The sequence below is a fragment of the Cydia splendana genome, chromosome 22 (genome assembly GCF_910591565.1).
Source record: "Cydia splendana chromosome 22, ilCydSple1.2, whole genome shotgun sequence".
Lineage (NCBI taxonomy): Eukaryota > Metazoa > Arthropoda > Insecta > Lepidoptera > Tortricidae > Cydia > Cydia splendana.
In genome coordinates, this window is record NC_085981.1 from 1520875 (window position 1) to 1592963 (window position 72089).

General features: G+C 38.1%; 1 protein-coding gene across 3 annotated transcripts; it reads right to left on the reverse strand.

Annotated features, from left to right (window-relative positions):
• Positions 1 to 1142: 1142 nt before the first annotated feature.
• Positions 1143 to 43200, reverse strand: LOC134801580 (uncharacterized). Of its 3 annotated transcripts, none has more exons than XM_063774194.1 (13): positions 43100 to 43200; positions 41659 to 41783; positions 38952 to 39044; positions 37026 to 37176; positions 15557 to 15656; positions 13024 to 13399; positions 12549 to 12679; positions 11632 to 11840; positions 10903 to 11070; positions 8887 to 9069; positions 6798 to 6998; positions 3494 to 3565; positions 1143 to 1736 (listed from the first exon to the last, which is right to left on the reverse strand). In XM_063774194.1, exons 2-13 carry the CDS (start codon positions 41776 to 41778, stop codon positions 1330 to 1332), a joined length of 2211 nt encoding a protein of 736 aa, XP_063630264.1. In that variant the 5' UTR covers positions 41779 to 41783; positions 43100 to 43200; the 3' UTR covers positions 1143 to 1329. The 3 variants fall into 3 exon arrangements, with proteins under 3 accessions (XP_063630264.1, XP_063630266.1, XP_063630265.1); XM_063774196.1 differs by lacking the exon at positions 43100 to 43200 and adding an exon at positions 42832 to 42942; XM_063774195.1 differs by lacking the exon at positions 43100 to 43200 and adding an exon at positions 42698 to 42802.
• Between the last annotated feature and the right edge of the window lie 28889 nt (positions 43201 to 72089).

The window sequence follows — 72089 nt, forward strand, 5'->3', positions numbered from 1 at the left end:
TTCGCGCCAAATAGTGAAGTGCTGTGATTGGCCTATTGGTTAGGTTTGTTCGGATTCAAGGTGGCAAAAATAGGAAAATACACTTGAACATCAAAATTAAATAATTTTAAAATTGCCAAAAAAACACTATGTTGGGTTGGACGGTTTAGTTGTGCTAACATCGACGTAAATAAATATAATTTTGAATCATCTGCGATTTTAGGTTAAGTACCTACCTAATATACGACTCGACTCGTTCACCCGTAGAATGTAACTTAACACGTTTACGTAATAATGATTTATTTATTAAATTTTATTTCGGGATTAGCCATTTTATATAAAATTTTATACTTACATACACATGATATACCTATTTATACCTACATACAATGTAGAAATAAACTTAACAAAATAATTAATTATGTAAGTATAATCGAATGAAATATTTCACAAATATTTAAGAAGTCACAAAATACAGATATACATAAATATTGTTTCTATATGAGATATTAATGAATAGAACATATATTTATATATAGATAAATATGCTTAAGTATGTCGTTATAGGCAGTGATTTGAACTGAATGAGAGAAATGGGTAGGGATCTTGCGAAATGTAAGTGCGAAGTGGCTTCACGTGAAATATCCTATCACGCTTTCAATATTTTAGACAATAAATCATACTTAATTCAACGTTACTCAATATTCAACGCTACTATCACAAGCCACCACACTCCTATTAAATAGACTGTGATCCATCATAACATTAAATATTTAAATAAATATTAAAAATACATACGTATTACAGTCGTCGTTATAAAGCGAAGCATTATCTTAATCTTAACAGTTTTTAAATACTGCATTTTAATTATTTTTTCCTACATTTCTGTCCAATGTTCAATATTGCATGTCGTGGCTTTAATATTGAGCTTAGATTTTAATCTACATTACAAAACAATCCAGTAAATATTCTCGGATATTCAAGACTTTCTTTTCCAGTTAGGTCCGTTCAGACCCGATTTACTTAGACCTTGAATAAGCTGAAAATCAGACCTTACACAATTCTTAGAATCGATTGCACCAAAGGCCACCATCTGTCACCGTTAAAGCGTTCACAAAACTTCACTGTATGTGAAGTTTCATAGATCTCTGCTGCGTGACGTTGATCAGTTTGGCCCTTAGCCTTGCCGAGAATATCTTGTAATATACAAATCACAGGGAAGCATAAGGTACTGTTGCATTACTAATCAGCCCAATAAAATGACTCGACCAACCAGAACTGGTCTTCAAAGCCGTCAAAGTTAAAATACCCTTCCAAATCCAATATTGAACTCGAACAACTCATGATCATCTACACGTTGTCTTCCTCTTTCTTTCCCCAGAACTTGTCGAATCTCGTGCGGGCCCTGTCTAGCACCTCGGCGGCGGTCAGTCCATCCGTCGGCCCGTCGTTCACTACAGTGGTGTCGACCACTCCCGGAGCGACTTGAGTCGCTTCAGTCGACTTCTTGACGACTTCTTTAAAGTCCTGAACGGGAGTTTCGGGTGTCAGTTGATTGCTATTAACCCCGTTGACTCCGTTGACCCCGTTGACTCCATTCAGTTTGTTCATATCGAGGGCTTTAGTTTCGTCGATGGGGGTGAGGCTGACGGGGGTGGTGGGGGTTTTGTCGGTGCGCTTGCTGAGGCTATTCGGTGAGTCGCTCTTCTTCAGCGAGCGAATGGGCGACATCTGCTGGTGGTGGATTGGAGCGATTTCTGAAAATATTTGATGCGATATTTAGTTAAGTGTAGAGGAAGCTAGAAGAGGAAGTTTCAAATGAGAATATTTTATTTAAGTTATAAAACAAGCTGCCTTTACTAATTTTGAATCTATATATTTGGAACTTTAGATTAGATCGTTGATAGTTTACGTACTTATATAAAATATAGAGGTAGAGGTACATCAATGTCATCAATATCTGATTTGAAACTTCCCATATAAAGCACATACACAAATATATCGAACAACATCTATTTTTATTATATAACAACTTAGCAATTCTTTGAGTCAACATTGATGTTCTACCTATATTTGGTGTTTCTACTTAAATACTTACTTCTCCACATCATAAGTACATTATGTAGCACAGTACTTATGTGCCTACTGATATAGATAATATATTAAATTATTATAATATTAAATATACCTATGTTAATTTTATAAATACTCAGAATAATCTAAGAAGATAATTCGTTGTAAGTCAAGAAAGAACTCTATACAACATGCGTCTCTCAAAGGGAGAACCAGAATCAGAAACTATATCAAGAATAGTAATTTTTAGTAATTTCGTAGTAACAGACATGCAAGCTAATTTCTATAATGGTACTATTAGGCTTATGAGATGAAATTAGCTTCAAAAAATGTACAATAACATATTTCTACCGTTTTACTTGGAAAGAGACGGACCCAGTCTTATGGAAGCCCTTATTAGCCTTTCATGTAATTTTTAAAGTCAATGGTTATGACTAATTCATTTCTGAATGTAGGTAAAGATGTAATCAAAAAGACGCCAATTTAATTAATAGCAGAATCTGAACATATTTTATCACAAATGTTCAACAAAGTGTAGATATTATAACAATATTTTTGGAATAAATATGAGCCAAGTCATTAGCATCTAGAAAATTAAATAATCAGTAGTATATCTTATTATTGTTTATCCTTTCAAACTAGCATCTTTCCGATACCTATGACTACCAAATAACTATTAAATCAAGTCAGTAGCCTAACGACTTAACTTATACTAAGTATGTTGACTAAAAACAAATTATTGATATGACTCAGTTGACTGAAAAAGTATTTAATGAATATTGTTGAACACGAATGATGCTGAATTGACTCAATTCAATAGCCAGGGCAGGCGGCATGCAAAGTGAACTGACGTCAGATGTTCAATTTGATTGTCAAGGCGTATATCTGTGATCAAATAAATGACAAGCACTCTATTTTTTACCGTCCTAGATAACTTGAGAATAGAACGTTTGCCAGATCCTGCAATTCTATTGGATGACTGTAAAAAAAACAAATGTTTTCTTCTAAATAAAAAAATATGAGCACGACATTCATTTGGAACAAACATACTCAACCAGAATGTCAGTTTTTTTTAAGGATCACAGGTATACGATTGCTAATTGAGCATCTGAGAGCCAACGATGAATCGTTAAAGTGCCAAACAAGTGAAGTGCACGCAAACATCGAAACAGACACACACACGGACAAGTGGATACATACGTGTTCGACGCCTCAGCAGAGCACGGATAAATGAATAAAAGCATTTCAATTATTGGATTAACACAATTTAATCATGAACTATCGAATAAATATAATTATATAAAACAGATTATAGTTTTCTGGTGTCGATCGTGTGTGGTGCTTATGTGGCAGTGATCTCGTGACTTTGTCTGAGAGTTCACTGTCGCATGGTCTGTCACACTGTGTGGCGATGACTAGGCGATGGCGGTGGTCGGCGTACCTTGGGGCTTGGGTCCGTCTTCTGCCACCGACGCGCCCTTAAACTCTGAGCTAGGGCGCTTTACGGTCTCATCTGAAATGTGGTGAGCGAGTTGTATGGCCGGTGACGTGAAACGTGAGTAAAGTTACGTTCTATGTCCGCAAAACAAAATGGCGTTTGATTTTTTTAATTTGCGCAATGTGTCTATGGTCGAATTTTCGCGCTATGCTCTGTGACAAATGCCAAAATGGTTGCGTTTAGTTTTTGCATATTATTTTTGACCTGTAGCGGCCCACAATGCAATATTTTTGAATGTATCAAACTCGTATCAAAGGTATTACAAATGAAAACTGTTCCATTTCATAATGATTTAATATTTGTACAAAATGGGTAGCAGGGTAGCCTTTGAAAAATTGCCCCCAGCGTTTTTGGGTCGAAACTATAATCAAACGATGCCCTTTGAAGAGGTAATACCCTGCACAAAGTTTCATCCCTCTGTTACCCCCTGGGAGTGAAAAAAAAACCCGATTAACCCCAAAACTGTTTTATTTATTTTTTCCTAAACTATGAAAGTGACGAATTTAAAATTTTGTACAAATATTGATGAGACTAAAAGCCATATATTAAAAAAATATGACCCTCATAACCATTTAAATTTTGTAAAAAAAAAAAAAATTAATCCCTCTGTATAACAAGTTCGACTCTTGGTACACACACCATTTTTTTTTCAAATATGAACCAATTTATATTGTACATCATACAAAATTTTCATCGACGTAGCCCAGAAGGAATATTGCGAAATTAAAATGAATGTACTATTTAGTAGGCACTACTCATTATAGAAAACGTTAGTATAGAAAAAAACCAAACTCTAGCTAGAAGAAGCAGCACCCCCTCATTTTGTTACACTTATTATGTTGACAAAATATGCCAAGTTTTGTAATCTTATCTCAACTACAAGGGGGTGTTCAAACACTTTGTATTTTACAAAGTTGTATGAAATCCAAAATATAATTTATTATTATTTGATTTTTATGTTACTAGTAGTTTTCACATTATTTGAAAGTGTTATTTAAAAGTTATTAAGTAAAGAAACATTTTTATTTCTATTTTTTACGATTTTTTTAGGCGAAATTCAATAAATCTTACTTTTGACAAATTCACAAAAAATAGAAATAACACTGTTTTTCTTCTTCAAAACTTATAAATCACATGTGCAAATAGTGTGAAAACAGATACTTAAATAAAATTCTGAATAAAAATACTTTTTTTTCGGGTTTCATACTAACATGCAAAATTTCAATTTTTTTGTAGTTGAGATAAAGTTACGAAAATTGGTGTATTTTATCAGCATTAGGTATAAGTGTAATAAAAATAAGGGGGTGCCCCGTCGGAAAAAAACAATGTTTTTTGAACTGAACCACCCTATATTAGGCTCTTAGTAGGAGTTAAATGAATAGTAGGGACCAAAGAGCCAATTCATATTGATTTCGCAATGTTCCTTCTGGGCTAGGACGATGAAAATTTTGTATGATGTACAATATAAATTGGTTCATATTTGAAAAAAAATGGTGTGTGTACCAAGAGTCGAACTTGTTATACAGGATGATTATTTTTTTTTTTACAAGAATTTAAAAAGGTTAGGTGGGTCATATTTTTTTAATATATAGCATTTAGTCTCATTAATATTTGTACAAAATTTGAAATTCGTCACTTTCATAGTTTAGGAAAAAATTAATAAAACAGTTTTGGGGTTAATCGGGTTTTTTTTTACCCCCAGGGGGTAACAGAGGGATGAAACTTTGTGCAGGGTATTACCTCTTCAAAAGGCATCGTTTGATTATAGTTTCGACCCAAAAACGCTAGGGGCAATTTTTCAAAGGCTACCCTGCTATACCCTTTATGATTGGAGGTAGGTAACTATAGATGGTCAAGCAAATCTTGTCAGTAGAAAAAGGCGCGAAATTAAAATTTTCTATGGGACGATATCCTTTCGCGCCTACATTTTTCAAATTTGCCGCCTTTTTCTACTGATAAGATCTGCTTGACCCAGTATAGTAGGTACCTACTAGTTAGGACGTGGGACGAGACAGGTTAGGTATATGCTTAGATTGTTTTGTGGACATAAGATAAAATAAATCAAATGCTCAATAAGATGATCTGAAATTAAACAATGTGATGTCATTCGAAATGGATGACGCTGTTTAATGAGTTTTGTGTTCTAATCTAAATACGAATGATCGTGTGTCTTGAGTCAAACGGGTGTGTGTGGCAAGCTCTACCGTTATACTAGTGTTTCTCTATTTTACTAATCACACATCATACAATGAATGATAGTTTTACCTGGCATATTTCAATAAAAAAATCTTCTTAATAGAAAAAATGTTCTGGCTATTTTAGATTTTAGTTTTATTAGTACTAAGTTTTTCAAACGATGGACCGTCATAAAGATCCATTTATCAATATATAAAAAAAAATTGGTAAGGAAACATCTCTCTCTTTCACGAATCAAAGATTCGAGTAAGTAAATGAGACAAAACGTGGTAAAGAATTTAAAAAAATATATTTAAAAACTAATGATATGAATGTGTAATGGCATGGTTGTCTCTGGTTTATTCTTGTCTATTGAATTACTTATTTTACCTACATTATGGGCTAAAGGTTTTATTTTAAACTAATTTATTTTACCTACCTGTAAAGAGTATCTTCTTCGTAAATAAAAATAAGATTCTATTAAAAATCTAAGGTCTACTTAAGTACCTATTTACTTGTAAAAAAAAAGATTTAGATAGAAACAAAAAAATGTTACATTTATTGTATTGTAGCTAAAAGAATGGCGTTTGTATTCGTCTTATAGGTAACAATAGTAAGTTTGTATGAAATGAAAAAACTTCAGGCTTAAAAATATGTAGGTATATACAACTTATATCGTCTACTTATTAACAAATTATCATCTACATCCTGAAAAACCGTCACTAAGATTAATTCAGAAAAAGATACTCTTTTGTACAGAACTTATCGAAGTATGTGAAACTTTTTTTACGTATTCATTCTTAGTTACACAAATCGTATAACAGTCTCAAAAGACCAAGCGCAATATTCGAAATTAAGATTCTCATGTTTTACTTTAAAACAGTCAAAATGTACAATCAGCTGCAGATATAGTTGACCCCCCGCCCTGCGAACAAATGCTGCGGGGTCAGTTATCCCTGCAGACTGTACACGCTTATTCTATCTTCATAACGGTTATAATTATAACGGTCGTAAAATCAGTTCCACGTCTAACTACACTTGCCACCTAGCACCCTTAGAAGGCCTAACTCACCGCTCTTCACGTTCTGAGTGACCGTAAATGTCTTCCCGGTGTCGAGGGGTACGGTCCAGTTGACCGGATCCGGCGACCGCATGTTCATCTGCTCGGGAGACTTCACCCGGGTGGGCTCCGGCGGGGACTTGACCACGGGTGAGTCGTCGAAGAAGTGATCCTTGGCGACGGACGCGCTGCGGTGCGCGGGAATGTCGTCGTCTGGAAGAGTCGGCGGTAATGTCGGTTATACAGCGCTTATACGGCTCTTATACAACTTAGTAGGGAGCTAAAGGATTATTTGTGATGGTATTTGTTGTGTAGTTTTAAGGGATTGTGTTGACGTTAGGTGAATTTAAAGGATTTCAACAAGTAGTCATGCCTACTTGAATATGTGATATTTATATAATAAGTAATTGCAGATAAGATCAGGTAGTCTATGTGATCTAATGGCAATAATGGGTGATATTTCATATTTTATCATTGTAGGTTTTCAAATACATGAAGAATAAAACAAATAAAACAACGTTTTAAAAACATGTCCTAAAGAAACAGATTGAAAAGTGAACGGTTTAATTGCAGGTTTCTAACTCTAACACTTATGTCACTCTGTACCTATTGATAAATCAGGATGATATATATATTTACTTAAAATGGTGCAATTCTTAGTACACACTTCTGTATGTGCCCCTAAATGCATATGGATTGGTCATCCTGATTTATTTAAGTAGGTACCTACCTAATAAACAAAATACGTTGCATGCAAAAAAAAATACCATTCGTTTATTTTAAACATTTGTGAATTAAATAAATCGTTATACCAGAACCAGATGTGTCTGGTTATTATATTAGCCAGCCACAAATGTAATATTGACTGAAACTGCAAGTTGTTTTGCTGGTACCATAATCATTATTAATAAAATGACTCGGACAAAATGCCCAAAAGTTTGAAAGATTTTTAATTACATTATTTAACCTGAAATTATCTTTATATCTCTAGACATCTGCATCTATATTCTTATACCCTTTTAAATTATTTACAGTTAACGTTTCCCCCAAATATAAATCTATGGTGACGGTGCTCGGGGTGTGACACACGGACGTAGGTACAAATATTACGACTCTTATATAACGCTTGCTCAACTTTCATTCAGGGAATTTGTACCTTATGTATTAGTTTCAATTATGAAGTTTACTTGTCGCCAAACGGTAATGAAATATTAGCACTTTAGTTACAGGCAAAGTTAAACTTCGTAATACATAAGTTGTAAAAGAACTTATAAAAGCTGTATAATAGCGGTATAAGGGTCTTATAAGGCTGTAATCAGCCTAATATCACCATAACGATAATATAAACTCATATTACGCCTTAGCTTTGAATTTTTTATAAAGTTTGTATAAGTCCGTATACAACAACTGCTTTGGTAAGGTTCAATTTCCATAATCACTTAGTAGAGCTCACGTTAAATAAGAATCTGTCACACGGAGTGAAGCCATTCCCAATCGGTGCTGTGACCGACGTTGCGTTGACGCAGACTTGATATCTCGACAATTTTGAAACCAAGCAACAACAAGCAACAATCATGCTAAAGCTTCAAATCAGAGAACAAGGCATGGAATACGATTGCGTGACTTCAGAAATGGACTACTGCCTGAAAGTAGAACTTTAAAATAAATACACGCCTCCGTATTCATCAGTATACATTCCAAACTCATGGCAAAATGCTGGTGTTTCAATAGATGACATTATTTTGTCAATTTTGATGAGGAACAAACTTAAACTTAATCAAGTAAGTAGAATAATTCAGAAGCATAAAAAATATTTAAAGTAATACAGAATATTAAAAGTTCATGTCCTAGTTTGTTTCTATAATATTTTTTCCCGGCACACTCGCCGAGGATCTCGCAGCAGAATATAGAAAGCAGGTGTATGTTTTGAAAAGTGATAACAGCCATTGAAACACCAATTTCACGAACTAAGTCTGTCGCAGAAAACCGATCATTTAACGGGCCCAAGTCCTTCACGACAGACAAAACAAAAAATAAAACAGTACAAAAGCCGGATCCACACAAGAGAGCGTCGACGCAACAGTCACAGGTTGGTACGCACCCAATTTTATGCCCACTTTCGAAATGCTCCGACTGCGGCGGCCCCGGCCCGGCGTTCCTGTGGCCCCATTGACCCCATTGACCCCCACTGTGACCCCATTGACCGGCTTAGCCGGCGCCGACGGCGACCGTCCGCCCCTCGAAGACCTAACTCTACTACTAGCCCCTCTACTCAACGGCAAACCTACAGAAGAAATTTCTACTGAACATGTTTTTGCATAATGAGAATTCGCTCTAGGTTCTATTTATGAGATGTGGAAGATCATAGCTACTAGCTTAATTATAAATAATTTCATGGATTAGGGGGGTGGTTGGAAGGTACATAGGGTCTGGCAGTCGCAAAAAGTTCTACCACGACAAACTGGAAAAATTACCTATTGAAAAAATAATCGACGTATGTTATTTTTTCCTGTTCATTACTGTAAAACTTTTAGTGACCAATGAGCTCAGCGCAGGAGCGCCGCAACAGTACATCGCGAACTAAATAGACTACCCATCTTTTTAGGGTTCCGTACCCAAAGGGTAAAACGGGACCCTATTATTAAGACTTCGCTGTCAGTCCGTCCGTCCGTCTGTCCGTCCGTCCGTCTGTCACCAGGCTGTATCTCACGAACCATGATAGCTAGACAGTTGAAATTTTCACAGATGATGTATTTCTATTGCCGCTATAACAACAAATACTAAAAACAGAATAAAATAAAGATTTAAGTGGAGCTCCCATACAACAAACGTGATTTTTGACCGAAGTTAAGCAACGTCGGGCGAGGTCAGTACTTGGATGGGTGACCGTTTTTTTTTTTTGCTGTTTTTGCATTATGGTACGGAACCCTTCGTGCGCGAGTCCGACTCGCACTTGCCCGGTTTTATTTCTAACTGTATTAATTATTAGAGAGGAACGGGTAATCTCGCGGGCAAGATACTGCCGCGGCGCCCCCGTAGTGAGCCTATACAGACCCAATGGATTTTAAATGGTTAATTTAAGTAGAGCTATATTCTCATTATAAAGACCACATAGGATAGGGTACAAGCATCAGGCAGGAGCACAACATTTGTTATTTTTCTATACACTGAAGAAGTTTCAAGTCATTCTCTATGATAAATAGACAAGTAATGTTAGATAAATTGATAAACTTCTAAAAGTATGACGTATTTAAAGTTATATTTAATGGATAGAGGTAATAGTATTTAGACGTATCACAGGGATACTCCTGTTTCTGATTATCAGAGAGGCAATTGATCATCAGAGACAGATGCAGTAATCAACACAAAATAATTAGGATTTATTTCAGTTGAGAAATTATAGGTAAGTATGTAGTTAGAAGTTCAAACACGTGGCTGAGATTTTGTTAGGAGTAGGTTCAGGCCGCGACACATTATCTTTAATTTGTTTAAGACTATGCGGTTATCAACTGTCAATAAACTTGAACTTAAGTAATCGGGCGGACTTCAGGACTATCAGTCCGGCTGCATTCACCTTGCAAGCTCTTAAAAGTCGTATGCAGGGCCTCTCAAACTATGCTGGGGCCCATGAGCACGTAAGAATTTGGGGCCCTTTTGGAAAGTAAAGAAAGCTAATTAGAATTATTATGGGTAATCAAATATGCTGTTATACTGTCTGTCCTTCGGGGCCCCCTGAGGATGGGGGCCCTGGACACGGGCCCCGTGTGCCCTTATGGCAAAGACGGTACAGGCCGCGTAGCCAACATGCCAATCGCTTACGCTCCGTATCGATCGAAACGCAACTGTCACTATCGCACTAATATGGAAGAGTGATAGAGAGACAAAGCGTTTCGTTGTCGAAGCGATAGCGATTGTCACCTCGGCTAGGCCGTCGTATGTGATCGACATCCTACGGATATTGTATATGTGTGTAAGCCTGTAGGGGTCGTTATAAGTAGAGCGACGGAGAATACACAGATACCACTGTCTCTCTCAGCAGAAAGTGCAGCTGGCTACAATAGGAAGGGTCAGGATCGGGGACTTTTATACGCTTCTAAGGATGAGCAAGCATTTTTACCAGTAGGCTTGACCGGGCGCGGCGCGTCGTGTCCGTTGGTGACGGCGCCGGGGCGCGCCGGCGCGGCGTGCGCATGCGCGGGCGCGGGCGCGGGCGCCGGCGCGGGGTCGGCCGAGCGCGGGCGCCGGCGCGGCGAGCGGAACTCGCGCGGCTCGCCCGCAGCCGGCCCTGGAATGTGAGGAGTGGTGCGTTCAGATTTGACGAAGTCATTGCGAACGAAACTGTCTACTGTCCGTAGTCCGTAGGTATGCAAACTGATAAGCGAAATTAGCGAACTGTACTTGTACAATACGTAGTACGACGTTCAGTGCGCGTGCCTAAGTTTAAGTGGTTTCACTGACTGGATATAATACCTACCTTATCTTTCCCCTGGAAATTTTGTTCTCAATCAGCATGAACCCAAAGGGTTTGTAACATCAGAACCAATTTAGGACCAACCAACGTTTGGCGTAATCGCAAATACAGCAATTATTATAAAGTCATTGTATTTAATGCTGACGCGAGAAATGTGCGATGCTTGCATTGTACAGATACAATGGATGTTAAAGCTCGTGTACAGCTTTTGTGCTGATTAAATTGTAAAAAATACTCATTATCTTCATTTACGTATAAAAATTGTGAAATATTTGAAATAATGTACCTATCTATCTTACTTAAGTATAGGAAGACACAATTATCATGATTTCCTCGGCCGAATCGCTAAACCAGCAAAATGCAAGTAGTTCTTACCATCCTGGGCAGCCCCCTCATCGAAGCTGTGCCCCTGCATCTTTTTCCTCTGTTTCTGCGGCGAGGTCTTATGAGGCGAGCGCTCCTGCGCCTTCGTCTCCTGCAACTTGGCGTGGATGGACTGGTGCGGAGCTGAGCGGAACGAGCGGTACTTCTTTGGCGAGTGGTTCTTTGAGTCCTTGCCGTCTTTCTCGTCTCGTGGCAAAGCCCTGGAGAGAAAATGGGATCTAAGAGTTCGTCGCAGAGATTCGAACGCCGATTTGAGTTGCTGACTGAGATCAAAATCTGAAAATGGGTATATTTTTACATGTTTCCCATCTGATGCCTACCTGTTAGAATAACATGAGAATTTAAGTGTACACGCATTCGTTTATACTTCTACACTTTCGTCTTTTTAAATCAGTTATGTTAATTGAGTATAGTATACTCAACTGTTATACAAATTCCATGATCATAAAAAATAGGTACATAATTTAACTTCTTGATTTTTTTGCCATGCTTATGTCAACCTACTTCATTGCTCTTTCGATAATGGTCATATAAGTTGTTTATAAAGGTGCTATAAGGTTACAAGACCTAAGGCTGATGATAAACTAAGCTACATGGCATGTGAATCGGCTCATTGCAATAAGCCATCCTTATGCTTTATATCAGCCTTATTGCAAACTTAAAAATATAAGCGTATCCGGTTCGAAGGACCAGAAGCAACAATATAGCATATAATATAGTATAGACATATACTTCACTCTCAATATAGATAGAAATCCAATTGTTTACATTTGCTTAGAACTCACTACTTCAATCTTTGTATATAACCTCTTAACTCTTCACGACATTATACAATCTATTTGACCTCTATACAACTCTTATCCGACTTTTACTTATGGTCCTCCGTTTTCATTCAGTGCATCACTTACTTGTGATTGGTGGAAGCGAGTGATAGGGCCGATAGGGAGGACCGGCGGGAAACCTGGTACCAGAGCTCGATTTGCTTATTGTATAGCTGTGTGATGTGTTCTGGAGCCAGCTCGGTCCCCCATCCGCGGTACTGTCGAATAATGGCAACATTACAAGCATGAACGACTACTGCGTGATGTCTCAATGGTATGATTGTAACCGTAGTTTTATTTAAATATTTTCAATTTTGCGTTTACGTTATTTTAGATTGTTTTTAGGCTGCTATTCTATAGGTGCAGGGTGTTCATTTCATGGTTAAAAATGCCGTTGGCAGTTGGATTACGAATTAGTTCCAAACAGTTCCCTTATGATGCAATGGGAGTTGTGTTATTTATCTTTGTATTCTCTCAGAGGATTCTTCGCGTACGTGTTGAGTGCTTCGCCTCGCCTGGCATTGTGAACGATGAAGTGAACATCCCCTGGAGAGTCGCGGACCTTGTACTCGCCGGCGCGCTTGCGGAGGTCCAGCACCTCGCGGTACCAGGAGTCGCCCTGCGCCAGGCCGAGCGGCTGCAGGCCGGCGGCGCGCAGCGTGGTGGCGCTGTCCTCGGCGGCCGCGGGGGGCCCCGCACCACCCCCCGCCCCCGCCCCCTTCGCCACCTCGGGCTCCCTCAACATCCTCTCGCTGGCCTCGTCAACCTTCCCTTTCCCCCTGCATTTCGTAAACGTCCCTTTAGACGCCTCGTACACGTACTGAGAGAACGGTCTAAATTTCTTTTTGTACTCGCTTTTGTAACGTTTCCTATTATCTTTGGAACGATCCTCCCCGTTGGATATGAAGGCCGATAGCGCACTACGGAACGTCGATTTTCTGCAAAATTCCATTTCATGTCTTAGACGCCTGGATTGAATTTACGATGATGATGCGGCAAAAGAAAGAGCTCGCGCCGAGCCAGGTTAGTAAGGAGACATGCTTCAAATAATTGCTAAGCTCGCATGGTGAGGTTAGGATGCCAGTCCTAGAAGAGTCTAGAGGGAGCGCCGGCCGCCCGCCGGGCCCGTGACCGACGCTACGTACGTGTTAAGGTGTTGTTAGGTGATACATCGACATACAATAATCTAACAAAAATTTTGATGAACGTTCACATCGACAAAAGTGCAAGACACAACGATATTGATAAAAAATGTAACTATTAGCAGTCATTCCGGACTAGTGTTAGTACTAAACGGCCTAAAACCGCCACCGTGTCGAGAGTTGTAAGCAAATATCAAAAACGAAATTTAGACTTGTTCTGCGGTACCCAGTAGCATATTGAGAGAAGGAGATAGGGCAGAACAGGCGGCGCGGGGAGCCTCTTATACGATCTTTATAGCGCTTGTCACAGTAGCACTGTACACTAAGCACTAACAACGCACTATTAGCGCACTATATAGCTATTATACGACAACTATAGCACTAAATGGTAGCGATGTAATCGTATTAAAGGCTCCCCGCACGCTCGGGTTAGTAAATCAGTACACAAAGCTAGACATATAGAATTGAAAGCTACGGTAGTGATTATTCTCTTTATTTTCTTCACCTGAAAAAATTTGGGAATTTAAAATATTACTTTTATAAAAGAAAAGATTTTATGTACATGACTTGGTTAGGAAATAGATTTAACTGTTTTGAATAAATATAATACATGAATATGTCCGGATATAAACGGGTTTTTAATATAAAATAAATACATTTATAATGTTTGCGTTATAAGTGTGTTGTGGTTTAAGTGTTAATAGAATTTTGTGTTAAATTTTGATTAATTTTGATTCTGGGGTAAGTATTGACCCAGTTGTGACTTCAAATGTGTTCAATGTGGTTGCAAATAAGCTGCTTTAGCAAAGCAAAGCTTGTTTGATGGTTTGATATAAATGACATAATACTGATGAAGATACGTGGGTAAGATATAAAATAAATTGTTTCTTGTAAATTATAAATACTCAATAAAATTTTGAAGTAAATTTAGCATGCGCATCACAGAAAATGAATAAAATAGTTATTCATATTGCTATGAATAAAACTAATATCTAATAAGTCACAAGACTAACGAATGAAAATATACAAGAAACAATCTAAATGTATGACAGATGGAATATAATGAAAGCATATATTATAAAAATAGTATTAAGCTGAAGCTACAGGTCAAGAAATTTGTGACAGAACAGAAGTTTTTAGTTCCAAGGTGATTGTCTACTTCATTATGTGCAAATAAAAAATGGCACAAAGTAACACGAATAAATAAATAAAACTATATTTAATAACAAGGAAAATGTTGCGACGGTAACTTGATGCCATTTTCGTGATTTTTTAATGGAGTAGACAATTGGGCGGCGCAGGTGACGGGTTGTTAGTCATAAATACGAATTATTAAAGTAACTAAAGGGGTCATATAACAGTCATATAAAATATAACAAGTTAACAGTGCATTCTGGTTAGACTATTAATAATTAGTCATATTAATTATTTTATAGCTTTTTACTATTGAAAATCACATATGTACCTGATTACTTTTAGTTTCAAATGTAATTAGGTGTGGATATATTTAAATATTACCATAAAAATGAATAATCATAATGATTACGTAAAACAGTCCTTCAATATTAATTAAACCCAGCGCTTTGTTTATTTGATTTTCATGTTACATGATTTTCAACCACATTAAACCAGATTCTTTTATTAATAGTTACCCAGACTGTAATTATATTTTTTCTATTAGATTCAACATCAGGTAACTTGTCACAAATATCAGGGACTGATGACAATTGATTATCAACAAACCCTAATCGACAAATTAAAATGCGACGGAATATCACTTCATTATTGCCATACATTATTTAAGTTTCGTTTGGCGTTTTCTTTACACGATTGTCACTTGGCTAGGCTCCCAGCGCGCCGCCTACTCTAACGACCTATTTTCCAGATTAGCTGATGTTGAACTAATCATGGGAGTATTTTCGCCTTCGTATTTAAAACCAACTGCGGACTGACCTCTGCACACCGGGCTTCTGTCCGTTCCAGAGGTAGTCCTCGATGTAGCGGCCGTCGTGCTCGTCCGCGTGGTTCATCAGCGGCTCGGCTTCTACGTGACCTGAAAGTCGTATAGTAGTCGGGTAAATATCTTGATAGTTTAAGGATTTCTTAGTATAGTGGTCAGATAACTATCTTGTTGTTCAAAGATTTTTTAATAGACACAATCACAATCGAATAACGGTTAACGTACATATAGACAAACAAAGAAACTAGACGAGTAGGGATGATGACACATGTTGAATTTTATAACAAAATCTAGTAAAATAGATAGCAAATGAGCAATTTATCACAATAATGTGGATATTAAAATAATATATGAAAATAATACAAAAATACAGGACCAGAAAGTTTCAAAATATAAGTTTATTTTTAACTTCCAAAAAGGAAATAAGTAAGGATACCATTCGATTCCTTACATTTTATCCAAAAAAATATTGTATGGCAACTATATGGATGGATGATGGTTATAGTGTGGACGCTATTTATACTGATTTTTCCAAGGCATTCGACAAAATTTGTCACTATACGCTATTGTCTAAGCTTTGGAGGCTTGGTATACATGGCGACCTCTTTCGCTGGATCAAATCCTACGTTGAAAACAGGAGTCAGGCGGTTGTCTTGTTGGGCTATCAATCTCAATGGATGTCTGTCAGTTCTGGAGTGCCTCAGGGCTCTCACTTAGGTCCTTTGCTTTTTACTCTTTATGTGAATGACATGACTAATCACATCCAGAACTCTAAAGTATTACTTTACGCAGATGACACAAAGATTTTTAGGATAGTTAAAAATATTAGCGATTGCGAAAAATTGCAAGATGATTTAAACAACTTAGTTAGCTACTGTGAAATAAATAACCTGTTTCTTAACTTAGATAAATGCAATGTCATCACTTTCTCAAAAAAGAAAAATGTAATTAATTATTCCTACACTCTATCCGGTAAAACCTTAAACAGAGTAACCGAAATCAGAGATCTCGGTGTGATTATGGATAGCAAACTCACTTTTATCCCACACATTGACAAAATGCTAGCAAAATCATACAAACAGTTAGGATTCATTATGCGTGTTGGCAAACCATTTAAAAGCCGCCTAACATATAAAATTCTTTACAATAGTTTTGTTCGAAGTCACCTTGAATTTTGTAGCTCAGTATGGAAACCTTTTTACAAAGTACACATTGACAGAATTGAGCGACTCCAGAAAAGATTTATTAAATCACTGGCCTTCAGGACTGGACTAACCTATACCGCTGACTATACTGATACTTGTAAACGTCTAAATATACAAACTCTTAGTGACCGTCGTGATGCTAATGATTCCGTTTTGCTCTTCAAAATTTTCCGTTCACAATTAGATGCCCCTATTCTTTTACATAAAATCTGTTTTAGAGTTCCGCGAAGACGAGAGCGCCGTTGTCGTAAAAGAAACTTATTTTCTATACCATTCTGCAGGACTGGCTACGGTAGAAACGTATTCATTAAACGCGCATGTAAACTATTTAATGAAAACCTTAAACTTAATGATGTAGACTTCTTTCACTGTACACTAACACAACTTAAGAATGCATTTAAATATTGAATTTAACTAAATTTATAACTTGCTTAACGCACTTAAAATGTATTTTTGACAAAGTATCAAATCATAGATTTACAAATTTCTAGTATATAGTAATTGCAATAATACAAATTAAGTCTTTCTCTTATATAGTTAATAGCCACGGACCTATTTATATGTTTTCCTGTTATGAAACTATAGGTCTATTCTTATTGTCTTTAAAATATGTTCATAATCCATGTATGACTGTTTGTTTCTGAATAAATAATAAAAAAAAAAAAAAAAAATATACATAAACGCAATATATCACCGACAAAAAGACAAAAACGCAATTTTCTTATTTTGTCCATACTTCAAGATAGACTCTCAGTGACCTTGACGTCACGGTCACTTATCGTTTTTAACCGACTTCAATTTCATAGAAGGAGGAGGTTCTGTATTCGGTTGTGGCTATCTTTTTTTTTTTTTTTTTCTATGTACGTTCACCGATTACTCCGACATCCGTAGTCCGATTTGAGTAATTCTTTTTTTGTTTGAAAGGAGCTACCTCCGAGTTGGTCCCATTTTAATTTGGTTCTGTTCTGATGATGGGATCCATGAGGAATTGAGGGAACTCCTCAATTTTAAAAGGCACATGCATGGTGTTTTGGGCGTTTTCTTAAGCAACTCGAGCATTTTCTCCCGAAAACCACCAATTTGATGAAGTAGACCTGATGATGATGATTATTTTGATGATAATGATGATGATTTCTTTAAATGTAAGTATGTTAAGCGATTACTCCGGCACCTGCGATCCGATTTGAGTAATTCTTTTTTTGTTTGGAAGAAGTTACCTCCAAGGTGTTTCCGTATTATTTTTGGTTCTGGTCTGATGATGGAATCCATGAGGAATTGAGGGAACTCCTCAATTTTTAAAGGCACGTGTTAAGTAATTTCGGGGTTTTCTAAAGTAACTCGAGCATTTGCTTCCGAAAACCACCAATTTGATGTACTGCAACTGTAGCCTTACCACGAGTTTGACATTGACATATTCGCTAACGTCTTATGCATCTAAATGTAACTTTTTATGCATCTCGCTCACATTAAGGTTAGTACAAGCGAGATGCATAGGAAGTAAGTTACACACATGCTAGCGAATATATCAATGTCAAACTCGTGGTAAGCTGGTAAGGCTACTGATCGGGGGTTAGGAGTTAAGGGGTCAGGGATTAAGGGGTCGGGGAATGGCGGTTGAAGGGTTGCTAGTTCAGGATCGAGGGATTCCTGGATCAGGGGTTGATGTGCTGTGAGGTTGAGTGATCGGGGGGCTGAGGGATTGGGTCAGTGGCGGGGCGGGCGGATGGATTTAGTTGACAGGAATTATAATTTCCCAGACGGACTCGAGAAAATTCCTGATTTCTATTTACTAAAGTAATAGGTACTTACACGAATTTAGTGTTAAACATGATCTTGTTTTTCATTCATGCGTCGCGCTCTTAACAATGCGTTAAAACTAAAAATGGAAAAATAAAAACTTTTTACAAAAAAAAGCAAACCGACTTCAAAAAGGATGAAATAAAATATTATCCTTTTTGAAGTCTATGCGTTACCAACTGATATGTTTGAAGTCGGTGCCAAGACAAGTAGTAACAATAACTATTATAAATGTGTAAAGAAATATGTCTGCCTCTTTGTCGCCTTTTCATGGCTAAATAACTGAACCGCCTTAGGTGAAATTTGGCAAGAAGGTAAATTCCTTGAATTTTTTTATATTTTCAAATGTAGTCCTCTGGATAAGGGACGGGAAATAACTCAGTCCCAATCCCACACTTGCGTGCTATAGACTGTTCGAGCATTAGTAAGAAATGCTCTTTAAAAAATACGACGGCAAAAAAATGCATTTATATTTACACTAATGTGCCGACAAACATGGTACAGACTGCGCCAAGAAGGTTTGATCGTGTGTTCTGAGGTGTGTTCTTAGGTCCAGTCGACGTCAATGATATGTTTACACTTTTGCACCTTACTCCTTTGTAATAAGGCGAAAAGTGTAAACATATTTTTAACGTCGACTGTACCTACAGAAAGTACGTTCATTGTCGTCGTGTAAGGCAATCCAACGTAGGTAAATCCTTATCGAATTGCACCAAAGTCATGGTATGCTTAAAAATTGGCTTGGCACCGACTTCAAACATATCAGTTGGTAACGCATAGACTTCAAAAAGGATAATATTTTATTTCATCCTTTTTGAAGTCGGTTTGCTTTTTTTTGTAAAAAGTTTTTTGTTAAGAGCGTTTTGCGAGTGAAGTACGACTGTCGGAGTTTGAGTATCATTTCTGACTTTTGTATTGCTTTAATGCAATGGGTCCCATATAGACATTTGATCCTAAAAACAAACCTGATGGATTGATACCATAAATGAAAATTTGTCATCTAGCCTATTATAGTTGAATCATCGAGAGCGTGGAATTGCATATGTAGTAGTATTGTTTGTTTACAGGCATTCTATATTTGAATTTTCTAATTTCTTGTACTATCAGCATACAACCACTACAAATGCAATTCCATCTTCTCGATAATTCAACTATACAGAAGAAAGAACCATACAAGAGATTTCAAATAGTGAATAGAATCAGGCGTTACTTTGCGGAAATCCATATTAATTAAAACGAAAATATTACTTTGCTAATCCGCGAAAAGATCTTTTCGCGGATTAGCAAAGTAATATTTTCGATTTAATTTTTTTTTTAACAAAAGACTTTCAATCATAAAGAATAATGATATTGATCTGTCGTCGAAAAATGAAAGCTTGAGCGTTGCGAGGGTTTCAAAGCACGAGGGTTAAACAAAATTTGCCCCCGAGTGAAACACAAAATTTTTCACCACACAAACACCGAAGCAAATACCTATTAAATGTAAAATATCAAACAAAATCAAACCAAATCAAATTCAAATGAATGTTATTAAATATTTATCATACAAAATTATCATTTAAAAGTCAATTCTACCAGCAAACATAGGAAAACAACTCAAAATTTTAATTTGATTACATTGCCTCACATGTGAATTACTGATAGCAAAGTGCAACTTTGCTTTACTTAAGCCTTTCCGAGCTGGTGTGGTGAAAATATTATTAATCTGCTGTATCACGTCAGCATCTATGCGGCATTTTTACCTAAAATAATATAAATATTCACAATATCCCCGATAAACGCAATTTTATATTATCAATAAATTATAATTATATTTTATCATAATCATAACATTATGATAAAATAGGCACTAAATCATATCAATATAATGTGTTTTCAATGAGAATCTAAAATTCACGGAGTAATATATTACTTACATACATATGTTGTACCTTTCAGCTTCCTTCAATAAAACATTGTCATTGTCAGTACCTATTACCGTAAAATGGGGTGAGTAGGGTCAAAACTGAAATTCAAACCTCGATAACATTTTATTTTTACATATGAAAACTGAATGGTGTATATAATAAGTGTTCCGGACGTTTGTATTTTAGTTTTTATTTTATTTTGGGTAGTTCCATTTCATAACTTTGACGATAAAGAGGAAAACCCACCTCACCCCGTAGTGCCTCGTATTTGGCTCTCACCCCAAATACGAGGCACTACGGGGTGAGGTGGGTTTTCCTCTTTATCGTCAAAGTTATGAAATGGAACTACGGTAATGGTTTTCATACAAAGGTGATTTTGGAAGATTGTTGGATCAATTTTTTTTTTATTATGCGTATTACTATAGCTCCATTTTAAATTGGAATACATTATTTTTGTAGCAGTAGCCTTAAAATCCCTCCTCACCCCCCTCTCAAACCTTCTCTCCCCATTCATAACCCGCCTCTCCCCGCGAGACCTACTCACCCCGTTTTACGGTACACATTTCTAAAGCATTCAAGAGATACAATCACAATACAATAATAGGCCTGTTTGTTGTAATAAGGTTCACTTTATCTATTTTGGGTTTTTGTATTTAAATAAATGAGAAAGACGTGTGATCTTGTACGGGTTTATTAAGCGACTAAAGGACAGATATAAATAGAAAGAGAAGGCGGGAATATACTTAAACAGGCATGCATAAGGTTCAAATTTAACACAACATACCGCCCACCAAAAGGACACTTACGTCCTTTTCATAACTTCACAATAGTACAATTTAACTTCAATCAAATTGACATTACAAAGTTTCAGTATCAACGGGCAACGCACATAATTTTGATATAGATCGTTTCACTACAGCACTACCAGATTTAACACTGTACACTCTAGTAAAACCGTCTTCAGCAGGATGTTTGTCCATGATGCGGCCCAGTGACCATTTTCCTGGAGGTAAGTTATCTGTTTTGATAAGTACTATGTCCCCTATTTTAAACTCTTTTTCTTTTTTCAGCCATTTAGGTCTTTGTTGCAGTCTGGATAGGTACTCATCTTGCCATCGACGCCAAAAATCTGCCAACAGTTTCTGCGTGAGCTGCCAGCGTGACAAGGTATGTATTTTACATTCTTTATAATCTGCTGCTGGAACAACGATAGGGGCTTCACCTATTAAGAAATGTCCTGGGGTGAGTATTTCAGCGTTTTCAGGGTCTGAGTTATCGATAGGACATAGGGGCCGGGAATTCAGGCAAGCCTCGGTCTCGGAAAGTACGGTCGTCATCTCTTCGAACGTCAAATTTGTTGTCAGAACTCTCTTTAGATGGTATTTTACGGATTTGATGCCGGCTTCCCAAAGGCCACCAAAGTTAGGGCTGTAAGCTGGAATGAAGTGCCACTGTGTGCCTTCGATAGCAAGTGTCTCTACTATTGGTCCGGTAAATTTCAATTTAGCTTCATTCCAGGCTTCTACAAGTTCTTTGTTAGCGCCTACGAAGTTTCTACCCTGGTCGCTACACAGGTGAGTACATTTTCCTCTTCTAGCGACAAAGCGTTTGAATGCTGCTATGAAAGCTTCTGAGGTAAGGTCTCCAACCAGTTCAATATGAATTGCTTTGACGGCCATGCAGATGAAAATAGCTATGTACGCCTTCACAGTTTTTCCTCCTCGGCCTTTGGACGTCAATATCTGGTATGGCCCTGCAAAGTCTACTCCACTGTGTATGAATGGTCTCGAAGGAGTGACTCTCGTCTCCGGTAAATCTCCCATGAATTGCGGTTTCGACGTAGCATTTTGTTTTGCACAAGTAAGGCATTTCTGTATGTGTCTTTTGACTAAGGACTTTGCTCGTAATATCCAGTACTTAGAACGTAAGTAGCATAGCATTTCAGCCAAAGTGCCATGAAGCGTTCTTGTATGTGCATCAGCAATTATAAGTGGCACTAAAGAGTTCTTGTTTCCCAGAATGATTGGATGCTTTCTGTCTTCATCTATATTTGCATATCTGAGGCGACCGCCCACCCTGAGGAATTTGTTATCATCTACGTATGGGGCTAGGGATCTTAGGGAGCTCTTTCTTTTTACTTGTTTATTTGATGTCAAGCGTTCTATTTCTTCTTGATACTCTTCTTGCTGTACCTTTTTTATGCAAATATTCATGGCGTTTTGTAATTCCATTGTAGTTATATCCTTATCAGTATCATCTGGATATGTCTTGTACTTTATGAATCTGAGGCAATAGACAATACTTTTAAGTAGTTCAGTTAGGTTATCAAAATCTCCAAATTGTGTAGTCAATGCCTTTTCTTGTTTTTCCAGGTCTTCAATATTCAGGTAAGTTTGAATTTTCTGTACTTTTATTTCTTCATCTGTTGTGAAATCTTCTTGTGTACTAATATTTATTTCTTTTTCAGATAACCAGCTCGGGCCGTTCCACCACAGATTGCAGTTCTTAAGTGTGGTCAGCTTCATCCCTCTTGAAGCGATATCTGCAGGATTATCTTTAGATTGCACATGGTACCAGTGTTTGTTGTTCAGGTTCTCGACGATTTCTACGACGCGGTTGGCTACAAACGGTTTCCATCTATTAGGTTCTCCACAAAGCCAAGCGATTACTATCGAAGAGTCGGTCCATGCGAACATGTTTGTTGTTGGTATTCTCATCGCTTGTCCAATCTGTTTCATTAGCTTAGACAGGAGTAAAGCGCCACATAATTCTAAGCGTGGGAGGGAGATAGTTTTCAAAGGCGCTATTCTCGTTCGTGCAGCGATGATTTTGGTTGTTATTTTGTTCGTGCTTTCAACTCTTATATATACGACGGCAGCGTATGCGCGCATAGATGCGTCGCTAAATCCGTGTATCTGTATATTTTCTTCTTTTTCCCTTTCAGGTACTTCTTCTAGATGTCCTTCTTCAAGGTAATCATTAATACCTTTTATGTATTCTGTTTTCAGGTTAGGCGAACGCTTAAACCTTCTTTCTAGTTGCATGAATCTCTTTGTAGCTATTTCTTTTGTATTGCCATCAAGTACTTTAGGATTCTCAGTCTTAAATGGCAGCTTCACAATATATCTTCCTTCTTGGTTTCGAGTGACTGTTTTTTCATATATTTCTTCACATAGCTGTTCTTCCTTGGTGTATTTTCTTTTAGTGTCTGGATCTATTTCCCATAGAGACTTCAGTGTATCTTCTATATCGACTTGATGGTGCATGACGAGGTAAGAATCTTCTTGTGATGTGCTATCACTCTCTCCAAAAAGAATCCAGCCCAGGTCAGTTCTTTGTGCGCATGGTGTACCTGGTGGACCTTTGACTAGGTCTGCTTGCAGAATTCTAGCGTATACTCGGACCCCTAGCAAGAGATCTATGGGTCCCGAGTTGTTGTAATTAGGATCCGCTAGCTGTAATCCTTGTAGATGAGGCCATGGTTGTTGAACAATATGCTTTTTGGGTAACTTCTTGGTCAGCTGTTTCGACATTACATAAGCTTTAACCGGTAGGATAAATGTTTTATCCCACTGTGATTTTATTTGTAGCTCACAGACGTGGTTGATTTCTGTTTTCATGGGACCCAAGCCCGTGATGCTTCCTCTTACATGTCGTCGGTCAAGCTTTAGTAGTTGAGCTGCTTTCTCGCTTATAAATGATTCTTCGGAACCCTGGTCTATTAGCGCGCGCAGTGGAATGATGTGACCTTGATTGCTTCTTGCTTCCACCACAGCAGTCGCTAGTAGTGCTGATTTCTGTCTAGTATTGAGATGTAACGCGATCACTGTGTTTGCTTGCACTTCTTCTATGTCTTCTACAACATGTAATGATGAAGCCAGTGGTTGTGAGGGACTCGTAGGGGCCACAGGCTCAGTCTGCTTTAGTTGATGTAGAAGGGAGTGATGACGTCGGTGACATATTCTACAGGACACAGGTACTCGACATTTTGATGCTGAATGCCCTGGTACTAGACAGTTGTAACATAAGTTGTTATTCTTGACATATTCGCTTCTCTCCGTAGGTTCCATCTTGGTAAACTCCTTGCAGTGACATAATGTATGACTTTCTTTACACATTACACAATTCCTGTTCTCAAAGGTAGGTGTGGCAACATGGCATGTACTTCGCTCCTTGTTTGACTTCACTTCCTTTGTATTATTCGTCAGTAGTTCCAGCGTACGAAACTTGGCCTCTAAAAACTCCTTAAAATCGTTCCACTTCGGTAAGGGTTCAGAGTCACTCTTATACGCATGCTCTTCCCAGTCTTTATGCGTCTCTGGGTCCAATTTCTGAACAAGCAAAAATATCACAAGTGGATCCCAAGAGTCAACAGAAACATTCAGGTTTTGAATGTTATGTAGACACTCTGACGTTGTATCTAAGAGTACTTTCAGTTGAGCAGCTGATTGTGTGGTCATTTTACGCTGGTTAACCAGTTTCTTTAAATTATTGTTCAAAATTAATCGTTTGTTGCCATACCTTGTTTTCAGGATCAGCCATGCTTGTGAATAATTATCAGACGTAATTTGAATGTGCCTCAGTAACGACGACGCTTCGGCAGTAACACTTGTCTTCAAATAATGTAGCCTTTGTACGTCACTTAACATCTTGTTGTTATGCACGAGTGAAATGAATAAATCCTTGAACGCAGGCCACTCTTCATAACTTCCACTAAAAGTAGGTAACTCGATCCGCGGTAAACGTACAAAGTTGTTTTGTGTTCCTGCCATAGCATAGCTTGAGTTAGCAACAGAAGTTTCCATCAAAGTCTCTTGCACTAAACTTGAAAGTTTATCCGACAAATCTCCTCTGAGTACGTTGTACAAATCTTCGTAAATAAAAAACTCTTCGTTCAAAAAATACGGCAAAACACCCCTTTGCTCCGTAGGTGTAGCCTTGACTAATTCTTGGTGGCTGTTGTTAAACGTAGCCCAGTATTCGTCAATCATTTTAATCCGAGACTCGATGTAACCCTTGGTTAATCTCTCTTTAGGGCATTTCTTTAGGTTAACTTGTGTTTTCCGAAGCACTGTAGCACTATCTTCAAGCAGGGCGAGTAATTGTTTTTGTTTTTCAGTCATTGTTAACGATAAAACACTGCAATTTCACGTACAAGTCTATAAAACGTCGTTATAACTTTTGCAATAAAACTTGTTAATAATCAAATAAACTCATTAGGTTTGAGGTGCAATTCGTTAGCATCTGGCGGCTCCTTATCTCTGGAATGCGGCTCGCTATTGTTCTCGTTGCCGGGCGGCCGGTGTCCGATGCACTTATTGATCCGGTTCGATTGCGACCATATGTTTGTTGTAATAAGGTTCACTTTATCTATTTTGGGTTTTTGTATTTAAATAAATGAGAAAGACGTGTGATCTTGTACGGGTTTATTAAGCGACTAAAGGACAGATATAAATAGAAAGAGAAGGCGGGAATATACTTAAACAGGCATGCATAAGGTTCAAATTTAACACAACAAGGCCTATTCGGATTTCGAGATAATCACAAGATCTTGAGACGATTTAGAGATCAACTAGATCTACATTAGATATCGACTAGATGTGACTTGGATATCTAAGTCATAACTTGTCGAAATCGTTCAAGAGGACCTCCAGAATCGCGGAAACGTCAAATTTGACATATCTATCTTACAAATATCTTTAAATTATCCGTATCGTAACTTGTTGAAGTCTAGTAGAAATCTAATTCATTTTCCGAATCGAGCCGTAAGTCTGCGCCTAGTCTGAGACTATTCTGCCCTCCTAAGCTAAAAAGCCGTATTTGCAGTCAATTTGTATGAAAACTGAATGCAAATACGGTTTTTTAGCTTAAGAGGGCAGTATTACTATGTTACTCAGTACATTGTAGGTAATACATAGCTTGGCCTTCAGTTTTTTACAACTATTATATGACTAAATCGATTCCGAGAACCATTGTTACCTTTTAGAGGTTAATGCCAGTACTTTGTTAGATCAAGGCCATACTAATGCACCTTTTTCTGGATTATGCTGTAATGCTACAGGAAATACGCATTTTTTTTGTACTAACAATGAGTAAAATTTCTTGTAAAACGGTTGGACGTTTTGATATTTTTATTAGGAATTATTAAATTATGTTTTGAAAGATAAGATAAGGATGAAAACAAGTCAGTTACTAATTTCCACGTTAGTTTATAGCTTAGAGGATATAACCAACGGAGACGCCATGTCTAAAATTTTCGGTACAAAATAGTCTGCCGTTTTTTGCGGGGGAGGGGCACATCAAATGTATAGGTACGTCATGTCAGATAAACGTCAGTCCATACATATGGTTGACATGTGGTTGACCATTGGCCGCCTATTTTCGACAGAGGGGAACGCCTGTTAATGGCGGCTCCATTGTTAATTACTCCGAGGTTTATAGTGACAAACTTATTATTTAACCAAACTATATTTTTGAATTAAATTTTTTGTGTGTTGAAATTATAGAAAGGCAACGAGAAATGTAAAGTTGGATCTTTTAATACTTGTTCCTTTCTCATTTTTACAAGGTTAGCTGGAAGAGATATCTTTTAGGGATAAATTCACCTTTGAGCAAGAAAATGACATACTTACCTACATACATAAATTAAAACAAATATATACAATAAATAATTTCGTGTTTTTCACTAACAATAGCGTGTACATTGTAAAAAATATAATGCAGAATTCAAATGAAGCAGAAAATTCTCGAGCTAGTCGCAAACAATAACCGAATCTGCATAAATTTGAGATGGAGCATTGCTATAGTCTACTGTACACTGTAGCATAAATGAAGTCTGCAGACGAAACAAAAGTTGGCGGCACGCTGTTCATTTGTTTCTCTCAGTGAAACTGGGTGCAATTTAAATGAATCTGATTTAACGGCAGGGTATTTTATTTAAATCTAGATACTTAAATACGTATTAACTTATTTTACTCTTTGAATTTTAGAAATCATTAAAATAATTGAAATATAAAATATTTATTTGGCGTTAAACATTAGGTACACATAAAAAACAACAGAGTTAACCAAACGGAATGCTACACTGTTTTCAGGGAACCCAAAAATACGAAATTCTAAAACAAAAAATAGACTTCAAAACTGTGATAACGATTCAACGAATTAGTATGTTTTTATTTGATTAGCCACTAGTTCATACTCAGAGAGACCAGAAAATTCGTGGGGTACAAAAGATATAAGCCGAATGGCCGTACTTATAGTCCGAAAAGAAATTGTAGAAAATAAATGAGGGCGCCACTTCTTACGTAACTGTCACATTTTTGACGTAAAATGCTTAAACTTGGCAACAAATTTATCATGGATTTTTTTTAAGTTCCATTTTATTTAATTTCTACTATTTTATGTCACATTATAGCTTTTTGACATGAAATCATTATTTATATGAATAACAATATTGTGACATCGTTCAATTCAATTCTAGACAATTTTATTTTACTTATTATTTATTATACATATATCCATGATTCCAATTAATTTTAATTTTATTATAAATCTTGATCTCATTGTCAAAATATTGTGTTCATGATTAATTTTAATGTACTTACTAACATCTAGCTGTAATGTATTATGGTACTAACAATATTGTATGGAATTTTTATATTCTGAAATAAAGATATTTTATTTTATTTTATTTATTTATAGCTGAGTATAATATTGATGTCAGCATTTTAACGCAAGCGCTCCAAAGAAATACATAAGTAAAAGGAATATTTCATATAGAAATACTTTGCAATAAAGTACATACATAACTAGGAACGAGTAAATTGAAGACAAAGTCTACATTATGCTAATTTTATTGACAGAGAGTCCCAAACAACATTCTTGAGATGAAACTTCTAACGAGCAACGGAGTCGACAGCTAAGTACTAAATCTGACTTTTTTTTTTTACTCAAGGCTTTCTTACATAATACATAATGTTTATGTTCTTTCTTCTATTTCTTTCTTACATAATGAATCAGAACAACAGATATCGAGAGGGTTTACATTTTAAATACACTCATGAATATATATTGACTGGCTAGAATATATTACGAAAGAGATGAAGAAATTGCTTTTAGATTTTCTTATCGTAATTTATTGGCAGAATTTTGATATTACAATATCCGAAGCCCGTGTTTATACCTACCTATTTCACGGAACCTTACCCCTGTAACCACTGAATCAATACAGAAAATTTGATTAGGACTGAGCTGGTCTTTTTCACAAAAATTAATACAAAATGTTTGCTTGTTCAGTCAGTTTAAAGTAAATGTATCATGATTGCACGCTTGTACTCGTATATAAGCACTAGTTAAACTAGTAGTTCGCCCCGAACTGAGAACTCGCAGTTAACCAAAAATTATTATAGAGCGATTGACTTTATTGCACCTACTTAGGTATCGTATAGTGCGTCATAAAATAGTAGAAAATAAATGAGAGCACCACTTTCCACGTAACTGTCACATTTTTGGCATAAAATGCTTACACAGGGCAACGATTTAGTATGGACATTTTGAGGGTTCCGTACCCAAAAGGTAAAACGGGACCCTATTACTAAGACTTCGCTGTCCGTCCGTCCGTCCGTCCGTCCGTCTGTCTGTCACCAGGCTGTATCTCACGAACCGTGATAGCTAGACAGTTGAAATTTTCACAGATGATGTATTTCTGTTGCCGCTATAACAACAAATACTAAAAACAGAATAAAATAAAGATTTAAATGGGGCTCCCATACAACAAACGTGATTTTTGACCAAAGTTAAGCAACGTCGGGCGTGGTCAGTACTTGGATGGGTGACCGTTTTTTTTTTTGCATTTTTTTCCCGTTTTTTTTTTCATTATGGTACGGAACCCTTCGTGCGCGAGTCCGACTCGCACTTGCCCGGTTTTTATTGAGTTCCATTTACTCAATTTCTACTATTTCATGTCGCATTATAGGCTGCAATGGATCAAAAATCGCCTGAATTTATTGCAAGGTCTGTGGAGCCCTTGACTGATAGATTTAAGCAAAGAGTAGTATGTATAATGGGTGCATTATATTTGTTGTAATTACTTTTCATATATTATAGTTTGATATATCGTTATTTTGAATAACGGAATAAAAGGCATACTACCGTAATATCTAATTAACGGTATACATAATGTTATTATTATTGAAATATTGTTAATGTGATATTTGTAGTTGCGCCTACTTTAAGGTTCCACAGTACTGGCCATAGCTAGAACCTAGTCAAATTTTGTATTTGGATAGCAACCGTTCCATGAAATGTTTGTTTACCTTTAGATTTGTCAGTCGATCAATAACAGTACTCAAATAAAGTCTGAATAAATTTGTAATATTGGTTTAACTGCGTTGTAAATCTTTGCCAACAAGTGATAGGTCTTTCCCAACAATGGTTATGTAGCCTACGCACGATCAGTGATCGAGAATAGTGTTAACGGTATTAGAAAGAATTTTTCAGCGAAAATGAGTAGTACTACTGTTAGAATTGATCAACTCAACGATAAAAACTACGAAACATGGAAGATCCAAGTAGAAGCAGTGTTAATAAAAAACGACGGATGGGGATACGTTAATGGAAGTATCGAGAAACCAGAGAAACCAACTGAAGCAGCCGAAGCAGCTAAATGGGAAACAGCAGATTCTAAAGCTAAGTCCGACCTAATTTTATCCATAACACCAAGCGAATTGCGACACGTGAGAGGATGCACGACTTCGCGCGAGGTATGGCTAAAGTTAAAGAACATTTATGCTTCCAAGGGGCCTGCGAAAAAGGCTACGCTGTTGAAAGAGTTGTTACTGCGTAAATTGGATGAAGATGGTGACTTGAGAGAACATGTCATGAGATTTTTCGATGTAGTAAGCCAATTAGCGGACATGGATATAAAAATGAATGATGACTTGACGTCTATAATGCTCTTGTATAGTTTGCCGTCCAGTTTTGACAATTTCAGATGTGCCATAGAATCTCGAGATGAGTTGCCAAAACCAGACGCATTGAAAATTAAGATATTAGAAGAGGAACATTCCAGAAATCGAAAAGAAAGTGTAGACAAGGCACTTCTTGTGAAAGGGAAGAGGTCTTCTAAGCCAAAGAGTGGTACAGAGCAACGTCAACACGCATGTGATGAGCCGGCTAATTCGAAATTTAAGTACAAATGTTTCAAATGTCACCAGCATGGACATAAAGCTTCGGAGTGTACACAAAAGAAGAAAGAACAACGTATAGATAGTGCAAAGTATGTGTCGAACTCAAGTGACTTACAAAATGTTGATTCCAATTTTGTAACATTCAATTGTGTTTCAGATGTTAATGCTGTTTGCAACAAGAATGGAGATTGGATCGTCGACAGTGGGTGTACGTCACATTTGTGTAACGATGCGGATAAATTTGGTACTACATTACTACCGTTGTCCGGTAAGCTAAATTTAGCGACGAATTCGAGCGCAAACGTACAAGGTAAGGGGACAGTAAGATTTTCTTCATGTGATAATGATTTTAAAACTGAAGTGCAACTGCCTAATACTCTATTTGTTCCGGATTTGCGATGTAACCTAATTTCAGTAGCTAAAATTACTGATCAAGGGTATAGCGTTACGTTCAAGAAAAACATAGCTTGTGTTCAAGATAGCTATGGTAACACTAAACTTGTCGCGAATCGTAAAGGTAACCTTTATTACGTTGAGGAACATTGTGAAGGAGTGTCAGCGATTTCTGAGCGAAAGTTTGACGTATGGTCGTGGCATGAGCGTTTAGGTCACTTAAATGCGAAAGATCTTGTCCGAGTCTTAAACAAATCTGGCATGAACTTAAAGATGACAGATGTAACTGAGTTGTACGATTGTGATATTTGCGCGAAAGGAAAAATGAGTAGGTTACCCTTTTCTAGGTCGAGTGGGCCATGCGATGAAAAGTTAAGAATCATCCATTCTGACGTCGTAGGACCCATGCAGCATACGTCAATAAATGGAGCGAAATGTTTCGTAACCTTTATCGACGATCATACGAGATGGTGTGAAGTATATTTTCTTAGCAAGAAAAGTGAAGTCTTCACTACATTCAAGGTGTATAAAAATCACGTAGAGAACCTATTCGGACGTAAAATAACTTATCTCCACACAGATAACGGAGGCGAATACTGTAATCGAGATTTCGACGAGTTCCTGAAGAAAGGAGGAATAGCAAGACAATTGACAATTCCTGGAGTACCTCAGCAGAACTCGGTAGCCGAAAGGAAGAATAGGACCTTGGTAGAAATGGCGAGATGTATGCTGATTTCGTCAAGACTTTCCCCGGGTTTCTGGGCAGATGCTGTAGCCACAGCTTGCCACGTAAGAAACCGTTGTCCAACCAGAAGTCTTGAAGGTGAGATCCCTTTTGAGAAATGGTTTGAGCGACCTGTCAAGTTAGACTACTTACATAAGTTTGGATCTAAGGTACACGTCTTGGACAAGTCAACCGGGAAAGATAAGTTCGCACCAAGAAGTCTGGAAGGAATCTTTGTAGGCTATCCTAGAGATCGCAAGGGTTACAGAGTATGGATACCGAAACAACGACAAGTTATCATGTCAAGAGATGTGAAATTTCACGAAGCAAAAAGTGAAGATAAAGAAAACGTGAACCTGAAGATTGACCCCTTTGACATCGATAAGGGAGAATCAGTAAATATTCAAAATCAACCTATATCGGTAGATGTAGAATTCCATCCGACTCAAACTAGTGGAAATCCGGTCATACATATCTCCAATCACGAGGATGAGTGCATTGAGTCATCGAGTGGTCGTGATCCAGAGCCCGAGGGAGGAGATGATGTTCCCGTCGAAGCCCGCCAAATGACAGACGATCCAGACACTGTCGCCGAACCATCTCAACATGATCATCATCAAGACGACGTTCATGTTGATGGGGGGAGGATAGTAAAGAGAGGTCCAGGGCGACCGCGACTGGAACGAGGTCATGTTGGACGTCCACGGAAGATATACAACATGGTTGACGTAGAGCCACAGGTTCCATTGGAACCACAAGTTCCCTTGGAAGAAGGCGTTGAGTCGACTGATAACTCATCAGTAGACTCACTCATCAATGACGAGTATGCAGACTGTGAGGATTTCGTTGGAGTCGCCGAAATAACCCTAAAGGAGGCCTTATCCGGTCATGAGCGAAAAGGATGGAAAGATGCAATAATTTCAGAAGTTAAAAGTTTAATCAAGAACGATACTTTCGATGTTGTCAAGAAACCTATGGGTCGAAATGTTGTTGGTTGCCGTTACATATTGACAACGAAATTGAATGTCGACAAAACTGAGAAGAAGAAAGCCAGACTAGTTGCGAAAGGTTTTAGCCAACGTTACGGCGTCGATTACCAGAAAACCTTTGCGCCAGTCGCTAGGCTTGACTCGGTAAGATTATTAGTCGCACTTGCAGTGGAACTAGATCTTGAAATTCATCAGTTGGACATTAATACGGCGTATTTAAATGGATTATTAGAAGAGGAGATATATATGAAGGTGCCAGATCTCCTAGATGAGTGTTTGCAAGATCTAACACGATTGGAGCAGCCAGGTTCAGTTTTGCATGAAAGAGCTAGCAAGATGTTATGCGACCTGAGGTCTGGAGGCAGTGTGTGCAGGCTCAAAAGGTCGCTGTACGGGCTTAAACAAGCTGGTCGACAGTGGAACATCAGACTGGACGAGCAGCTGAAATGCATGGGATTGCAAGCATCTTTAAATGAGCCGTGCCTTTATTTTAAAAATATAGATTCGCAAACTAAACTCTTTGTATTAGTTTACGTGGATGACATTCTCGTCGCTTCGCAAAGAGGTGAATGCATAGAAGATTTCAAAAAGGAACTGGCCACTAAGTTTGAATTGAAAGATTATGGCATTGCGAAATATATGTTAGGCATAGAGTTTGACAGATGTGACAAAGGAATGAAATTGTCACAAGAAAAATATATTGATGATTTATTAATTAAATTTAATATGGATAAAAGTAAACCGATATCTACGCCTATGGAAGTTAAGCAAAAGATAGAAAAACCTGTGAGTAAGTGCAGTGAAAGTGAACAGTATCCTTATCGTGAAATTATAGGTTCGTTGATGTACCTCTCTACGGGAACGAGACCCGACATTACGAATACGGTTGCTGTATTGAGTCAATTCTTGGATTGCCCTAATGAGGAATGCTGGAACGCTGCAAAGCGTGTGCTGCGATACCTAAAGCACACAAAACAATATGGGCTTGTTTACAAAAAGACAGGTAAATCATTGCATGGTTACTCGGATGCTGATTGGGGAGGGTGTTTGATAGATAGGCGTTCTTATTCCGGTTATGTTTTCATGTTAGGAGATGGATGCGTGTCCTGGAAGTCACAGAAGCAGAAATGTGTCAGCACCTCGTCCTGTGAATCGGAGTACGTAAGCTTGGCCTCGTCAATGAAGGAAGCGGTTTACTTGAACAGCTTGCTTACTGAAATTGGGTTACGTAAGTTTGCACCATTATCTTTACATGTAGATAATCAGGGGGCGATTTGTCTTGCGAGCGATCCAATGTTCCATTCTCGGAGTAAACACATTGACATAAGGTACCACTTTGTACGAAGTGTATTAAAGGACAATAAGAGTATTGAGTTAAAGTACTTACCGACCGACTCAATGCTTGCCGACATATTAACGAAGGCTTTGCCTAGAGAAAAGCACTATAAGTGTATGCGTGGTTTGGGCATTACTTGTTAATTGTTTATTTTTGTAATAGTTGTTCTTTGATATCACTTTGATTTGTTTGTATGTTTTATTGTGTTACCATTTATTTAGAATATGCACATTAAAGGGGCGTATTGAAATATTGTTAATGTGATATTTGTAGTTGCGCCTACTTTAAGGTTCCACAGTACTGGCCATAGCTAGAACCTAGTCAAATTTTGTATTTGGATAGCAACCGTTCCATGAAATGTTTGTTTACCTTTAGATTTGTCAGTCGATCAATAACAGTACTCAAATAAAGTCTGAATAAATTTGTAATATTGGTTTAACTGCGTTGTAAATCTTTGCCAACAAGTGATAGGTCTTTCCCAACAATTATTGGTATAATGGTCATAAGGTATCTTTACACTTCGTCTAATATACACTGTCATAATTATTACATACTCTAAAGCATATTATTTGTTATAACAAGTGACTGCACATAATTATTTGTGTGGCATAATAGTTGCATGACATAAATGGGTTAGGTTAGGTTGGAATTGTGACTCCGCACAAACGAATAACCACCTAACAAAAGGAGGGTTAGGTTAGAACTTTGACCCTCCGTAGAATAAAATACTCTGGCAAAAAAGTGGTTTAGCTTAGGTTTGAACTGCGGCCCCCGTAGAACGAAAACCGTGATAAAATTGGTTAGGTTAGGTTAGAACTGCGACCTCCCTAGAATAAAATAGCTAGCAAAAGCAGTAGGGCTGGGTACTAGTTATAAAAAGTATGTAAAACTTTACGTTATCAGTAAATTAAATATGACAAAAAATGTTATACAATATATGTATTTATACTTGATAAAATTGTATGAAGTATTACGTTATACAAAAATATAATATAACAAATGTCATTATAAAACATGTCTATATACTATTTGTAAATTATATTACACTAGGCATTATGTCAATGACAGTTTAGATGAAATCACAATATAATAAAGGAAACGTATAATAAAAATTACATTATAACATATAATAATATATCAAATGGCGTTATAACAAATGTATGATAGTTTTTTTATAATTATATTAAACATTACACACCCATGTATAATATATAGGACAAAGAGAGCCCTCTCGTGGAACTTTGCATCCATTTTGAAGTGCCATCTGTAATTCTTAACCAGAAATATCAACGTCAATATCAGGAGGGGGGAGAGGCATAAATAGCGTCTAAGTATGTTGCGAACGTAAAAAACTTTCACTTTGAAGAAAGGCTTCAGGATATTTATTAATACACGAAAACAGATAAGATACATTTAACTTGACTGTTGATGTAAATAAATTACCTTACACGGCTGGAATAACACACAATTGACCACGAAACACAATTACACGCAGCAGGTTGTGAATCTACCCGCCATAATTTTTCTAATTTTTTTGGTAATAAAGTTCTCAGCAACTGTGATGGCGTATGAAAACTTTGTTTCTTTTAACATTGTAAAACTGAAAGTATTTTTATTTATCTGAATTATGTCGTAGTACAGACAATAAATGAGGTGTTTTAATAACAAAACTTCCGTGAGTGACCCGTATTAATATATTTAATAAACGGGTTGTAATAATATTTTGAGTTTTATTTGACAAAGTTGTTTTTTGTGACAATCGCCTCCATGGCAACGATGTCCATAAATAATCTGTTCTAAGAGATGTTTTTTTGTTTGTTCCATGCCTTAGATACAAGACTTTTAAGACGTTCTGACGAATTAAGTGAAGAGCCATATTAACAAAAAGTTTAGCGTTAAGTAATATAGATGTCGCTATTTTTTCAAATAAAGTGCTTTATGTACGACTGTCCCTCCCCTGGATTTAAGTCATCATAGAAATCATAGAGATTAAAATAAACTGTGCTAAAAAATCTGTGCTAACCTGAAATATTTATTGTCAAATGTCAAATACCTATATGTGTCGCTTAACTTCGAACTCGGGTAAAACCATTCGACCCTCTCAGCAAATATCTACCCTATTACCTTTTCTTAATACCAAAATCGCATAATCTGACAGATGGATTTACCCGAGTTTGAAGTTAAGCGACTCATATTATGTTTATATTATTTTATTTTTTCTTGCTAATTATTTCAAAAAGGTAAATTTAAAAACGATATTATAAAAGTGCAAACCGAGCACTTTCATTTCATACTAAATTCGACCATGTTTTTTGCAAATAAAATGACCAGAATAGCTAAGCCTCTGACAAACAGCTTTTTGGCTTTCTAAGCTCTTCTACCTCAATAATCCCTTAATCGAGCCTGCTCATAATTTAATCACTAAAATATAATGCCCTCAACTACACGTTTACCCAATTTCATTTAAATTAGAACAAATTTACTTAAGTTCTTGAGTATCAAACTATCTTCTGACAGTTCAGCTTAAATACATCGAAATGCCGGGACGTTTCGCTAGCCAGCCGCGTGATCCAAGTCGAATGTAAGAACTTCGCTTCGCTTCGCTCGCTCGTTCGAATATGGAATAAATTACTTCAAGTCTACCCTTCAAGGGAATCTGTACCTACTCATCGAGCTGAGGTTTCTGATAGTGGTTTTACAGCAGCCTTTCACTGGTTAGTCCGTCATCATCCCCGGTGACAATATATCCGCATTTCTCCATCGTTAAACAAAAAATGTAGGTGTAATCGTAGTGTTATCGAGGAATACTCACCTTCAGCCACAGCGGCCCTCTTGAGATGAAGATGCTCTTGCGGTATTCTGTGCTTACCAGCTTCGGAGCCATGGGCTTCCCTAGCACCGCGACCCTGAAAGATGAGACTCACCTTCAGCCACCGCAGCCTTCTTGAGTGCCCCCATGGAGATGCTCTTGCGAGGCGCATCCGTCTCCTTGGGCCACGCGAACTGGTTGCGGTACTCCGTGCTCACCAGCTCCGGCTTCGGAGCCATTGGCTCGCCTAATGCCGCGCTCGTACCCTGGAAAATGAGAGCTATAATTAAGGAAGGAATATGACAAAAAACTTGGAGGAGCCTTGACGCTGTGACTTAGATTGGTATTCCACCTGTCCATTCTTTGTCTAATGTGCATTGCGTCTCAATCTCTCATTGAGCAAAATGTGAGACGCAAATTCACATTGGACCAAGATATTGGACAGACGGAATACCATCCTTACATGCGCATCAATTATCTCACAAAAGAGGATGCCGGAGACCGTGTGAAGTGAAAGAAAAAGTTGGAAAGCAAACCCTGGGCTCCGAAGCAGTATTTGAGGATGAACTAGATAATGAAAAAAGGGGTGTTTAAGTAAATACAAAATATTCTTCAGTGAAGGAAATCATCGTAAGAAAATCTGCATATCTCAAAGGGTCGTCATTAAGTAGGCATCCATTTGCAATTGATATACTTAGGTACATATTATTTACCGTTAGGTAGTTCTAAATACAAAATATTTCGAGAATAATCTTGTGCCACGGCTAGGGCAATTGATTTAAAACTTGAGAATTAAATAATTGATTTATTTCATAAACCGTTACAAAAATAAATACTTGTGTTGCTATCTACACAAAGCAACCACGATAACCTTTCTGTAAAAGACTTTCCTAACACAAATGCTTTTAGAATGATAAAGTTTGCGATAACGTTTATTCAGGGACACTAAACCAAACGGCCAGCGGAAAGCAAACAGTGCCAAAATCAATTAGGCCACTGGCCCAAAACCGTGACTTAATTAACCAATAAATAATACGGACGGGACGGATGACCCGTTTTATTGTATTTCACGGAGTTTTGCTTCGTTATTGGGGAATTGACGCTATAATAAATTTTGCACAGCGTGTTGTAATTGAGTTGAGTGAAAATCGAATGCGGTTGCGAATTGTTAATAAGGTTGATTGTTGTGTGTGACCAGAGCTAAAATTTTTATTTGAAAAAATAAGCGAATAATTAAATATTCACCAAATTGCAAATATATCTTGATTTATTGCCCTGAATGCCTAGTCATTAAAATTAAATAAGTCAAGTAACAAAAAAAAGCCTGGTACACTTTTACTAAGCCTCAAAGTCCATTTTCTGGACAGGAATTCTTTTCATTCATGGAAAATTTAGATTTCGTTCATTATTTGACCTCCACCGATGAAAAGCTACAAGATGCCCGGATTTAGTAATTAATAAGGTTTCCTTGCTCATCAAATCGACTAGCTAGAAACTTGTTTATTTTTTACGGGGCACGGCACAAAACACGCGAAAAAACGGATTACGTATTTCTTTCGCAAAATTTTAGTTTTATAACCCCAACTTATCACATAAAATGTTCTTTGAAATGAAAAGATTTGGACTGGTGTTTACAAATCCTCAGACAAACTTTCGTGAAGGATCAGCTAAAGCCAGTTGCTATGGGAGTTTTATAGTTTAAAAGTCTTCCTGGATCCAGAACGTTGTCGCGCCTTCCGAAGTTAAAAAACTTTCTGAACGGATTTATAGCTCAGAGCAAGAATACTTGGATTTCTTGTTGTCTTGTCTGTTAAGGGCCGAAATAGTTGGAATTTCTGTCTTTTTCTGCAGTAACTGTGTGTTTGTCTGTTTTTTTTTTAGTATATTCACGTTGTAGGTCCATCGCGGCTGCCGCGGCCCCTCGTACTTGCTGCGCCGTCCGGCGCGGTCCGTCTCGTTCCTCTGAGCACTCTACGGTCTACAACTAACTGTATATCACACCAAGTGACTGTGTGTTTGTCTGTATGTTCAGTATATTTACCTTCGGTTCGACGGTGTCGGTCCATCGCGGCTGCCGCGGTCCCTCGGACTTGCTGCGCCGTCCGGCGCGGTCCGTCTCGTTCCTCTGAGCGCTCTGAAACAATCAAATTTATTAATATCCTCATCTAGTGGTCTCCTACCTTCATTAAGAAAAATATATATTTATTTAACGCCACAACATATTACATATGGAAAAGAAGACATACAGACAGACATAAAAAACACTGGACGCTAAAATAGGACCCCACTCAGCATAATGCCGCGGCAATCCGTGGCGCTGGTTTTCAGTGGGGACCTGACTTAAAACTAATAGGCCAAAGAGTCGAGTGATGGAGATATGAGAAAGTTCATAACAGTTGAAAATCTTCCAGGATGGTATTAGGTAAGCTGTAATTTGATATCCTGTCAATCGGGAAGCGGTAACAAAAAATTCTACATGTTTCGATGGTTACCGTTCCTCAACCCACCAACTGAGGGTCTATTAAGTGGGTTTCATTATAGGAATATCGCTTTTATTACTTTACGTGTTTTCACTCGTGAAACGCGACCTATTACTACTTAAAAAGTAGTAATTAATTAACCAAAACCGTATGATCAATTAATTCATCATAGAAATCTGGTGCTTAATTATGGTCTATTAGCTAGTACGAATTTGGCGAAAAAGAAGCAGATGGATTTTGCTTCCAATGCAACCTAGTCACTTATGTGTTTAGGAGTTTCGTTACGAATGGTTTTAAAATTAAAAGCTCAATTAAGCTTCAAATCAGAGATTATAATTAAAAAGTCTGATGACATAAATCCTGAAAATTGGAGTTAAAATTATATTTCAGGATGATACTAAAACATTCAGATCGCTTCGGAACTGTGATGGCTGAGCGGTTGACTGAATCTTTAATGGGCGACATTTTGATCATGCCTTGTTTTAAGCAGAGCGGTTTACTCACGCTAGACCGGGCCGGGGCCGGGTCGGAGCCTCCGGCGCTTCGTTTTCTATGGAAAGCACCACGTGATCACCGATCAGCCGTCATAGAAAATGACATGTCGGACACCTCGGCCCGGGCGCGGCCCGGTCTAGCGTGAGTCATGCTTGAAACGTGATCCTGGGGTTAAGGATTCGATTTATATCTTGAGCCTTTTAGGAAACTGAGCGCTCACCGTGCTCGTTTAATGTTTATTTCATAAGCTTACAGTAGGAAGCAATAATACCGATAAAGTGAAGAGGATTATAAAAACCGGACAAGTGCGAGTCGGACTCGTCCACCGTACTTTTTAATTTTGTTGTTATAGAGGCAACAGAAATACATCATCTGTGAAATTTTCAACTGTCTAGCTATCATGGTTCATGAGATACAGCCTGACAGAAAGACAGACGTACAGTGGAGTCTTAGTAATAGGGTCGCGTTTTTACCCTTTCTGTACGTAACCCTAAAAAGGAATGAAGGGTGTGGTTAACGGATAATTAGGTTCATTTGCACTTAACCTAGTGTCGATGTCGCGAATATATTATTGTCCGGTTTCAGTTGATTGTATTAACCCAAATTTGGTTATTAATTCGACAGCATAATTGCTTCGGCCTCTTTTGGAAGGGTTGCCGAGCCCCTGATTCACCTTTCGGTATGTGTGTCATCACACATGGTGTGATTACGGTCACTCACATGGAAGTAAAATATTTGTAGATACAGGAATGTTTTCACACGTAATTATGTAAGGATGTCAGATAATCATCTGCAGACTAATCGAGTATGCTTTGCGCAAATGGGTTCGCAGGTTGAGTATAATGCCATCGCCTACAGTCTTCACTGTTAACCTGTCCATCGATGGACCTTTAAAATAAGGTCCACCGATAGACAGTTAAGAGCGTTGCGGATTGTACGGTATATGTAGCACTTTTATTGTTACATATTATTATATTGACCAGCAATCAAAATGGAATCAAAGAATCGAAAAGGATTGCGTAGGACCGTACATCAATTTCCGACTTGTCTCAAACTCTAAGGATGTCAACTTGTCCATAAATCATATTTCTTGCCGACCTACTCTTAGGGTTTCGTTTTTATGTCATGATTCGTTAGTGAGATTTATGACCTTGTCCTATTATATTGACGTGACAAGAACTGATACAAGGTTTACTCACTGACAGCGCGTCTGCCGTGGTAAGCGGAGCATCAAAGGTCACGCCAGGATAGTAAAGGCTCATTTAGACGGTGCGAGAACTCGCATGCAAGTTTCATTACATTGCGGTATTTGATTGGTCGGCTGAATTGGATGTAACCAATACTCCTCAATGTAACTAAAATCGCATACGAGTTTGCGCGCAGCCCTAAGCTAAGTGAATCTGCTCCAAGCGAGTTTTGGCATTAGTAACAAGTATCTGATGTTAGTCTGTTTTTGTATGAAAACATCACTGACTAGACCATATGTTAACCATATATCATTATTCGTACCCGGTTTTGGCCAGATATCATCAGCGGGTGCAGAGTCGAAGAGTTGATTTGGTAGACCTATTCTAACTAGAAACAATTGAAATGGTCACAGGATCTGGGGACCTTACGTCGGCAGAGGTCTGTGGCCGGATGTCAATGACATCATGTTATCGGCAGGGTCGAAGGGCTGGTTGGTCTGGTTGATCTGAACGTCTATCCTAGGGGACCTTAGAGTCTATCGTAAGGGTCGTCAGCAGGGCATGAAGCAGGATCTGGGGACCTTACCCGCGCTCGGTCGGCGGAGGTCTGTGGCCGTATGTCATCAGCAGGGGCCGGATCGAAGAGTTGGTTGGTCTGGTAGGCCACGCCCGGGTACTTCTTGCGACGGGGCATCGCCGGCTCCATGGGACCTGAAGAAAAACAGTCATTTTATTGTATGGCTTTATTACATGAAATTGGATACAAAAGTGTAGAAAATATATAACTACTTAAAGTGTAAAATTATGCTCTACTTAGGTAAGCAGCCGTGTCTTCAGTCAGGGTGTTAAAGTCATTCACGTGGCCTATGTATTTTGTGAGGGGACATTCCAGCACTATGCGTTCGATTGTTTGGTCTGGCTGGGTCACATTCGCAGGCAGGAGAGACTCACTGGCTTGAGTGTATTGTGGTTCTAACTCAGGAATATATACGACGGGCTGGAGTTGATAACCATAATCTTCGAGCAACACGGAAGGGATTCGGCATTCGCACTATTTCCCCTCTGCCGAGGTACAAGATCAACTGTGCATGCACACAACTAGCGCGGTCAGAGAATAACTAATAGTACTACCGTACAGAAAATTCACTCCTTCACAAAAGTCAGATTTAGGTATAAAATTATACCTATAATTACTCGCCGCCTGCAACAAAATTGCAACTTATAACCGCGCACGAACCATCAATCTTCTTTGCGCGAGCGCCACATGACACAACTATCGTGCGAGCCGAGCGGCCTGCACTGCCATACGCCTGCCCTGCCCGGGAGGTGCGCCGGCCAAATGTACTTACCTAAACTGCGTAGTGACACCCCCCTGGCGCGGTGCGTAGCCGCACACAAAAAGACATCGTGATGTGCAATATTTGTCTTTGACGTGTGTCATTTACTATGTATTTGTGTCATCATTAAGATTGGATTTTGTATGTAGTGAGTAAGAAGTGCTACTGTGTGCACGTTTCCCCCCGAGAAAAAGGGCAGAACAATTTGTACGGTAAGATATAGCTTGGGCTCCTCCCTTCCGACGTGTCGGAAGCCGGTGTTGCTTGAAGACCATAATCTTAACTTACCCCGTGGGATGGGCAGCGCGGAGGGCGGGCTGGCTGCAGGCTGCTTCACCACGCCCTGCTGCTCTCGGTATTGGTGCCATCTGTATGTGCTGCGGTACTCCGAGTGTAGCTGACTAACAACCATCATAACTCACCCCGTGGGATGGGCAGCGCGGAGGGCGGGCTGGCTGCCGGCTGCTTCAGCACGCCCTGCTGCTCTCGGTACTGGTGCCATCTGTATGTGCTGCGGTACTCCGAGAGTAGCTGACTGACAATCATCATAACTCACCCCGTGGGATGGGCAGCACGGAGGGCGGGCTGGCTGCCGGCTGCTTCACCACGCCCTGCTGCTCTCGGTACTGGTACCATCTGTATGTGCTGCGGTACTCCGAGTATAGCTGACTGACAACCATCATAACTCACCCCGTGGGATGGGCAGCGCGGAGGGCGGGCTGGCTGCCGGCTGCTTCACCACGCCCTGCTGCTCTCGGTACTGGTGCCATCTGTATGTGCTGTGGTACTCCGAGTGTGACTGACAACCATCATAACTCACCCCGTGGGATGGGCAGCACGGAGGGCGGGCTGGCTGCCGGCTGCTTCACCACGCCCTGCTGCTCTCGGTACTGGTGCCATCTGTATGTGCTGTGGTACTCCGAGTGTGACTGACAACCATCATAACTCACCCCGTGGGATGGGCAGCGCGGAGGGCGGGCTGGCTGCCGGCTGCTTCACCACGCCCTGCTGCTCTCGGTATTGGTGCCATCTGTATGTGCTGTGGTACTCCGAGTGTGACTGACAACCATCATAACTCACCCCGTGGGATGGGCAGCGCGGAGGGCGGGCTGGCTGCCGGCTGCTTCACCACGCCCTGCTGCTCTCGGTACTGGTGCCATCTGTATGTGCTGTGGTACTCCGAGTGTGACTGACAACCATCATAACTCACCCCGTGGGATGGGCAGCGCGGAGGGCGGGCTGGCTGCCGGCTGCTTCACCACGCCCTGCTGCTCTCGGTACTGGTGCCATCTGTATGTGCTGCGGTACTCCGAGTGTAGCTGGAACAATGGAAAACTAATTTTACTGTGGGGTTCTTAAATAACTTATAGGAAAACGCTACAGGCTACCATACAAAAGGTTCTGAATTAGTAATGGTGCTCGTTGGAGTCTCAATAGTCACGTCCCTCAAAAAGGTAACGCCAAAGCGATCTAATAAGGGTGAACTGATATAGAAAGGTTGAGGCATGGTGATAATTGCATGTATTTATTAAGTATCATTGATCTTTCTAGCTGTATTTAAAGTTATTTATTATATACATTATTTATTGTTATACTTCTTTTACTTTTTATATAGTTACTTGAACTCTAACTTTTACTGCTATGTATTCTAGAAAATCTATCATATATTAAATTTAACCCACTTTTTATAAACAATATACTGTTTAATGGTACACAGTCTGGTCTATTAGCATAAAACAAGCGAAACCTATCTATTGTCTGAGAACTTTCTCGACTCGTTCAACCATACATCCAATTAGTTATTACAGGTTTTTTACTAACTGTATGATGTTCTAGTTTTTGCTTCTTAGCACAGGAACAGTGCAAAAAGACTTGCGATTGATTGGAATTTAATCTAATCTCAGATTTTTTCAACTTTATCGAGATCAGATATTCTGCTGTTAGTAATTATTTAATGATAATGTAAGTGTAGCCATAGAGAAAAAAATAGATAGGTGCTCACTCCATACATCAGTTTTAGTACCAAAACGACTTTTATTTCCGTAGTCGACATCTAGCATCGAGTAGTGGAATTATCAGTACCTACTGCTACTTGACAATAGATGTTCCGACGACCGAAAAGTCTAATGCTCAACAATTTTCAGCTAATATTATAACATTTATAACCGGATTAACCGGAACTCTATTTTCAACTCCTTCTGCTTTTAATATTAGTTGTAAATTGTTGTTCAATACAATTTTAGTGAGTCGCGACAGTAGAGAATTCTAGTATCAAGTAGCGGTACTGATAATTCCGCTACTCGATGCTAAATATCGACTGCAAAAATAATAGTCGTTTTGATATCAAAATTGATGTATGGAGTGAGCACTCTATTCTTACCTACTATATTTCTCTATGGTGTAGCATACGGGATGTGTTTTTCATGTGTAGCTTCCGAGGTGAATATAAGTAAGTCATATTCATTGAACTGTTATTACTAACGTATAGTACCGGCACACAGAACCAGTATTTTGCGCCACAAGTTGATGTTGTTTTGACAACAAACCATTGAAGCGGAGCGTGAGTCTCGCGACCTTAACGCGTAAGCGCCATGAATTTTACGGCGCTTACGACTTTTTGTTCGTGTGGTACAGGTTGCGATTGCGACAATTTCATTGTTTGATATGGCTTCATTATATCCAATGGTCATATTCTACAACTTTTATTAAGAGGAAATCTCAATTCTGTAGCCGACATGTTAGTCTACTTATACAACATTTCGTTGGCAAACAATCTTACGACCCTATTGGTGGTAAGCTATCACTGTAGCCTATAGACTATGGACATCTGCACCTGCAGGAGTGTTACATACGCGTTGCCAAGCCTTTAAACATTTTCCCACACCTTTTTTGAAAAACATACTATAGGCCCTCGCGAAAGCCTTAGCAGGCTCATAAAATAATTGTGAACAACTCGTAACATACGCAATATAGGACGTTTACCTCTAAAGGTAAAATGAGATGTAATGAGATAGGTTACGTTGTTCGACCATGTAGTTGTAGGGCCGCGGTCGGCAACCTTTTAGCAGCCAAGGGCCACATAGCAGTTAATGAAGTGGACGCGGGCCGCACTTTGTTAATATTTATGACTTTATCAGACATTGTCATTTGTCAATAAAATAACCAGGGAGGCTCGCGGGCCGCAAGTGAGAGGTTCGCGGGCCGCGGGTTGCCGACCGCTGATGTAGGGTAATTGCGTCAGTTTACCGTCCAGCGCCAGGGTTCGAAGTTCGCAAATTGCGGACATTTTTCTCTGTTACTCTAATTACGCCTTCATTGGAGTAAAAGAGAAAGATCCCCGCAATTTGCGAATTTCGGTTTTCGCGGTAGCCCCTCAGTTTCCGTCCCCTTGAGCAAATAATACATTTTAATTCGTTTAGATATTAAGGATTGCAATAAATGCAAATTTGTGCAGCAATGAAGGTTTATATTCAAATATCGTCAAGTGGACCCCAAGTAACAATTTGTGGTTCTATAGTAGTCGATAGAACGTTTCCCAAATACCACCTAAGGTCCTATAAAAGACCAAAGAAGATTGTATAAAGCCGAAATGGCGCATCTTATGTGCCATTCAGTGATATAGTAGACCTGTAGCAGTGTCAGTCGTGACGTTTTAGGTCTATAAAAGTGATGTGATGATCACTTTTGTGCTAATTTGTTGTCAGTAACGCCATTATAGTGTTAATTTATACTATAGTAGCATTTGAGATTTCATTATAGTGCTTGTTTTATACTATAGTAGTATTTGAAATTGTATTATAGTGCTTTTTTATACTATTGTAGAATTCATAGTTCCTTTACTACGAAATTTGCTATCAAGTTTTCCATCAACTGTTGTGAGTGGTTTTGTTGTGTGTTTACTTCACAAAAACGGTACTAAGTAAAATGGTGATAAGTAAAGACTTTATATTAATATGCGCCATTTAGATGTCGAATAATTCGGTCCTTAGTGCAAAAAGTATGTGGGACGGAAGTTTTACCGTTAGAATAGTATTAGTTTAATGAGGAATTTTAAATGCCCCCTCGATTTATTTATGTTTTTAATAAAATAATTTAATAAAATATTATGATATTCACCATAGTTACTACTATACAGCCAAGAAGTAAATTCGACGCTTTTATAGGCTAACTATAGAACTTACGACCAAATATTCACCGCCATCATGATTAAAATTAGGGTTCCAAAAGAATTTTGCTGTGTCCCAGTTACACCTACAAACTCTTTAGAAAGATATAGGTTTTTTTTTAAAACTTAGATGTAGTCATTACTGTTGTTTCCTTTTTCAGTGTGATTGGTAAAAAAAATGTGCTAATAATGGATGTCGATAAATATCTAAACGTCATGATTTTATGCTTGTATTAAATCATTGATGATAAATCTCACCTACAGTCACTAATATCACTGGGGTCTTTTTTATCAATTCATTAAAATATAAAAATATTTTGTACGGAACCACATTATGTGGCTTAGGCCTGAACTTATATAAGCAAGATATAAGTAGCCATTACAGATCAAATTTATCATTTACAAGTAGCCGTTTTCTACCTTTATGTATCTAACTCGGTTTATAAAAGACATAAAAACTCAACTATAACGCTGTTGTCTTTTAAAAGAAAAAACAAAACCACTATACAACAGTTTTGTGATATAAAAGAGTCATTGTGACGTTTACAGCGATGAGATATAATAGGGATTTAAAAACTACTAAAGCGCTTTTTAACGCTATAAATATGTCCCAAAAACGCTACTATAGAGCAAAACAGTTCTATAATAGTGTTCATATGACTACTAAAGTATTATGTACTATAGCAGTGATCTCTAAAGCCACTATATCCTGAAATCGTTGTATAGCTGGGTTTTTGTCACTGTTAGAACACAAAACTATAGCGGCTAGCAGGGAACCTTAATAGCGCAAACTACTAAAGTATTATGTACTATAGCAGTGATCTCTAAAGCCACTATATCCTAAAATCGTTGTATAGTTGGGTTTTTGTCACTGTTAAAACACAAAACTATAGCGGCTTGGCAGGGAACCTTAATAGCGCAAATTAGTTGCATGAAAGTGATTCCAAATACTATTATACAGTAATATTGCTCTATAGTGGTTATATTTGAACCTGTTATAGTACACGCCTATAACGGCTCTATAAAATGATGAAATAAACCTTTACATCAATTGCTTATAGAATATATTAGCTGTATAAGCCTATAGAGCAAAAAGGTGTTGCCAAGCGCTTTTATACGACAGGTGGTCACCTCTGAAACCTTAATACGACGTCTATACAAGCTTTTAGCAATAAAAACTAAAATTATAGGACTTAAATGTTACTTGGGACGAAAACTAGAGCCGGACGAAAACTAGCGCAATGACCCTATACGCAGCATATAAAAATCAATCCCGATTAAAGACAACGTGCTAGTGTAGTGATGTAACATAATACGTACTCGTACAAGTATCGAGCGGAATTCCATAGCTCGTCGATATGGGCGTCGGCGATAAAATATCCGAGCTAGTGATGGAAAGTGGCTCATCGATGTTTTCAATTTTGTTGGCTTGGCCGAGCGGAAAACGTGATCCCGACATGATGCAACTTTTTCTAGTTAAACTTTAATATTCACACCTTTTTAAAGTGTTCTTGATGGAATAAATTTTAGACGAATATGAATTTTTATGTTTATTGTGAAGAGGGAAAGGTTCCCATTAATGTATCTCATGTAAGATCAAGTGACCCATAACTGAGGAATAAATATGGATAAAAACATTTTACCTTTTATAATAATTGGTAGTAAATTGTAGCCAATAAGCCTGATATTGTGATAATAGATCGATCGCAACGTCGGGCCGTGCTCGTTGACATCACCATCCCCCACGATGAGAATCTCGTGAAGGCCGAGAAGGACAAGTCCAGTAAGTACCTAGACTTAGCTCACGAGATAACCGCCATGTGGGATGTTGATTCGACGATCATTGTAACGATAGTCGTTTCAGTAAACGGTCTAATAGCGAAGAGTCTCGACCAACACCTTGAGAGACTCTCGCTAGGTGGTTGGATCAAGGGTCAGATGCAGAAGGCGGTGATCTTGGACACTGCGCGGATAGTCCGCCGGTTCCTCTCTCTGCAGCCCTGACCACCAGTAGCTTGGGCCCTGCCCCGCTGCTGGCGGCACCCTAGGTTAGGTTTTTTATAATGTGTTTATATTAATTTTTATTGTTTTGTAAGTGTTTTTATATTTTACTTTTATATTCATATTATAAAATAACCTAACTTAAGATGAGAAATAAATAAAGAGAATAATTGGTAGTAATAATAATAACGTGTGCAATAATACTAATGAAATACTAAATTATTAAAAGCAATTCGTATTTACGTGAAGGGATAACATAAACCTTATAAAAAAACTAAACAACACCTTATAAAAAAACTAACCTAAAAAAAAACCGAGTTAATTGTTGTGACATTAAGCTTAATAAACGTAGGTACAATACAGTAGTACATACAATAAAATATCCTATTAAACAAACTTGAAATTTCTTCTAACAGAATATCTATAGAGAAAACATATTGCTTTTTCTAGATACTTCCGATCAGATAATATTTTTTCTCGATCACAATTAATTATCAATTTATCACAAAGTTAGATGACGCTGATCTTCTAGCAAAAACTGAGAAAGCAAGTTTGCATGTCGTTCCGCGTCGTTGGTGCTATTCAAGCCGTCTACAAATTCCACACTACAAAATACAACTGCATAGTGTTGAGTTCTTCTCGGAAGTTGCTCAATTTTTTTTTCTTTGTTGTAGTTACAATGTGCCAATATAAAATACCACGTATGCGCATATACATCTCTCTTTAGCGATAAAACCACCTGTTGTCTGCCTCAATATGTAATCAATAGTTTTTCCTGAAGCTGTATCTTATATTGAGGTGTGCAACAAAGAGTATCATAGACATAGTATATATTCTTTTTCGATTTCGTGTGAAAAGCCTTACAAAGTTGTATCGTCTACTTATAAATTACCGATTAGTCTCGTATCCAAAGCAAATAATACTTCAATTATAAGTATGTAATTAAAGAGTGTTTAAGAAACAAACTACTTTGTCTACAGGTAGGTAAATAGGTACACGTTATGTTTCTTAAAACTCTCGTAAAAAAATGTCGATGGCGTCGTGCTAGGAGTGACTATCGCTTGACTTATTAATAAATAGTGTCAATGTCCATGTTTCTCATCGAGTAACTGTGAAAATTCCACACACGGAAACATATTGGACATAACTTTCGATTTCCGATACACACGTAATAATTTATAGCAATGACCGGCACATGCTGTATGTTTATTTACGTCCGCTTGATTAATATTAGAATAAGGGCGTATGCGTCTTTAGAACCCCGAAACGTTACACCTTTTAGAACTAGAGAAACAGTTACATAGAATGCCAAAATCGTAAATGCAGTATGTGTGTATGAAAAGAATTTGTGCTTGTTACGTTATTACTTCGAGTCGAAATGAGTCTAGTTTTATGGGCAGTTTGCTTTGTGTCAGCAAACGTTAGGTATTTGTTTGAACTAGATAGATCTGGTTTAATCTGGTGAATTTTCAAACTGTAGAGCAGGCCAATTCAGACAGGTAATTAGGAATTCAATTAGAAATTTATATTTACTTGCCATAATTATTACACCCTTGGCAAGTAAATATAAATCCTTAGTTCAAGCCTCGGTTGCGCCTTGTAGAGCTGCTCTTAGAAAAAAATACATTGCCAAGGGTTGTTAAAAATCGGATAGGTACCGTAAAACGGGGTGAGTAGGTTTCGCGGGGAGCTATGGGTTATGAATGGGGAGAGAAGGATTGAGAGGGGGGTGAGGTGGGTTTTTAAGGCTACTGCTACAAAAATAATGTATTCCAATTTAAAATGGAGCTATAGTAATATTTATAATAAAAAACAATCGTTCCAACAATATTCCAAAATCACCTTTGTATGAAAAACCCTCTCACCCCAAATACGAGGCACTACGGGGTGAGGTGGGTTTTCCTCTTTACCGTCAAAGTTATGAAATGGAACTACCCAAAATAAAATACAAACGTCCGAACCACTTATTATATACACCATTCAGTTTACACATGTAAAAATAAAATTTTATCGAGGTTTGGAAGTCAAATTTCACCCAACTCACCCCATTTTACGGTACCTATTAGTAAGTAAATTACACATCACACTATCACGTCACATCACGTAAGTAAACGTCTTCTTTGAAAAGCTGTTGTTAATTAGAAGCAGTTCTTAAGATCGAGCGAAATATAAAGAAAATCTAGGTACATAAATTATGTTACATATTAATAAATGAATAAAAAAATTCTAAATAGGTACCTAAGTCAAGAAATAAAGTAGGTATCTTCTTTCATTTGCTGGAATGATGAATTGAACTTTAAATAATAGGTACCTATTAAAAATATAGGTAGGTACCTACCTAACCTACCTAAATATATATATTTTTCATTTAAAATCAAACAAGAAACTTTCCAACTATTAAGTGCGAAATGGACCCGGCTATGACAGCGTTCATCGATGTCGATATATTGAAATGTCGTTAACGCCACTGACAACGATGGCGGAATACGCCTTGTCGTATCGATATCGGTATTGCCAATCACTATCGGGTCGTTACAGCGGTTCAGAGGATGATTGAGCCATTTATAATTATGTTAAAAAGTGTTTGGTTTTCATATACAGGTTGGCTAAAAAATAAGTGCATTCCCGTTGTCAGGGAGGTTTTGGGATTATACTGAGCAATTTTTACTATGGGATTGGTCCCATAGTAAAAGTTGGCCCCGGGGTAGGCCCCGAAAACGCGAAAAAAAATGTACCCTACCATAGAAAATAGACCAGCCAAAATGTATGAAACAGACAAATTGTTTTTGCGATTTCGAGGTTGGTCCCATAGTAAAAGTTGCTCAGTATAATCCCAAAACCTCCCTGGCAACGGGAATGCACTTATTTTTAGCTATCCTGTAGAGTTGAATTAAATGTATGGTAGTGTGTTATACTGGTGTATTAAGCTATTAGGCGCTTGAGGAATTTGAGGATATGTCATATCACTGGTATCAGTGTTTTCAAGCAATTTTGAAGCTAACTCCGTTACATACAAAATAGCGGGGCGGATCGCGGTCTTGCAAACTTACCCTTAACAATCTGGAAATTCATTTAGAAAATATTTATTAGGTATAGTTTGTAAGCTTTAATTTTGTATGCTATTATGTCTATATTAAGAACAAACTTAAGAGCTGCGAGGGATGGTTTTCAAAACAAATATTGTACCTTTCCGGCGTTTATATTTGAGGAATCGTTTCTTAATGGTTTAAGTCATTAAGGGGTGTCTTCAAGGTTTCAAGTTGTGTACAGACGCATGTACACTACGTACAGTTTGGGTTTCGTATTCGAAATGTACCTACGTAAATAAAATAAATAGAGTCAGATCAAGCTAAATCTGTACGGCATTGTCATCATTAATGTCAAATTTCTATGAAAATATGACACCCCCTCACTATGTTATTCAAGTCGGTGCAAAGCTTGTTTGTACTCTAATAGGGACTGTCATTCCTTACTTACGATGCCACGATAAACTCAGGAACTTTGTATAGAATTGATAATGCAATTCGCAATATGCGTAACAAGGCAGCCATTTTGATGACGTCATTAGGTAGATAAATGGTTTCAAGTAGAGATACAACGGATAGTTGTTTGGCCGATGGTCAGGCCGAATATCCGGTATCCGGCCGCCGAATATTCGGCCAGCGGAACTATACCTACATTTCGGTTTTTCAGGTGCGCATTCTGCAGGTTTGACCTGTACGGTTACCATCAGTTTGTCACTGACATAAACGCCTTCGAGAACGTAATTTACTTTCTATACATCTCGCTCGCACTCGCATATTAGAGCAAACGGGATGTATAGAAAGTAAATTACGTTCTCGACGGCGTTTACGTCAGTGACAAACTGATGGTAACCGTACTGTTTCCTAGTGAACGTTCGCGCAGACTCATTTCTAGGTTCGAAATGAGTGCGCGTGCAAGTCAGTGGAATGATTAAATTGTTTTAAAATAATAAACAAGTACGATTATGACCGTGTCTGTTTCTTAAATCCAATTTGTTTACTCCGAAATGAAGCAATGTTACTATCCGGTATCCGGTCGGAAATAATGGCCGGATACCAGATAGTAACCGAATATCCGGTGCATCTCTAGTTTCAAGTAACACTGCTGTTTCACGGCAGTTTTTTGGTCCCAGTACCATACCCAACAACATACTAAAAGCTTTTGGGATTTAAACTGCACAATGCACATAAGGTAAACGTACTGGTGCTCGACGCGGCCCCAGTACATGTCATCTTGAAACTTAAGTCATTGTCAATAGAGGTGACAGCAAGGTGTCATCTATTGGGCATTAGTATTAGTATGTTTACCTTACTTACTCGTTAGGTATTCCACGTAATGTTATTATTCCGGAATTTCATCAGACTCAGCTAGTTTTAGCCGGCAGGGTTTATACTGGTAGACATGTATGTGTAATTGTGTATATGATAATTATTCACAACACATGTTAGAAACAGAATGCACAAGCATATGCGCACGTAGAGGTAATAATTAATCAACATGTGTCTAGTTGTAATTAGTATGGAGATGGACTACTGCACGCTTGGTTGGCTGTGGACGCGAGAATTGTTAATTATGAGAAAATGTGTTTAACTGTTAAGTTCGTCGACTAAATGATAAAGGATGACTCACGCTAGACCGGGCCGGGGCAGGGCCGGAGCTTCCGGTGCCTCGTTCTCTATGGAAAGCAATATGTGATCATGCTCACCGATCAGCCGATCGGTGATCACGATCACCGATTAACATGCTTAATCAACGTTAAAAACTGGACCATACTTATACAATAACAGGACTGTAGTTACCTAAGTTTATATAATTTTACGAGTATTTTGGGAACATACATTTTTATTTATTTATTTAAACTTTATTGCACAAAATACAAATAAAATGTATAAATGGCGGACTTTATGCCTAAAGGCATTCTCTACCAGTCAACCATAGGCTAAACAGAGATGTATTAAAAATATAGATGTAGAGATGTATTTTTGGGAGTTTTCTAGACCATGAGGCCCAAATAGTCCCACTTTACAATACTTATTTACGTTAATGTATGCTTGTTGAGTGGACACGTAATTTTGCTCTTACATCGGGAATGAACTAGAGGTAGCTTCGTAAGAACTATTATATAATCTGTGGTAGCACTAGCTCGGTTTCTTCCCGCGTTTAATCAGTGTAATTGCTGCTATTCGTCAGAATCACTAATGTGGAGGTCGGGTGAGGTTACTGGCACGACAGTCAGTGTTATATGCTACGTTTTTGTAACCAAGCCACGTTAGGGGCATTCCACGAGAATGTCACTTAGTAATAAAACTTCCGTGATACACAGACATATTAATATATTAAGAACGGGTCACTCGCTTATTTTAAGTCGAAAAACGCTCGACATGTTTCACTCCGTCCGACCGAGGAGTGTGTGAGAGGAGGAGTGAGTGACCCGTTCTTAATGTATTTAATAATATCTCTTACGTAACGCTTTCGCCTTGTATGGCAGCTACCTTAATCAAATCCGTAAAGCTCTAGAGTATCCTACCAATTTCTTAGCCAAGACATGAAATATTACTAGACCCAATATCGCTTACTTCGGCATTTTCAGAAGTATTAGAAGAATGGCGTTACGTTAGTGGCATTGTCGTGAAATGCCCCGTTAGCCTAGTTTAGGGGTCAGCAAGCCTCGTCTCGCTAGCATGTACCTAAGGCTTTGGAGGTACAATTGTCTCTCCAAGTCACTAGACCATGGAAAACATTTGAGATTACTACTGTTCTTTTTTTCTTAAATGTTAGCCTAGTTAGTTAATAACTGAGTGAATTGCAAAACATTTGTACATAGTTAAGCACCTGTAATTAGTCTAAAGTTAACTGATTCCATTGTGTTACCCAGTTAAGCCATTTCTATTTAAGTTAGATGCATGAAAGTGTGTTAGTGTATACTATAGACTTATATGTGTAAGAATTAAGTACAATAAATACATTACAATACAATTTAAATAGTTAATTTTCGTGACACAAATGAATCAATTAAGTTAAGACTAATCACAGCTTCTTAACTGCGCTTAATTACGTACAAATTTTTTGCAATTCACTCAACTACCACTTAAGTACGATTCCCACGGAACGGGTGGATTCAGTGCGCATTTCACATTTGTACGGCCGCAAGCCGGTCGGCTGCTCGCAGATGCGGACAGCTCCGGTCGGATTCCATCGCTTCTGGCATACATAATGTATAGCCACATTGAAAATGCGGTAAGGCCCGACTCAAGCCGGTCGGTGGGAATCGTACATTATTGATCTTAGGCGGTTGGTAAACAGTCACTTTAAGCTTAGAATAAATTAAAAATGGGAAAAATTACTGTCTTGGGGGGTTGGGTGAGTCACCCAAGGCAGTAATTTTTCCGCTTTTAAATTTATTCTTAAGCATCGTTCGCAGACGTTTCTGCTTGTTAAAACTTAAATAAGGAACTTTAAGTTATAAAAAGTTTAAGAATCTTAACTGGATAAACTTACAAAATACGCACCCGCAACTTTCATTTTTCCTCATTCTATTACGGGTATGTATACAATAATATATACTTAATACTATTTCTACAGTTCAAAACAGTATTATCAAACTTAAATAATGTAGTTATAGTAACACGACAAGTGTCGCTCAGACATTTCTAGTGAAAAAACTGGTGCAGCATCATTTATTAACTGTTACAAACTCGTTACCATTCCGTGCGAATTCTCGGGTAATTACAAGACCAATGCACTGCTATTATGTCCGCTGCTTACAAGAATTGTTTGGATGTATAAAATTCAGTTTTTGTCACTGAAAACTACTGTCGTTCGTTACAAGTTGGCTGCTACCCGGCCCGCTTCCTCCCGCCATCTCCTCAGACGCCTTATCGACTCAGCTCGGCCACAACAGTTTTACAACTACTTTTATTACTTACATTTAATACAATCACAAAAATTATTACATTAAAGTAAGCATTAAAAAATAAAGTACACAATTATTTTTTGTCGACAGTAATGGATTTGTATCTGTGGCATTATCATGTAACGGCTTGTAACGGTACCCGACTGCCAACGTAAAATGTATTTTCATTAATAATAGTAGTTTATGTGACTGCTACATAATGAAAAGCATTAAAATACGAGTACGGGTTTATGAATCGAATGAAACGAGTTTCATAAAAGGATCACACGAGAATACAGAGCGAAAGAGAAAGATTGAACGAGTGAATTATACAAGAAACCATTCGGTCATAATTGGTTGATTCAAGAAACAAGACTTTTTGTATTCTTGTACTTTTTGATTCATCGTTGTAGCTATATAAACTTTACTATTACGAGACCAAGAAGTCAATTCAGTAACTGGTGACCGAAGAGCTGGCGGCTACCTCGCACAACGTATCAGCATTGCGATACAGCGAGGAAATGCCGCCAGCATCCTTGGTACAATGCCTCAAGGGCCTATTTTAGATTTAAGCTAGTTATTAATTTAGTTTAGTAGTACCACTGTATATATATTGTATGTAAATAAATGATTTTAATCTAATTCAGAAAGTACTTTCTTGTTATGAGACGGTTATGGATATGATCTATCAGCTGTCAACCATAACCGTTTCATTGACCAGATATGTAACAATATCAAGATGTCGGATACATAAAGTTTAAAGTAAATACAGATGGCAACATTAAAAGTACTAGTTGAGGGACAGAAACCTCATATAACAAGTATTAGGTTACCGAGCTCTCAAATGCCAGGTTATTGGGGTTCAGAGGATACGCTGTGGAAATTGCCCCCGCACTAGAGATGGGACGGCGTCGATATCGATATTATCGTTTATATAAGAATGTTCCAAGGAAGCGCTGGTGACCTAGCGGTAAGCGCATGCGACTTTCAATCTGGAGGTGGCGGGTTCGAACCCCGGCTCGTACCAATGAGTTTTTCGGAAGTCATGTACATTATCTTCGATATTTACCAGTCGCTTTTCGAAGGAAAACATCTTGAGGAAACCGGACTAATCCCAATAAGGTCTAGTTTACCCTCTGGGTTGGAAGGTCAGATGACAGTTGCTTTCGTAAAAACTAGTGCCTACGCCAATTCTCAGGATTAGTTGCCAAGCGGACCCCAGGCTCCCATGAGTCGTGGCAGAATGCCGGGATAAAGCGAGGAACATGAATGATATAAGAATGTTCCAAGAAGTTTAAAAAGAAAAGTTAATCAAGAAAGCAAATCTTGATATGTCATGTCATGGATTTTAAAAACAAAACTAATATTATCTTTTCTCTTCTCGAATCTCTTCTAATTTCTGGTTATAAAACCGGTTTGACGTAATTTTGGACTGTTAAGCTGCATCTGCCAAAATTGCGGACATGACTCCTATAATCATTTATTTGCACATTAAAATGCTGCTTTATATATTTCAATATATTTGCTTTTGTTGTTATATAATATTTCAAAATGATCCACAATTTGATTTACTTACCCATAACGTCAAACAAAACCCTATTTAAAGTTAATTACAGCTTCTTATTTATAAACGTCTGTCAAATCTAACAAACTGTTGATAATCGTTTGGTTCATCTGTCATTTTGACACTTCTGTTTGTTAGAAAGAGACAAAATTTAACAGAGGTTGGTAAGTTGTTGCTAAGTTTTATGAATAAGCGGTTATCACAAAACCTATCGACTTCTTAAGGAAAAACTTTAGAAAGTAAAAACATTAACCCCACTTTATAGATACCCCCCTCCCTAGGGTGCGCCGCAATACCTCGCGAGCACTGCTTACATAAGGGTTATTGCTCCCAGATTTAGGTTTTTTGGCTTTGAGCTAGAATCGGTGTGCTGCGGATTTCATTTTGAGATGATAGCAAGCCTTTTTAGGGCTCCGTACCCAAAGGGTAAAACGGGACCCTATTACTAAGACTCCGCTGTCCGTCCGTCCGTCCGTCTGTCACCAGGCTGTATCTCACGAACCTTGATAGCTAGACAGTTGAAATTTTCACAGATGATGTATTTCTGTTGCCGCTATAACAACAAATACTAAAAAGTACGGAACCCTCGGTGGGTGAGTCCGACTCGCACTTGTCCGGTTTTTTTTAATTTATAATAGCGTCCCGCCCCGGCTTCGCACGGGTTACACAGAACCGTAACAAATTATACACCTAAACCTTCCTCAAGAATCACTCTATTGATATGTGAAAACCGCATGAAAATCTGTTCAGTAGTTTTTGAGTTTATCGCAAACATACATACACACAAACAGACAGACACGGCAGGGGATTTTGTTTTATAAGGTGTAGTGATACCACGTTGGTGGCAAACAAGCATACGGCCTGCCTGATGGTAAGCGGTCACCCAAGCCTATGGACGCCCGCAACTTCAAGGGTATATACCTAACCTGTACGTACACTTCTTTCGTGAAGAACCCCATACTTAAAAAAAGGAAAACCTCGGCAGGGCTCATACTAAAAAGTAAAACTACGTAACTCCAAAACCCCCCAACTATATTTCAAAAATATCTTAAGAGCCAACAGGAGTGGTCATTTCTCCATACAAACGTACTCCTCGTTTTCCTCCGTGGTTTTTGAAGTTAGAGCAATGATTTTTTCATTTAATTTTTAAGTAGGTTTATTTTAATGTTAGTTTAGTTTTGTAGGTAGTTTTAATTTTAGGTTACATTTACGTTATCTTCTCTGTTGTATTTGTTAATTACACAGATTAATATTGTCAATATCTGTGTCGGACCGTTTTGCTTTTTTTGATATTTTTATTTTTTAAGGCGCTAGAGCCCTTCAAAAATGGCCAAAATGGCCGAATTGACTATGCCGCAATGAGAGGCTTGGCATTCAAAACTGATATCAATTAGCCAAAAAAGCAAAACGGTACGACACAGATAATTTCATAATCATTTAGATTTCCAAATTTGGTTACGATTGGTTAAGTTTTGGAGGAGGAAACAGAGGAGTACGAAACCTCGATTTTTGAGATTTTTACGCAGGATTTTTCGCCTTGTCCTTATCGCACTACTTTTAGGTGCCGCTTCCGTTAGCGAGACAGGTATATTTACCTAAAATGTTTAAAACTCAGCTCCTGTTTCGTCTTAAATATCTTCATCTAGGTGTGACAGTTATGTGAATGTCGTAGTTCAAAGGCAAAATATTTGTATAAATGGAAGAAAAAACTAAGACTAAACCAAGAAGAACATTGGTATTGATACTTATTTTATTAAGTTTAAGTTTTTAGTTTTTGATTGTAATTGTGTGATTTCTGAAATTTTATTATTTTATTTGGATGTTAAACAATATAATATTCTACTCTAAATGTTTATTGCCGTAATATTACTAATAGGCATAGCTATTGTTTAACTGTAATAATTTATTGTTAACATACACGTAATGAGTCACCATTATTTTTAAGTTTAATATTTGTACGCCAATACTGTCGGAAGACGCCAAAATAGACTCGGACGTAACCCAATAGAGTCAATGCAGCATGGCTAAGATGGAGAACTCTGTCAGGAGTACTCTGCGACAACAGTATGCCAATCAAACTTAAGGGTAAAGTCTATAAAACAGGGGTTAGACCAGCCATGCTATATGGTTCCGAGTGTTGGGCTGCGAAAAAGACTCACGAAAATAAACTGCACGTGAACGAAATGAAAATGTTGCGATGGTCGGCCGGCGTAACAAGGCTCGATAGGATACGCAACGAATACGTCAGAGGCTCCTTCAAAGTCGCACCCATAGGGGATCAGCGGGTGGAGAGACGAATGCGTTGGTTTGGCCATGTTATGAGAAGGGACGAAGAGTACCCGGTCAAAAAGGCTTTGGCTATCCCGGAAGAGAGAAGAGGAAGAGGGCGCCCGCTAGCTACGTGGTGGACAACCGTAGCCAAAGATCTGGAACGGGCACAGCTGAACACAGAGACAACCCAGGACAGGTGGTCCTGGCGCCTAAGGACGAGGAGAGCCGACCCCAAATTAAGGGATAAGGCAAGGAAGAAGAAAAAGATTTGTACGCCAATAGGCAAAACACAGAGCTCTATTTATTATTTTATATAATAAGACCTTAACTGTACCTGTGTTCTACAAATAAATTTTTACTTTACTTTACTTTACTTTACTTAATTATTTATTGAATTTGTTGACCATACTTCTAGTACTTTGGACTATAGTTAAAAGGTGGTTTTACTGGACCATATTGTACACTCTTTGCGCGTGTTCGTATTCCTATGGTGAAATTAATAACCTTATACGAAAATACTCTGCATATTCTCCACAATATCTTATTACTGTCTGTCCGTCACGAGTGGAAATGTTCGAGGAAAACTGACTCCTCCGGGAGTGGGCGTAATGGGACGGCTAATATTTATTCGATGCTTGAATATGTGCGTGAAGTCCCCAATCCGAACTGAGACAGCGCCGGAACATGTGGTTTCTAAAGTTGATGTTCGGATGTTAACTTCAGCTATGATATATCCAATGAATTTCTGGTGCAAACGCAGCCTAAGACGTGTTATTCTAGATCTGTGTCACCACTACCATATAGGTATAGTTTGTCAAAGGACTGTCTCATTCCAAACATAGACAGAAAGAATACTTTATTTTATTTTATTTTATTAATACTTCTACTACTCATTAATACTACATGTGTCAATTTGTCAAAATCAATATTTTAGAAAGAGTGTTCTTTTGAGTTTGATTCATTAAAACTATTAATGTTTTGTATTTATTGGAATTATACTTCTTTATTATCACAATTTAACATGCAGTTAAATATCATACAGCCCACAAAAAAGTTCAAAAAACTGAACCCAAGGCACATTCTTAATATACCTACATCACAAAATGATGTCAAGAAATCCCAGTGTCCCCACACCGTACTTAATTTATCCTACAATCTAAACCTTATCTTAAACTGGGTCAACATCAGTTGTGTCGCGTTACTGTCGCTAGAGCGCGTAGAGCGCTAGAGAGCTCTCCGAGAGGCCTAGACCGCTAGAGAGCTGTCCGAGAGGCCTAGAGCGCTCAAGCTGTCTAATGGGCTGGCTCTGTGCTTTTTAGCGCGTTTTTTTACGAGTTTGTTAGAGAGCTCGGTGGATAAGCTAGTTTGAAGTTGGCGAGGTGTTTTCAAAGATGTTTTACATCAGTACATATGGTGTTAATTTACCGCCCTTGTGCAGTACCTAGCACTATACGTGCGTATGTGTAAAATTTAAAGGGCCATGTACTGTAAAACGTTGAACAATACTACTTTTCGCACTTGTATCGTAATGTACTATTACTTGGTACAATTGCTTTGCTTAAAAATATAGGAAAAGTAGAAAATTTCACCATCTCGAGAGACTAGAACTCATTACTCGTTTGAGAAGTGTAATGCTCTTATGATAGATGTCGCTATTTAGGCGCCCCCCAGTAGTGGTTATATTCCCTAAGCTTGCATAAGGTGGAAATATTTGCTGACAAAGGGTAAGTCTTGGTAGCTCAGTAGGTAGTACGGAAGGCAGGTATCTCGAAGTCACAAGTTATTCTCGCTCGGGACAGTAAGTTTTCCCACTTTTCCTCTAGATGTATATCTAATTACGGTACTACACCTTATAAACCAAAGTCCTCCGCCGCCTCTGCCTGTTTGTGTGTTTGTATGTTCGCGATAAACTCAAAAACTACTGAACGGATTTTCATGCGGTTTTCACCTATCAATAGAGTGGACGGTTAACCTTTTGGACGCCAATGACCGATATATCCGCACCGCAGGTTCAACGCCAAAGACCGATTAATCGGTCACAGACCACAGAGCAACATAAACCTACGTGCATATGCATAAAGTTGAATTTCAGTTTTGACACTTCGGTGACGTGGCGTCCGAGAGACAGCTTTTGTGTTTGACATGGCGTCGAAAAGGTTAAGGTGTACTTATAATTTCTTAACCCGTGCGTAGCCGGGGCGAGTCGCTAGTATTTTATTTATATTACGTATCTATTCTACCTAACCAACATTCCTACTTAACATGCCTTCTGATAAAGAGATAATTAGGATGATGTCATTAATTAAAGTTTGCCGAGTTTGCGCGAAGATTAGGTACTCATTATTATCAGAGCAAGTAACCATCAAAGTGGCCGTAAAGGTGTCCTTCTTTTATGACAATTTATGACTATTACAGATAATAGAGTAGGTACTCGTACTATCTTAATTATCTGTGTGCTTGCTGACTTATTTTTATTTAAAAAAAACCGGACACGTAGGAGTCGGACTCGTCCACCGGAGGTTCCATACTTTTTAGTATTTGTTGTTATAGCGGCAACAGAAATACATAATCTGTGAAAAATTGAACTAGACAGTTCACGGTTCATGAGATACAGCTGGTGACAGACAAATGGAGAGTGGAGTATTAGTAATAGGGTCCCGTTTTTACCCTTTGGGTACGGAATCCTAAAAATGACGTCCATCAAATTTATGATGTTTTCGCGAATGTCAAAAAAAATGTAAAATTTTGTCCATTTCCAACAAATATATACAAAGTCAAAATGACCGATGAGAAGGACAAACGATTATCAAGGGCTTATAGACTTGACAGTCGTTTATGAATAACAAACATATTCAGAAAAATACAAGGTAAATAGGTACCCTGTATATGATAAGAAAATACATCTAAGCAATGGTCTGCTCTGGACTATATTGTCCTTCAACACAATGACACATAAAATCCAATTTAAATACAATTCAACACAACAACGTGCAATTATTTTTCTCATTTACTCGGCCTTTTAATCGAATAAAAAAGCAAGTCTTGTCGTAGACTAGACAAATTAACGAGGTACTGTCATGGCCGACAATCTGCCTGTCAGGTTGGCAACATTAATCTTTTTGTTTCACGCTTTTGTTTTATTTAAGTACTCGTTTTATTTTATCTGTGGGTAAAATAAAAGTACTAAACTATGGAGATGATAGTTCTTTAATTTAATTCTTTAAGAGGGAAGTATAGCACGTGATCATCCATACAAAATGGGAAATACTTTTTCCAATTCTAAATATTTTCCATTCTTCATGATTTTTTAGTATGTTATTGACACAATAAAAAAATAGGTTTATAGGTTTTCCTTTTTTTCAATATTTGCAATACAGAAGTATTCTTTTTTATAAACCTAGAATATATTATGCTGAAGCGATCGACATCAAAATCAAAGTGATATGTTAAGATTTATTAGTTAGTGGAAAACGTTTTTTTCCGAAATGGATATTGTAGGTATGAAAAAGGTTACTTTTGTCAGTATTAAAGGTGGCAAAAGGCGGTCTTATCGCTGTAAACGATCTCTTTCAGACAACCTTACTTCTCTATGCCGAAGTCGAGGTGTGAACGTAATATTTGGACCACGATACAAGCTTAATATGAATGTCATCAGATCACGCAAGCCAGGCCCAACATATAACCGTGCTAATCGGTGACTATCGTATTTGACACATAGGGCGAGTTAATTTATTGTGTAGGGTTACCAGACGTCAACGATAAGCTAGTGTATATCTTTTATATTTAGGCGGAGTGGGTACACTACATAATTCCGAAATATTTCATGCCGAATTTTAAAATATCGAATTTTATTAATCCGATTTATAAATGCTCGACCCATCAAAATTCCGATTGTCGTAATTACCGAACGATGAAAATCACGAAGTTTTATATTTCCTAATAGTAATACCGACGATGTTTTTAATTCCGAACCACATAATTCCGAATATAACAATTCCGATTGGGAGAAACACCGAATTTAACATTTACGATTTTTGATATCACGAATTCCGAATTGTCATAATTCCGAAATTTTGAATTTCGATTTGACGTGATTCCTATTTTTTAAATTCCGAATAACGATATTCCGAATTTGTTGTTAATAAATAAAGGTACCTACGTTTCTACGGGGGGCAGCAGTTCTAACGTAACCTAAACCTACTTTTTTATAAACAGTTATTTACTGTAGGGGTCGCAGTTCTAACCTAACCCTATACCTACTTTTCTGTAAGCAGTAAGTTTCTAGGGGAGGGAGGGTCGCAGTTCTAACCTAACCTACACCTACTTTTCTAGTAGCAGTTGGTTTCTGTAAAGGTCGCAGTTCTAACCTAACCTAACCCATTTTTCTAGTAGCAGTTGGCTTCTGTGAAGGTCGCAGTTCTAACCTAACCTAACCCACTTTTCTAGTAGCAGTTGGTTTCTGTAAAGGTCGCAGTTCTAACCTAACCTAACCCACTTTTCTAGTAGCAGTTGGTTTCTGTGAAGGTCGCACTTCTAACCTCACCTAACCCACTTTTCTAGTAGAAGTTGGTTTCTGTAAAGGTCGCAGTTCTAACCTAACCCACTTTTCTAGTAGCAGTTGGTTTCTGTGAAGGTCGCAGTTCTAACCTAACCTAACCCACTTCGCTAGTAGCAGTTGGTTTCTGTAAAGGTCGCAGATCTAACCTAACCTACTTTTCTAGTAGCAGTTGGCTTCTGTGAAGGTCGCAGTTCTAACCTAACCTAACCCACTTTTCAAGTAGTAGTTGGTTTCTGTAAAGGTCGCAGTTCTAACCTAACCTAACCCATTTTTCTAGTAGGAGTTGGCTTCTGTGAAGGTCGCAGTTCTAACCTAACCTAACCCACTTTTCTAGTAGCAGTTGGTTTCTGTAAAGGTCGCAGTTCTAACCTAACCTAACCCACTTTTCTAGTAGCAGTTGGTTTCTGTGAAGGTCGCACTTCTAACCTCACCTAACCCACTTTTCTAGTAGAAGTTGGTTTCTGTAAAGGTCGCAGTTCTAACCTAACCCACTTTTCTAGTAGCAGTTGGTTTCTGTGAAGGTCGCAGTTCTAACCTAACCTAACCCACTTCGCTAGTAGCAGTTGGTTTCTGTAAAGGTCGCAGATCTAACCTAACCTACTTTTCTAGTAGCAGTTGGCTTCTGTGAAGGTCGCAGTTCTAACCTAACCTAACCCACTTTTCAAGTAGTAGTTGGTTTCTGTAAAGGTCGCAGTTCTAACCTAACCTAACCCATTTTTCTAGTAGGAGTTGGTTTCTGTGAAGGTCGCAGTTCTAACCTAACTTAACCCACTTTTCTAGTAGCAGTTGGTTTCCGTAAAGGTCGCAGTTCTAACCTAAGCCACTTTTCTAGTAGCAGTTGGCTTCTGTGAAGGTTGCAGTTCTATCCTAACCCACTTTTCTAGTAGCAGTTGGTTTCTGTAAAGGTAGCAGTTCTAGCACGTCCAAATGATTTAAATGCATTTTTTTTGCAGATCAATTTTAAAAACGGCGACCATTTAATTACTTCCCTTTTGAAAATCACTAATTTCATTATTCGGAGTTTACAAAAGATCGAATTTCTGAATTCCGAATATTTCCGATCGGTCAATGATTTTTCGGAATAGACAAATTCGGAAAAAAAAAATCGGATTTTTAAAAAATCGGAACTTTAAGCTTTCGTTCATATGACAATCGGATTTTAAGTATTCGGAAATAGGGCAGTCGTGATTTTCTTCTTTCGTGGTTTTCAAAGTCGTGATTTCGATATTTCGGACGTATAAAAAATCGTGATTATGAAAATCGAGGTTATGAAAGTCGGAAAAACATATTTCGGAATATTTGGGTGTTCCCAGGCGGAGTAGGTCCCATTTGAGTTAGGTCACGTTCTGAGACCATCACTTTCAAGGTAGGTCACTTTCTGATGACATAACTTTCTGAGGACTTCCCTTTGATGTAGTTCACGTTCTGAGAAAGTCACTTTCTGAGAACGACACTTTCTAAGGACATCACATCACTTTCGATGTAGGACACTTTAAAGGATGATCGCGGAAAAGGTAGAGATTTTATAAGCTCTTTTTATTGCGAATAATTCCGCTATAAATCATGAGATTCATGGACGTAACATTTAGGATTTGGAATAAACATGTCTGTCACTTTCGCAAATGATATTAGGCTATTCAGATCACGGTACCGTCGTAACGAAAATGAAACTTCACTACAAGATAAACTGTGTGAATGAAAAGTTCAAAAAGCATTGTTTGTTTGTTATGTGGGAATGAAACTTGTTACGTGAGAGTATCGATGGAGTTTCACTTGGAAAGCGAGAGCTGTGGGGAGCTGGGGACATGAAAAGAAAAGTGAGAAGCTTCCATAAATAGGTACCTACACCGGTGACCCAAAGTCGGACATGTAGCGTAAATATGTAATTAAACTGGCTTTGTGAGCTGCAGACCTCGCAATAAGCACAAAAAAAAACAACGGGTTGCACTCCGGGAGTGCCGGCAGAACTGAAAACTCAATGACAGTCTTACGTCTTATGGTCACGTGACACCTGTTACGAGATCAACCTATTTTCCCCATTACAAAAAGTGCACAGCGCCGCTAAAGAAGTTTTCACTTCAAAAATAAAAATAGTGACTTAGACGCTACTAGCGCTTAAGTCCTTTATGCCAATTTCCACCATTTAAAACTTTTTCCAAAAAAAACGAAACGACAGAAAATTCTATATAACTACCGAACCTGCTCACAAAATTTCACGAAAATCTCTTGAGAAATGCGAAGGAAAATATCCGGACATACGAAAGCATATAAGCCTATGCTAAGTAAACGGAGACCTTCGATAACGCTCGGTCAACTACAAATCGTTTTAATTTATCTGATGATAAAATATTTTTATGCAAACATGTTCTCATTCGTGCGCTGCCAGAGATAAGTTATGTGGTTGTAAAGCAATTACTATAAAACATAAAATGGCTGTAAACTGAAGTGCTTTAGTCCATTACGAGATAAATTATATACTCACAAAGCTATTCATAATAGATCGTAATAAGAAAATGCTTTGTAAGACAGTAGATTTATTTATTTTATTTTATTTTATTAAAAAGTTAAGTTAAGTTAAGTTTTTTCTCAAAGTTATTAAATTAAGGTGCCGTAGGTTCAGCCAGCAATGTTTTTTAAATAACGTATCGCTTTTTTTAATCATAATACGGTTCTTAAAAAATTGAATAGCAATATTGAGGCATTTTCTTTTCTAGTAACTTCATCGATTCGAAATCTGATTAAACAAGTTTCGAACGATAAAAACAAAAACGAAGCACATAGTTCTAAACAGGACATTAAATAATTACGGATCATAACAAAATCCGAAAAAAAGATTTCATTTTCAATTTAAATTTTGTTTTTATTCCGCTATTGCTTGCTTGAGAAGGTCTTGATACCCCCAGCCAAATTTTATCCAAATTTAAACAAAAAAACCGGGCAAGTGCGAGTCAGACTCGCGCACGAAGGGTTCCGTAACATAATGCAAAAAACGGCAAAAAACAACGGTCACCCATCCAAGTACTGACCCCGCCCGACGTTGCTTAACTTCGGTCAAAAATCAAGTTTGTTGTATGGGAGCCCCACTTAAATCTTTATTTTATTGTACTTTTAGCATTTGTTGTTATAGCGGCAACAGAAATACATCATCTGTGAAAATTTCAACTGTCTAGCTATCACGGTTCGTGAGATACAGCCTGGTGACAGACGGACGGACGGACGGACGGACGGACAGCGGGGTCTTAGTAATAGGGTCCCGTTTTACCCTTTGGGTACGGAACCCTAAAAAGTTCTCCAAATCTCCATTTTGAGATAGTCTTATACTTATCTAAAATTTAGAATAAAATCGTCTCTGCCGAAAGAGTAATAAGTATTAAGACTATCTTAACGCGACTTTATTGTTAAGAGAACAAGAGCGTGTCAAGGTAATTTTGAACATCTCGTCCGCTTAGCAACTTCTGCAGCTGACTGTATTTCAATTTTTACTTTATTTCGTCAAAACATTAGTCATGGATTTATCTTGCTCGCAAACGGCCTTGAGTTCTCATTGGGTAGTTGCGGCGTAACGGTCTGCAATTTTATTGTGTTATGCACTTTTTGCTGAGTGCGTGTCGCAATTTGTCGTGACTACTGTCGTTTTGTAAAGTTTTTTGTTTAATGGTTGCTCTTGCGCATGATATGAAACAGCGTCCATTCTTTACTAATGTGTTGTGTCAGAAAGTGACGTATGATAAGATAATGTCACGTCGTCAGCGATATATGCGGCTAAAGTGTCATTCTATGGAACTTGCTATGTAAACAAAATTCACTAGTAAACTCATCATTCTTCGACAATTTCAATATGGCGGTTTGTTTACATAGTTAGCAAGATCCATAGAATGACACTTTAAATATAAGTACCTACTAAAAATTAATAGTTTAGTGGTACAAATTATGTGCTATAAACATATTGTTTGTGTTTATTTTTCTTTCTTATTTATGAAAGAAAATATTTTGCCTCTAATTCTTTGAATTCATTCTTTAACTTTTACTTCACTTAGATATAGTCAGCATCAATAGTACTTGACCGGGCCGGGCCCGGGCCGAGGCGTTTTATGACAGCTGATCGGTGATCACGTGGTGCTATCCCTATCCATAGAAAACGAAGCGCCGGAAGTACCGGCCGAACCCGGCTTGCTTAATAAAAATAAATAGCTTCCAGAGATATTTATTTTTATTAAGCTATTAGAAAATGTTTTAGATGCTTTTGACTGCTCCTCTACTTTGGTGCTAATTGTACAATATGAGTTAATTAAGTTATTTTTATACAAACAACCGAAGTATTTATCCTCCCTATAAGATAAACAGAGAAAACCTATTTTCTTAGATAACTTTATCGTTCCTTTAAGTCAGTTTAAGTTATCTACACGATCTGATAAAACTACATAACTTATCAATATCCAGTAGGTACTGAGAGATAACACTGTCATAACATAGTAATGGATTGCCTTAGTCCTTCAAGTTTGCCAATGTCTTTTATACAGACCCATTATTTAAATAATAGTTCTCACACAAATAGTCATATGAACTCGTCGCCAAAAAGACGCTCCCATACAATACAATCTGTCAAAGTCTTGGGTTTGTAAAGGCGATTTCGCGCTACCGCGGTGTATCCTCTTAAGAGGGGGCATCCGCAAAATTGTAGTTTTTATTTTGAATTTTTACATGTTTTAATGAAAGGCAAATGCCATAAAAAAATTATATAGAAACTAGACTATATTTTCAAGGGCAGACTGCAAGCAAAACCTTAAAAGGTGAAAGTTGGCTCGATAAAAAAAAATCACGAAAGCATGTCTAATTTTCATTTATTTTCTATTGTACATCATTACCCTGCATTCCATACCATTATAATTTTAGTACAAAATAGCTAATGATATAGCCGAGGGATTTGTGCAGCGAAATATTTATCAGAAGTGTAATTTCAGAGTTATACAGGAAAAACGTTAAAACCCGCGCGATCATCAAATCTTTCGTCACAAGTTACGCACGGCGCGCCGTATTTTTTATTTTTTCTAATTTGCCCTCTTGCCCTCTTAAGGATTACGGGGTCACACTTATTATAATGCTAACCTACGGCGGAAGGTCAAAGGGCAATGAACTGTAATGTACGGAGGTATTGATATGTATCTAGGTGTGAAACAATAGCCTAGATTTTGGAACTGATAAGGGTGTGATTGACGGGTTTAGATCCGGTAGATGCCGAAATTTAATTGGTACAATAACCCACCAATACTACTCATAGAATAGATTCCAATAGAAAAGAATAGTGACATTCGGCCTGATTCGAACTTTCAGATACGTCAAAATGATGTTAAAGATACGATACGGATCGGATATGTCAGTGTCAAAAGTGACGTTTCTTAGAAACGTCACTTTTGACGTATCTTAAAGTTCGAATCAGGCCGATTATATATTAGCGCTACATTTCTGAGTCGGCTAATTCGAATATTATTATTTAAATATTTACTAAATGGGACATAATCGCGTTAAGTTTTTAAATTTACCTCCGACGTTTCGAGGACGGCGTTGTCCCCGTGGTATCTTTTTGTACCCGTGAATGGTTTCTAGCTGCTGTATTACATAACATCAAATTTGTCTTAAAGGGCCTCTGCGCTGTTGGCTTCGGCCCCACGCACGCCTCCCAAAGGTCCGGGACCCCATGGTCTCGAGATATGGTAAGACATACAATTGAATTAAAATCGTTAAATTTTAAATCAGTGTAATTCCAATATTACCTGTGTGAATGTCGGGCTTCGCCGGACCTCTTAGTGTGAAGACGTGCCAGGCTTTTAATGCCAGCGGCCTGAGGCCGGAGTCCAAGACCCGCCTCCCCGACCAACCTCCCTATAAGTGACTCGGAGGTATATATACGCGACAGGAAAAATTTCGATAGCGCGATGTAGAACATTCCAAATTCGAAATATTGGAGTGCGATGTGGCGATCCCTCAGAGCCAAGATGACAATCGTTGATAGGAAACACCGTTCAAAACTAAAATAATGTATGAAAAACACGTGACACATTTTTACTTTTCGTTTGGCGTTTGCCAACGTGCGGTTGGCTGGGCTCCCAGAACAGTGGTGGATCCAATTTTGGTTTAGGAGGAACTTGGACCCAATAAATACGCCCTGCATCAGAGTAATGCAAACAGGTGACAAATGAAAAATAAATAGTTGTTTACGCGTATAGTGGTGACCTTGAAAACAAGAAAAATGACAAGGTAAGATACCTACTCTTAATTTAATTAAACTCTACATTTCAATTTCGTAATAATACTCACTTCGGAAGCCCATGAAACGTGCCTAGTGTCCGCCAATACGTTTCTTTCCATTATAAGAAAGACAGCAAAAACGCCCCAATCACGACACCATCACTGCACAATCCAGGCAAAAAAACACACAAAAAACTAAATCGATATTCGAAAAAAGAATTCGTTTCGTCACCGCGTCTTAAATCGTAACTCGGAAGACGCGTTCGATTTTAGAAAATCGCAAAAAACTAGGTAATTGTAATTACCGGCGTCCGCAGCCTGTGAAGCCGACTGACTCACTGCTATAGGTATGCTATCGTGAGCAGACACTATGTAAATCTCTATTGTTTTTCAAAGAAATTAGTTTTCTTAACCGCTTTTACTGACTGCATCAGCTGATAGCGATAAACTGACGCTCGAGTGGCTTACTAGAGCGAGGGGACGCGATAACTGAGATAATTAGCATCAGATAGTTGATATCTTCCTTTGCATGCACGGATAAGCTGAAAATATTCAATTGACACTGGTATTTGGTCGCTTTCAGTCCAATTTAGCACTAACTAGGTAAATTGGGTCGTATCGTGACTCATACATTGCAATTAAGGTGTTACATTCACGTTTTAAATTGAGTAATAACCACACACGATATAAACACTAAATACACACGCAACTGTCAATAGGAATTGGTATCCGAACATCACTGGCTTTTAAAAAGTAACAAATTAAAAAATGCGTTTGAAAATGGAACGCGCGCGAAGATGGTTGTTTTGTTTTTAATTTTCGAGTGGTGTGGCTGCGTGGCGCCGGCCGACTGTGGAAACCGCTGTGGGAGTGGTGGTTGGTGGTGGGATCAATACCACAGTCTAGGGCGTACGCACGTTCACCAAACTTACTGGCCAGTTTTATAGCCGGCCAGTATAATTCTGACCATCTGTAGATATCATTTCAAGATTATTGAGGTCAGATTACAGTAGAGGATAGCCAGAATGTAAGGTTATGTGAATGATCGCGGCTATATTTGGGATTATTATAGACGTACACGGAAAAGTAGATAGTTTTTAATGGCTTTTTTGTGTGTTTATTACCAACACGTGTTTGGGTTTGTGTAGCGGCTGGCATTTATTTGGTTTGCGTTTGTGGCTATGTGGTCTATGTAACCTATATAGGTATTTATCCAGCTATCGCTCGGTTGAGGAACGACAACCATCCAAAGTTGAAAAAAATTGACATGGCGTCCTGTTTGAAACCTTGTTAGATGATAGTTTAGATGCTATTTGGAATAATATAATCGTCAGCCGGTTGTATCGCGGTAGAAAGACCGTCCGCTGGTCACATGAACATGGCGGGAGCATATCAATTACATATACCTACACCAGGCCTTTATTTTATCACCAAAGTGCTGAAAAAAGATGTATAATGAAGCCCCGTGAACATCAGTTGCCGCTGAGTTGGCGGATTGAGTACGTAACGGCATTCGTGCAAAAACGGAAATAAATTAAAAATAGTAGGTAATTGTATCCCGATTACTTTGTTAGATGATAGTTAATATTCTATTGTAACAAAAATCCATTTCATTCATTACCTACTAGGCATAGCCAAGGCGGATAACATCCTCAGACGGAAATTAACTATTAACACATGTGAGCTACCGGCCTCCCGCGTTAATAGTTGAAACCCCAACACGCCGTTGAGGGTTATCGCGTGATAAATATTAAGTATTAATGAAAAGGTCCATTATGAGTTTATGTGTAAGCCGTTGGGATTGGGCCGTATTTCCACACATGTAGGTACCTACATGAAATCCTGTGGCCATTATTAACTGGGGCCTTATTACAAATAGAGACACATACATTGTGATCACTCTTAACTCCAGGCCGATTCCCCTCTTATAAGTAAATAAAATAACTTAAGTAATAATTA

Bases quoted from the DNA above. Each gene is read 5' to 3' on its own strand.
- LOC134801580 (XM_063774194.1), bottom strand. From the start codon at position 41,778: ATGGAGCCGGCGATGCCCCGTCGCAAGAAGTACCCGGGCGTGGCCTAC. The intron at 12,680-13,023 runs GTCCGCGACTCT...ATTATTCGACAG, and splicing joins AGCGCGCCGGCGAGTACAAG to TACCGCGGATGGGGGACCGA. The intron at 11,841-12,548 runs GTAAGTGATGCA...TTTTCTCTCCAG, and splicing joins CTCGCTTCCACCAATCACAA to GGCTTTGCCACGAGACGAGA.